The following is a 60,948-nucleotide window of genomic DNA, read 5'->3' as shown; positions in this document are numbered from 1 at the left end:
GGTTCATTGGTTCATTGTTAATTATTGTTCTCTATTGAACCTAAAAGCATATAATTAATGGCTTTTATGACATTATCTCTTTGAAAAAAATTCTCAATTATCTCCATAACATATTTCCTACATTCAAATTTAATTGTACAATTAGTTAAACAAAATATCGATAAACCAACTCAAATCAACCTAACCTGTTTTAACCCATTTATCCAACATCATCAAAACATGAGTTTCTCACACCCCCTTATTGAAGGATACAAACCATGGTGTATTTCGAGGTAGAAAAAACCCGCAAAGAAATGCTACAATCTACATACATACATGTCATATAATATAACAAACACCATGTCGTACTTATTCCACACAGTAACACCACACACCAGCATCCAGAGAATCAATCTACAAAGTCGAAGGTATCTATATGTATCCATGGGTTTGAACAAACCCGACTTTCTCAGCCAATTTATCTGCTCCTTATGGGCCACTGCTTCCAGGCTTGTATGGCACTGATTTCACTTCCCCTCTATCGATTTTGTGTAGAAGAGGCGTAAATATCTCCCATGCTGCCTGTTGTGTTCATTCAATCCAAACAAGAAACTAAATTCAGGATGAATTCGTAACAAAATTTTGAAGTCCAGGCCAAAAGTTTAAATTTCATACCAAATTTGTAATATAATTAAAAATTTAGGTCAAAAGTGTAAATTTAGTTTATGAAGCATACCTTTAGCTCGTCTCCGCGAACAAAATGTTGTTGATCGCCTCTTATTCTGTTAACCAAACACCAATTTTGTTAAGCTTCTAGAAACAAACATTTTTTAGTATGTTTCGTAAATTTTAAGGTTTGGTTGATATTGGAATAAAAATTGAATATTTTAAATTAAAACTAAAGCTTACGTGTCAAGAATCAAACGTTCATAAGCTTCTGGAATGATGGTTTCTTGATATCGCTGTCTGTAAGACAAGTTTAATTCACTCTGAACTGTGTGCATCTCAAGCCCATGTTGCTTCACCTACATTCAAAATTACGTTAATACCCCTGCTTCATGTACATGGCCTCGGAAGGTTGTAGTCTAATGACAAACTCATTCCTACCTTGCTTTTCTCCTGGATAAATAAAAATATAAAAAATGAAAATTTTGATATAAAGGACATCCAAAATTACATTAATACCCCTTTTTCACATACATTTATATGTGTCGCCAGGAACATCCTTAAATTGCACACGAATCTCTGCCTTTCTTGAATTCAATGCTTTTCCTGCCTTCATAATAAAGGGAACACCTGCAACATGTCGTAATGTTATATACAGAATTAAAAATTAAACGAATTATAAAATAATATATATATATATATATATATATATATTCATACCTTCCCATCTTTCATTGTGGATCCTGTGAACCATGGTTGCAAATGTGGGAGTGTTTGAGTTGTCTGGAACTATGGGATCATCTCTATAACCTTCATATTGTCTAAGAACAACTTCATTGTCTTCAATTGGAAGAACAGATTGGAAAACCTGATTACATAAGCTCTCTAGGGTTATTTTCATAAGGGCATTTCCGTCTTTTTCACCAAGAAACCCTAGATGAGTCCCAAAAATATAAAATAACATTATCTTACTTTTGGTATTTATCTAGCTTCCTAATTATCCTCCAAGGATAATTCTAGATCCTCTAGAATCTCCGTAAAACCGTCCAAGGCTTATGAGAACTTCTAGAATGCCTGTTACTCAACTATTGAACAATTACACTATAACTCATGTACTTTTAATTAATCCAATTAATCTCAAAATTAATTCCAATTAATTTCTGATTAATTCTTAATTAAATAATACTATTTCTAATGAATATATTATTCTCACAATATATTAATAAATCATTTATTATGATTTCTAATTAATTTATTAATCATATACTAAATTAACAAATCATTCTGTCTCACCAAAACTTATCTTATTCAATTTCTAGGTTTGAGGGAAACCAAAAAGAATTGTGCTACTATCAATTCAAGTATATAACAATTATAGTTATGGGCTTAGACACCTAATCCAAGGTATCCCCACCACCTTCTTCTTCTTTAAGAACACTTCCAAAATACTCCAATGGACTCAAAATGCACTCTTCTCACTTAGGGTTTGCTTGGGGTCGTTTTTCACAGAGGGAGGTTGATGAAGAAATGAGACATGAAGCTATAATGGGGTTTAAATATGGACCAGACCCTAAAAATTAGGGTTAGCACAATCCTCATGTACACCCCACATACGTGGTATACGCCCAGCATACTAGGGCATGCCCTAGTACACCTAACGTACACAATGTACGCTCATCGTACTACACTAGGGAAAAATTACCATATTGCCACTATGGGCCATTTTGCGATCCTTTTTAATCCCAAGGGCTAAGAAGCAATATTATTCAAACATATGGTTGAAATTGAAATTAAAGTGACATAGGGATGTTACAAATTTATTAGTTATTTCCATATATAAATCTTACATATAATCTAAGTTGGTAAATAAACCATTTATAGAATAAAATATTCTCCAAAAGGGCATGCTTATGACTATGGATCACATTAGCCACTTAATATATGCAACTCTAACCTTCAAGGAACAAAACATTGTATGAAAATAAGCCAATTAATATAATCATACCATATGTAGTTCTAACCTTCAAGGAACAAAACGGGCCTTTGAGTAACAAATATTATAAGAATTCACAAAAAAAAATTTGTAACATCCCAAACTTCAGAAATATGATTTAAGGGATTAAAGTGTAAATTGAGGAAGCTACTCGATGAGTAGGTGCGATTACTCGTCGAGTCGGAGCGGATTTTGGTCGCGAGTTAAGTGACCAACTCGCCGAGTCAGCGGCTGGACTCGACGAGTTGATGCTGGGAAGAGAAAACCCTAATCTTAGGGTTTGCACCCTATTTAAAGGACCTTAAGTCCTCACCCCAACCTCTTTGTTACCCCTTGAGACTCAGAAAACCCTAAATTCATGTGTGAGCCTTTGGAGTGAGCTTGGAAGCTTTTGAAGGAGATTATAGCAAAGGAGGCTTGTAGATCAAGTGTATAGCATCAAGGGACTCATATAGATCCAGAATCTACTTCAGTTTGGGCACATTTTTGAGGTAACAAGTTGTTACCTTGATCCCTTCCTTTCTAGATCAACTTATGGATGGATTTGGGGCCATTTTAGTATGTTTAAGATCCATTTCGGGTTATGGGTCTATATCTGAGGTTGCAACTTCAGATCTAGACTTGCCTTTCTCCAGGAAATCATAAAGCATCAGCCCTTGGTTTGGTTGTGAAGCATTATTTCCTTAAACCCTAGCCCTAGCTTGTTTTGGGCCAATAGCACCTTGTACTCACGTAAAGTTGGCAGCTTTACGTGAGAGTCATGCCCTAGGAGGATGGATCTACAGTATGGAGCCTCTGCATGGCTCAAAAAGTGACTGTATGGATGAAGGACTGAAGAGACTCGGCGAGTCGCATGGGTTGACTCGGCGAGTCATATGATGATGGGCATGGACTCGACGAGTTGGATGAACAACTCGGCGAGTCTGATGAAGATTGTCGTGGACTCGGCGAATCTGTTCTTGGACTCGGCGAGTTATAGCGCAGAAACCACCAACCTCTTCTGGTTAAGACTCAGATCAGTGAGTTGAGTGGTGACTCAGTGAGTTGCACATGATAGGACTCGGAGACTGATGGACTCGACGATTCGTGGGGTGACTCGGCGATTCGAGTCGTGATATGAGAGTGTTCTGAGTTTAAGAACTCGGCGAGTCAATGGATTGACTCGGCGAGTAGGGTCAATCAGGAAGGTTGACTTTGGCCAGGACTTTGACTTTGACCCATTTGACCTTCAAGGGTATTATGGTAATTTGGATATTTATGTCAATGGACCACTAATGGCTATAGGTGTTGGAGTCTGGAGCAGTGCTTCGGGATTGTGCTTTCGTGGTTCGGTTCAGCAGTTGCAAGGTGAGTTATCCTCATTATACCCAAGGGTCTAAGGCACCAAGGCCGTCCCTTTGATTGTTATATGAGATAGTTACTATTGTGATATGCTAGTTGGTATTTTGGTAGAAAGGATTATTATGTGTTAGTATTGATTGTTTAGATCGGAATCCTGGTAGAATGGATGTGGCTATGCTTAGTGACCTATAGTTGGTCTGACTGTCTAAATGCTGGTAGGAGACTACCTGTTATATGTGCACATGTTTGAGCAGTCGTAGAGGGTATTCCTTCCCAGTAGGATGATAAGGCCCTAGTATGTTGTTTATGTAGACTGTTATGTGATTATCTGATAGGTGCACATGTTTGTTAGTGTATGGGCATTCCAACCCGATGGTTGTGGGCCAAGAGTATTCCATCCTGGTAGGATGATTGGACTCATAGTAGGTAGGGCATTCCAACCCGATGGTTATGGGCCAGGAGAATTCCATCCCGGTAGGATGATTGGACTCAAAGTAGGTAGGGCAATCCAACCCGATGGTTATGGGCCAGGAGTATTCCATCCCAGTAGGATGATTAGACTCATAGTAGGTTGGCATTCGAACCCGATTGTTGAGGTCCTGGGGTATTCCATCCTGAGGGATGATTGGACCCATAGTAGTTGTTGTATGTGTAGGTGTCTGGGCATTCCAACCTTATGGTATGGGCCAAGAGTATAACATCCTGGTTGGATGATTGGACTCATAGTATGTTGGCATTCCAACCCGAAGGTTGTGGACCAGGGGTATTCCAATCGGATGGTTGATTAGACCCAGAGTATGTTGTTCATTGTTGTATGTGTATAGTTATGTGTGTGTGGGTATTTTAGGGGAACTCACTAAGCTTTCGGGTTTACAGTTTCAGTTTATTGTTTCAGGTACATCAGGAGATCGTGGCAAGGCAAAGGCGTGATTGTACCGCTCCTCATATTTCATGATTTTGTGGTTTGGTTCTAGGGATACTCTGATGTTTAAACTATTTTGAAAACAAGTTGTAATAACTTAATGGTTTTTAATGGATTAAAATGTTTTAAATTGGCGTAAATTTTATGAGTGTTACAAGTTGGTATCAGAGCCTTGGTTTGAGTGAATTGGAGGAACATTCGTGTGAATCCAGTCTCAAATCAAGGGAAAATTTTCAAATGGTTTTCAAAATAAGTAAAGGAGGATGCAGAAGGTTCGATCAGCCGGAGCCAGTAAGTAGACCCCAAAATACCATATAATTTATTTGATTATGTGATATAATTAGAACAACATGCTAGTACTAGGCTAGGGATCTTCAGGAATTTCATGATAGAATTTCCTGATTACATGATGCCTGCTAGCCTAGGGTTTCCTTGTATGAAATTGACATCATTACTGTAGATATTTAGTGTATGCATCGCGGTTGTGCATAAGATCTTATAGCCTAAGAATGTTTGATTTGACCTTAGGGTAGGATTGGATATTCGAAAGTCTATAGGGTCCCGCATTATGTATGACTAGCATACACTAGTGCTATAGGGTTTGTGGAAGTTTCATGGATGGGTGAGTAGTGAGAGGCCGGGAGGCCAATTATGAGATATTCAGTATTCCTCTAGGAGTGAGGATTGAGCACTCGTTATGTCTGTATATGTTGTTAGGGTTTTGTGATGATACTTGAGACAAATATGGGTAGGTGTGGAAGGTAGTATGGGCCGGTACTACTGAAAGCACAAGACCCATACGCGTATCAAGGAAGTCACAACCCCAAGGGTTTTGGTTGGGAGATAGTTTCCAGGCTTTTACGAGGAATGTCTAATGTCCTTCTTGATGGATTTCAGTATGGTGGTTACGAGGCGCATTGGAGCAGGATCCGGTTCAGGATTAGGATCAGGAGAGGGTGGTCAGGATGGATCCGCACCACCCGAGGTCATTGGTCAGATGAGGACGGATGAGTTGGATGCTAGGATTCGTGAGATCCTGCATGATGAGGTTGCTGCTATGTTCCGGGCTCAGTTACCGGAAATGTTTGGGTCAATCAAGACTGCAATGGTTGAGTACTTCGATGAGCGCTATGCAGCTCTTGCAGAGATAACTACCGCAGCAGCCACAATGGCTGTAGCAGCGGCAGGGGGAGGAGCCGGTATGGGTTTTTAGTATCGGGACTTCGATAATACGAAGCCCCCTACCTTTGACGGAGTTCAGGATCCGATTGTTGCGATGAGATGGTTGTCGGATGTAGATGGATGTTTCTTCACATGTTCATGCCCTGTTGATCAGAGGGTGAGGTGTGCTCTGAACCTGCTAAGGCTCAGGGCAAAGGATTGGTGGAGGTTGACTATGGGATCATATTCTGACGCGCAGCGGGCTGCGGTTACTTGGGATCAGTTCTGAGACATGTTTTGTAACAACGCAAATTTTCAAACAAATTTTTTTTCATTTTAAAATAGAGTATTTTCATTCAAAACAAGGAATAAATAATTTAAGTGTCTTGTCAAATACAAACTGTCTAAATCCCAAGATCATAAAAGCATCCTTCAGTGTGTATCGATCACGCGGGCGCCTTCCCACGGTCCTCACTAGTACCTGAAACACATACATAACAACTGTAAGCATAAATGCTTAGTGAGTTCCCCAATATACAACTTACGCACATACGCCTTTCCAGGCCCTGACCTTCCGGTCCATGTGTCTCAGGGGACTTCCGTCCCTGCTGGGTAAACCTTCCGGTCCTACCCACGCCGACCTTCCGGTCCATCACACAACATATCGCCTTCCGGCCCATAACATAGCTGTTCTTCAGACTCGGCGAGTGGAGTCGGGGTGGCCCCGCGATTCTTCCACGAGGATCTCGTCGAGCCAAGAGGGATACTCGACGAGTAGAAAGGGAACATCAGGGGAAGTTGGGGAGGACGTCTAGACTCGCCGAGTCGTCATGGCACTCGCCGAGTCCTGTCGAGTTGACCGTTGACCGTTGACCGTTGACCAGAGTTGACCTAAGTCTGACTTCTTAGGAATAGTCACACTTAGAAGATATAAGTGTTAATGAGGGATATGTGATGTTATAGGGAGGTTGTAGCTCGTCGGATTGTGCACGAGTGATTTCAGGATTTGCTAGCTTTCAGCATTCACGAGGTGAGTCTTCTCACTATACTGTACCCGGAAGGGTTTGACTGTGTGACCGGAAGGTCAGATATGATATGTGATATGTATGTTATATGTGGTAAGTTATTTGTTATATGTGCTATGTATGTCATGGGCCGGAAGGCGATTATGTTATGGGCCGGAAGGCGATATGTTGTGTGATGGACCGGAAGGTCGGCATGGGTAGGACCGGAAGGTTTACCCAGCAGGGACGGAAGTCCCCTGAGACACATGGACTGGAAGGTCAGGGCCTGGAAAGGCGTATGTGCGTAAGTTGTATATTGGGGAACTCACTAAGCATTTATGCTTACAGTTGTTATGTATGTGTTTCAGGTACTAGTGAGGACCGTGGGAAGGCGCCGGCGTGATCGATACACACTGAAGGATGCTTTTATGATCTTGGGATTTAGACAGTTTGTATTTGACATGACACTTAAATTCTTTATGCCTTGTTTTGAATGAAAATACTCTATTTTAAAATGAAAAAAAAATTTGTTTGAAAATTTGCGTTGTTACAATTGGTATCAGAGCCTTGGTTTGAGGGATTCGGGTGCACCTTCGGGCGTAACTGAACTCAAACCGAGGATTTGAGGAAAACTTTTTAAATAAAGCCATAAACTTTTGTAAATGGTTTTGTGGTAAGCAAGAAAGAAGCAGTGTGTACGATCAGTCAGCGCCCGAACGGTAAAGATCCCCAAAATACCTTACAATATTATATGATATGAATTGTTATGCATGCTAGAAGACTAGGTATTCATGATAGGACTAGAGTGGCCTGATTTGTGATGCCTTAGTCTAGGGAAGTTTGCCGATATGAGATGCTTTGTTAGTGTGCGAGTAGATAGTGCATAACAGAAGTAGAGTACTCACTATCCGGGGTTTGGGGAGGAAGATTTGGGATGAATGCTGATGCGGTGTGGTCGGTAGTATTGGGCCCGTACTAGCGAAGACACCGGGTCAGTGGGAGGCCCAAGTAAGAATCCCTGGATATCGAAGACTGAGTAGGGTTGCGTTATCGAGTGCGATTACACTCGATGGAGTCTCTGATAGTTTTATGTTGTATTTCAGAGACATTATGATTAGACCACGTCACGGAGCGAGTTCGAGCGGTGTGAGTGACGAGGAGATTCGTCAGATGATTCACGAGGAGGTAGCGGCGGCGATCCGGGCTGAGATCCCGGAGATGTTTGGGCCTATTAAGACCACCCTGATGGAGACGTTTGACGAGCGGTACGCCGCATTGACTGAAGTTGCAGCCGCTGCAGCTACCGCAGCTGTGGCCGCTGCCAGGCCACAGGGGGGTGACTCGTTGCTGTTCCGGGAGTTCAGCAACACGAAGCCACCTGAGTTCGATGGGACGCAGGATCCGATTGCTGCGATGAGGTGGATCGCGGATATAGAGGGGTGCTTCTACACTTGTTCATGCCCGGAGCACCTCAGAGTACGGTTCGCTTTGAACCAGCTCCGTCTGGGAGCGAAGGACTGGTGGAAGTTCGTGACGGCGAACTTCACTCTGGCAGAGATTACAACAGTGACATGGGAGGGGTTTACTGCTATGTTCAGGGACGAGTACGTTCCCCCGGTGGAGAGGGAACGATTGGTTCAGGAGTTCTTAACCCTCAAGCAGGGTACTGATTCTGTTGCGGTGATCACGCGGAAGTTTCATGAGAGGGCGATGTTCTGCCCCGAGCTGGTATCCACTGATCAGGCTCGGATGAGCCGGTACTTGGGTGTGTTGAGGAGGGATATCCGGGAGTTTGTGTCAAACTCCACCTACCATACTTTTGTTGAGCTTCAGGCAAATGCCAAGAAGCGCGAGATCGAGTTGGAGACCCAGGCCAGGGAGGAGGCCGAGTCTCAGCGGGTGGACCGGCGACCGGTTCAGTTCCAACCGGCAGCCAAGCGGATAAAGTCCGCCGATTCGAGGACAGGAGGTTCGAAGGGCCGCACTTGCGGGAAGTGCGGCAAGAGTCATGATGGGGTATGTCGATCTGGTGCTTGCTACAAGTGTGGCAAGGAAGGGCACATTGCTAGGGAGTGCCCCAAGGGGTTTACGGTTTGCTTTCATTGCAACCAGACAGGCCATCGGAAGGCCGAGTGCCCTCAGCTTCGTCAAGGATCTGCACCTACTGCCGGGACTACTGAGACTCGACCGGTAAAGGTCGAGGCCCCGAGGGCTCGTGGGAGAGCCTTTCAGCTGACTGCGGAGGAGGTCCGCGCTGCGGCCGATGTTGTGGCAGGTATGCTGTAATTCGTGTATTCATTTTTTTATGTTGAGATGTTATGCTTATGTTATTATATGCGTAGGTACTTTCCTTGTGAACTCTGTGCCTGCCTTAGTGTTATTTGACTCGGGTGCGAGTAGGTCCTTTGTATCTTTAGCCTTTAGTCAGCATATCAGCGTTAGTCGTGAGTCGTTGAGCCGACCTTTGAGAGTTTCTATAGCTGACGAGAAAGTGATTTATGCCATGGAGGTTCTTCGGGGATGCGTGCTAGAGATTTTCGGGGTTGAATTCCCGATAGACCTGATTCCTATTGCGATGGGTGACGTCTGTGTCATCGTGGGCATGGACTGGTTGAGCCGATTCGGCGTTGTCATCGACTGTGAGCGTCAGTTGGTGACTATACGAGACCATAGTGGGGGAGTTCTTTCGGTGTACGGCGAGGGTACCCGTTCGGGATCTGCTTTTTGTTCGGCCGCTAGGGCGAGGCAGTGTATACAACAGGGCTGTAAGGGTTTTGTGGCGTATGTGATGGATACGCGAGAAGTTTCCGAGAGACCGAAGTCAGTGGAGGAGGTCCCAGTGGTGCGTGAGTTTCCAGATGTTTTCCCCGAGGAACTGCCGGGAGTACCTCCTGTGAGACAAGTAGAGTTTGGTATTGACCTGGTTCCGGGGGCCGCGCCTATTGCTAAGGTGCCTTATCGTCTTGCACCTCCAGAGATGCAAGAGTTGTCCTCGCAGCTCCAAGAGTTGTTGGGGAAGGGATTCATTCGGCCGAGCAGCTCGCCATGGGGAGCACCTATTCTGTTCGTCAAGAAGAAGGATGGTTCACACCGGATGTGCATTGATTACCGGGAGTTGAACAAGTTGACGGTCAAGAACCGTTACCCGTTACCGAGGATCGATGATTTATTTGATCAGTTGCAGGGAGCATCTTGGTTTTCCAAGATCGATCTGAGGTCAGGGTACCATCAGGTGAGAGTGCGGGATGAGGATGTCCAGAAGACAGCGTTTAGGACGCGTTATGGGCATTATGAGTTTGTGGTGATGCCTTTCGGGCTCACCAATGCCCCGGCGGTGTTCATGGATCTCATGAACAGGGTATGCAGGCCGATGTTGGATCGGTCAGTGATTGTATTTATCGACGACATTCTGGTGTATTCGAGATCTAGAGAGAAGCATGAGGAGCATTTGAGGGAGGTCCTTGAGGTGTTGAGGTCGGAGAAGCTTTATGCAAAGTTCTCCAAATGTGACTTCTGGTTGCGGGAGGTCCAATTTTTAGGACATGTTGTTAATCAGAAAGGGATATTGGTCGATCCGGCCAAGGTTGAGGCGGTGATGAGTTGGGAGGTGCCGAAGTCACCCTCTGAGATCAGAAGCTTCCTTGGGTTGGCAGGGTATTATCGGAGATTCATTAAGGATTTCTCCAAGATCGCAGTGCCGCTCACTAGATTGACCCGGAAGGGTGTTGCATTCTCATGGGGACCCGAGCAGCAGACCTCCTTTGAGACACTTCGACAGAGGTTGTGCGAAGCCCCGGTATTAACTCTCCCGGAAGGAATGGAAGATTTTGTAGTATATTGTGACGCATCGATTTCGGGACTGGGTGCAGTGTTGATGCAGAGGGGTCATGTGATAGCGTATGTGTCGAGGCAGCTGAAGCCTCATGAAGTGAGATATCCCACGCATGATTTAGAGTTGGGGGCAGTAGTATTCGCTCTCAAGATTTGGCGTCACTACCTGTATGGGGTTCGATGTACGATATACACGGACCATAAGAGCTTGAAATATTTGATGGATCAGGCCAACCTAAATATGCGTCAGAGGAGGTGGTTGGATGTGGTCAAGGATTATGATTGTGAGATCCTGTACCACCCAGGCAAGGCTAATGTGGTAGCCGACGCGTTGAGCCGCAGGGCGGAGAGCACTCCATTGCGAGATGTATGCTTGAGACTGACTGTGATGACTCCAGTATTGGATGCTATTCGTGGGGCACAGGTCGAGGCTGTGCGGCCATAAATGCAGAAGAAAGAGCGGATTGTGGGGTTAATTTCAGAGTTCGTTAAGGATGGGCGAGGGCTTACGACGTTTCAGGGTCGGATCTGGGTACCGTTCGTGGGCGGTACGCGTATTACTTTGATGGAAGAGGCTCATAGATCGAAATTCTCGATCCATCCCGGTGCTACAAAGATGTATTTGGATTTGAGGAAGGAGTATTGGTGGCCCTGTATGAAGAGGGACGTGGCATGGTTCGTTGAGAGGTGCTTGACCTGCCGTAGGGTTAAGGCCGAGCACCAGAGACCGCATGGCAAGTTACAGCCATTGGAGATTCCTAAGTGGAAGTGGGAACAAATCACTATGGACTTCATCACCAAATTGCCGAGAACTGCCAGGGGAGTTGATGCAATTTGGGTGATTGTGGATAGGTTGACGAAGAGTGCACACTTCCTTGCCATCAGCGAGAGTTCTTCAGCGGAGAAGTTGGCGGAGATATATGTGAGAGAAGTAGTATCTCGGCATGGAGTGCCGATCTCGATTGTTTCAGACCATGATGTGCGCTTCACTTCCAGATTCTGGAAGAAATTCCATGAGGAGCTGGGTACTAAATTGCATTTTAGTACCGCATACCATCCCCAGACAGACGGTCAGAGCGAGCGGACGATTCAGACGCTGGAGGACATGCTTCGAGCGTGTGTGTTAGACTTCGGGGGTAGCTGGGATGCGTATTTACCCTTAGCAGAGTTTTCCTACAACAACAGCCATCATTCGAGCATTGGTATGCCGCCTTTTGAGCTGTTGTATGGTAGGAGGTGTCGGACCCCCATTTGCTGGGGAGAGGTGGGACAGAGAGTGATGGGCAGCACAGAGCTCGTGCTTCAGATGACAGAGCAGATTCAGCAAGTTAGACAAAGGTTATTGACCGTCCAGAGCCGACAGAAGAGTTATGCAGATAGGCGCCGATCCGAGCTTGAGTTTCAAGTCGGCGACTTCGTTCTCCTGAAGGTCTCTCCTTGGAAGGGAGTGATTCGATTCAGGAAGAGGGGCAAGTTGGGGCCCCGGTATATTGGGCCATTTCGTGTGATTCCAAGGATAGGCCGGGTAGCCTATCGGTTGGAGTTGCCAGCGGAGTTGGGACAGATCCACGACACCTTCCATGTGTCGCAATTGAGGAAGTGCATAGCCGATGAGTCGACAGTGGTTCCATTAGAGGACATTCAGGTGGATGCGAGCCTGAATTATGCCGAGAGACCAGTGGCCATCAGGGATCGGAAGATCAAGGTTCGGAAATGACTTGGGAGCCGGAACGTGAGATGCGGGAGCAGCATCCGGAGCTATTTTCAGAGTGAGACTTCGAGGGCGAAGTCTAATCCTAGTGGGGGAGAGTTGTAACAGCCCGGAATCTCAGGTATTGTTAAATTATGTTTTTGGGGTGATTTAAGAGGGGACTCGGCGAGTTGGAGCCTAGACTCGCCGAGTAGGATCGCAGACTTGGTCGCGGGTTCGCGACTGGACTCGACGAGTCCAGATATGGACTCGGCGAGTCGACGCTGTTCAGCAGAAACCCTAGCCGTTTGGTTTTGGAACGTATATAATGCACTTATAGGCCGTCATTGTCCGTCTTTAGTCGACTGAGAAGAACCCTAAACGGTTGTGGGCATCTAGAGCAAGATTGAAGGATATTAGGGCTTTGAAGAAATTGTTGTGCAAGGAGGAGAAGAGTTTTGGCTAAAGGAACAGCAAGGGATTCGAGTTCTGCGGTTTGGGGACACAAAGAGTGCGTTATTCAGGTAATATTTCGGATCCTTTCTGTATTGTTGATGTGTGCATGGATTTAGGGTTTATGGAACCCATTTGGTGATTAGATGAATTAGTACCTTGTTACCCAAACGACTATAACCCTGTATTAGGACCTTTAGAGGTCCAGAAGGTCCCATGCTTGTGTATTTCGGGACAAAACTTATCTCAGGAAGCAGTTGATCGACTGCATGGCATGGACTCGCCGAGTCCGATGAACAGACTCGGCGAGTAGCTTGGAGATTCACTGGAACTCGTCGAGCTGTTCTTCAGACTCGGCGAGTGGAGTCGGGGTGGCCCCGCGATTCTTCCACGAGGATCTCGTCGAGCCAAGAGGGATACTCGAAGAGTAGAAAGGGAACATCAGGGGAAGTTGGGGAGGACGTCTAGACTCGCCGAGTCGTCATGGCACTCGCCGAGTCCTGTCGAGTTGACCGTTGACCGTTGACCGTTGACCAGAGTTGACCTAAGTCTGACTTCTTAGGAATAGTCACACTTAGAAGATATAAGTGTTAATGAGGGATATGTGATGTTATAGGGAGGTTGTAGCTCGTCGGATTGTGCACGAGTGATTTCAGGATTTGCTAGCTTTCAGCATTCACGAGGTGAGTCTTCTCACTATACTGTACCCGGAAGGGTTTGACTGTGTGACCGGAAGGTCGGATATGATATGTGATATGTATGCTATATGTGGTAAGTTATTTGTTATATGTGCTATGTATGTCATGGGCCGGAAGGCGATTATGTTATGGGCCGGAAGGCGATATGTTGTGTGATGGACCGGAAGGTCGGCGTGGGTAGGACCGGAAGGTTTACCCAGCAGGGACGGAAGTCCCCTGAGACACATGGACCGGAAGGTCAGGGCCTGGAAAGGCGTATGTGCGTAAGTTGTATATTGGGAAAGGCGTATGTGCCTTTCCAGGCCCTGACCTTCCGGTCCATGTGTCTCAGGGGACTTCCGTCCCTGCTGGGTAAACCTTCCGGTCCTACCCACGCCGACCTTCCGGTCCATCACAGAACATATCGCCTTCCGGCCCATAACATAATCGCCTTCCGGCCCATGACATACATAGCACATATAACAAATAACTTACCACATATAGCATACATATCACATATCATATCCGACCTTCCGGTCACACAGTCAAACCCTTCCGGGTACAGTATAGTGAGAAGACTCACCTCGTGAATGCTGAAAGCTAGCAAATCCTGAAATCACTCGTGCACAATCCGACGAGCTACAACCTCCCTATAACATCACATATCCCTCATTAACACTTATATCTTCTAAGTGTGACTATTCCTAAGAAGTCAGACTTAGGTCAACTCTGGTCAACGGTCAACGGTCAACGGTCAACTCGACAGGACTCGGCGAGTGCCATGACGACTCGGCGAGTCTAGACGTCCTCCCCAACTTCCCCTGATGTTCCCTTTCTACTCTTCGAGTATCCCTCTTGGCTCGACGAGATCCTCGTGGAAGAATCGCGGGGCCACCCCGACTCCACTCGCCGAGTCTGAAGAACAGCTCGACGAGTTCCAGTGAATCTCCAAGCTACTCGCCGAGTCTGTTCATCGGACTCGGCGAGTCCATGCCATGCAGTCGATCAACTGCTTCCTGAGATAAGTTTTGTCCCGAAATACACAAGCATGGGACCTTCTGGACCTCTAAAGGTCCTAATACAGGGTTATAGTCGTTTGGGTAACAAGGTACTAATTCATCTAATCACCAAATGGGTTCCATAAACCCTAAATCCATGCACACATCAACAATACAGAAAGGATCCGAAATATTACCTGAATAACGCACTCTTTGTGTCCCCAAACCGCAGAACTCGAATCCCTTGCTGTTCCTTTAGCCAAAACTCTTCTCCTCCTTGCATAACAATTTCTTCAAAGCCCTAATATCCTTCAATCTTGCTCTAGATGCCCACAGCCGTTTAGGGTTCTTCTCAGTCGACTAAAGACGGACAATGACGGCCTATAAGTGCATTATATACGTTCCAAAACCAAACGGCTAGGGTTTCTGCTGAACAGCGTCGACTCGCCGAGTCCATATCTGGACTCGTCGAGTCCAGTCGCGAACCCGCGACCAAGTCTGCGATCCTACTTGGCGAGTCTAGGCTCCAACTCGCCGAGTCCCCTCTTAAATCACCCCAAAAACATAATTTAACAATACCTGAGATTCCGGGCTGTTACATGTTCAGTACCCGTTATGTTCCGCGGGTTAAGCAGGAAAGGTTGGCTCAAGAGTTTTTGGAGTTGAAACAGGATTCAGAGTTGGTGACGGAGATCACCAAGATGTTTATAGAGAGGGCGATGTTTTGCCCTAAGTTTGCTTCGGAGCAGGCTCAGATGACCCGGTACCTAAGCATGCTCAAGACGGATATCAAGAAGTTCGTATCTACACAGAGATGTAGTACCTTGTTGGAGTTGCAGGAGGCTGCCAGGCGGCGTGAGTTAGAGATTGAGCACCAGCTGAGGGAGCAGAGGCAGGCCCCGGTGCAGTCGCAGCCTGCGCCGAAACGGAGGAGGGTCGTTGATTATCGTCAGGGAAGTCCGAGGAGTCACACTTGTGGGAAGTGCGGTAAGGTACATGATGGAGTTTGTCGGTCTTCTTTTGGGTGCCACAAGTGTGGCAAGGAGGGCCATATAGCCAGGGATTGCAGACAGCAGGCTCCAGCTGCCAGAGTCTGACTTTGTTATCATTGTGATCAGGTGGGCCATATGAAGGCCCAGTGTCCCCTCTTGGCTGCTAGGCCAGTGCAGGCCCTAGCACTAGCCACTTTGAGGCTTATTGGCAGGGGTCAGGGTAGAGTAGAGCCTCCATTGGCACGGAGTAGATAGGAATCGAACCCACGACATTGGCACAAAAAGGCGGCTCATAAGCCAGTTGAACTAGAAAAAGTCTAATAAAATTATTGCGTAACATAATATATAATGTATAATAACTATATAAATTGGCGAAAAATCGGGCCCCATTTTTTTCGGGGCCCTGTGCAGTTGCACACCTTGCACACCCTCAAAACCGGGCCTGCCCATAGCAGTTGTTGTTGTATGTGTGGATGTCCGGGCATTCCAACCCGATAGTTGTGGGCTGAGAGTATTCCATCCTGGTAGGATGATTGGACTCATAGTATATTGGCATTCCAACCCGAAGGTTGTGGGCCAGGGGTATTCCAACCGGATGGTTGAGTGGACCCATAGTATGTTGTTTATTGTTGTATGTGTATAGTTATGTGTGTGTGGGTATTTTGGGGGAGCTCACTAAGCTTTCGGGCTTACAGTTTCAGTTTATTGTTTCAGGTACATCAGGAGATCGTGGCAAGGCAAAGGCGTGATCGTATTGCTCCTCATATTTCATGATTTTGTGATTTGGTTCTGGGGATACTCTGATGTTTAAACTATTTTGAAAACAAGTTGTAATAACTTAATGGTTTTTTAATGGATTAAAATGTTTTAAATTGGCGTAAATTTTATGAGTGTTACATGTTTCCAACTAGAAGACTTGACATGTTTGACATTCAATAAAAATTAGTATTAAAAGGAAAAAAAAAACATCAAACATCTCATAAGGATTTCCTAAACTTGAATGAAAATAATAACAAAAACAAAACAAAAAAATGTAAGAGCTTACAAGAACCAAAACAACCGGATTGTAACGGATATGGATCCTAACTTAAAAGCATAATCATAACTTGAAACTAATGGTGGTACCCACTCTCGTAACATAAAATTTTTAGAAAGAAGGGAATTTGAGATGTTATGGATTACAACAAAACTAATGGTTTTTTCACAAGAAACATACCCACCTAAATCAAATAAACCAAATTATCCGAAAACCGAATAATCCAAATCAAATAAACAAAACACCATTTGATTCGGTTCGGTTATTCGGTTTCTGTTTTTTATCACACTCCTGGGAACAATGTTGATGCAGGTTCTCGAGAAATTTATGATAAATTAATGACATTTTCAATTTTTTCCTTCGACCACTAATAACAATAATACATCTCTCTGTAAACGTTGAAGTTTGCAGGTTGCACATGAATTAAACCATATTTTTTTTAAAATATTATGACAAATATATCCAAAAAATAACTAAAGTATTATCATCAATTGCATTATTTAGCGACTATATAAGATTAGCTATCCCCGAGGAAACAAAAGTTGTAAGTTGCACATGAATTAAACCATATTTTTTTTTAAATATTATGACAAATATATCCAAAAAAATAACTAAAGTATTATCATCAATTGCATTATTTAGTGACTATATAAGATTAGCTATCCCTGAGGAAACAAAAATTTTACAACTTGATGATGCCTATATGTAAAATATAATTCTTATTGTATTGCATTTTGAGTATTAAGTAAATCATCATTCTTGTTATAGTAGACATTTTATCTTTTTGAGATATATTATTTTGTAGCATTCATCACAATTATATAATTTAATATTGTGTATTTTTTGAGATATATTACTTTGTAGCACTCATCACAATTATATAATTTAATATTATGTATTGGTTATGAATTCAATTGTTCACAATCTTGAGGGTTAAGAGAGTAAGATGGATCTAATTTTGAAATTTATTAAAAGAGTTTAGACTTAAGATCAAAGGTCACTCCCATTGACAATTGACAAAGTCTAATTTTATATATATAAATACGTTTTAGATGCATAAGATATATAAACCTTGGCTGAAAAAAAAAAAAAAAACTCTGAAAATATCAACGGCTTTTACAAAACCAAAAAATATATTGGGCTAATTGCATACAAAATCTTCATATAATTAATGGCTTTTACGACATTATCCCTTTGAAAAAAATTCTCAATTATCTCCATAACACATTTCCTACAATCAAATTCAATACATAAGTTGTCCAATTAGTTAAAACAAAATATCAATAAACCAACTCAACTCAACCCAACCTGTTTTAACCCATTTATCCAACATCATGAAAACATGACTTTCTCACACCCCCTTATTGAAGGATACAAACCATGGTGTATTTGGAGGTAGAAAAAAACCCGCAATGAAATGCTACAATCTACATACATGTCATATAATATAACGAACACCATGTCGTACTTATTCCACACAATAACACCACGCACCAGCATCCGGAGAATCAATCTACAAAGTCGGAGGTATCCATATGTATCCATGGGTTTGAACAAACCCGGCTTTCTCAGCCAATTTATCCGCTCCTTCCGGGCCTCTGCTTCCAGGCTTGTATGGCACTGATTTCACTTCCCCTCTATCGATTTTGTGTAGAAGAGGTGTAAATATCTCCCAAGCTGCCTGTTGTATTCATTCAATCCAAACAAGAAACTAAATTTAGGATGAAATCGTAACAAATTTTGAAGTCCGGGCCAAAAGTGTAAATTTCAGACCAAATTTGTAATAAAATTAAAAATTTAGGCCAAAAGTGTAAATTTAGTTTATGAAGCGTACCTTTAGCTCGTCTCTGCGAACGAAATGTTGTTGATCGCCTCTTATTCTGTTAACCAAACACCAATTTTGTTAAGCTTCTAGAAACAAACATTTTTTTTAGTATGTTTCGTAAATTTTAAGGTTTGGTTGATATTGGAATAAAAATTGAATATTTTAAATTAAAATTAAAGCTTACGTGTCAAGAATCAAACGTTCATAAGCTTCTGGAATGACGGTTTGTTGATATCGTTGCCTGTAAGACAAGTCTAATTCACTCTGAGCTGTGTGCATCTCAAGCCCAGGTTGCTTCACCTACATTCAAAATTACGTTAATACCCCTCCTTCACAACCGTCCAAAATTACATTAATATCCCTTCATTGTTTATTTACTTACTGTTAGCTTCATGTACATGGCCTCTGAAGGTTGTAGTCTGATGACAAACTCATTTCTGCCTTGCTTTTGACCTGAATAAATAAAAATATAAAAATGAAAATTTTGATATAAAGGACATCCAAAATTACATTAATACCCCTCCTTCACATACATTTATATATGTCGCCCGGAACATCCTTAAATTGCACACGAATCTCTGCCTTTCTTGAATTCAATGCTTTTCCTGCCTTCATAATAAAGGGAACACCTGCAACATGTCGTAATGTTCATATATAGAATTAAAAATTAAACGAATTATAAAATTATAATTAATATAAAATATAAAATATTTATTTTGATACCTTCCCATCTTTCATTGTGGATCCTGAGAACCATGGTGGCAAATGTGGGAGTGTTTGAGTTGTCTGGAACTGTGGGATCATCTCTATAACCTTCATATTGTCCAAGAACAACTTCATTGTCTTCAATTGGAAGAACAGATTGGAGAACCTGATTACATAAGCTCTCTATGGTTATTTTCATGAGGGCATTTCCGTCTTTTTCACAAAGATCAAAATCGAATCCCTGTCCCACCTTTTTGGGTGGAATATAAGATTGCAAATTTTGTTCCATTGACTGGATTGGACTGAACAAGCTTTGTAGACTATTTTCAATGATGAAGGGCATTTTCGTCTTTTTCACAAATGAGAGATCTAGAGGGAGTCCATGTCCCATCCTTTTGTGTGGGACTAAAAATTGCAAATTTGTCCCGTTGATATCAGAGGACTAGAAGATTTGTAGTATTTGGAGGGCATTTACGTCTTTTGCACATATAAATTTTAACAAAAAGTTTGAATTAATAATTATATACCTTCACTTTCTCATCACGAACATGCTCAGGCTTTAAAGAAACAGGTTTCTCCATAGCAACTAGACAAAGCACCTGTATTTATAAACAAATATCTTTTTTACATTTTTTTTAATGGGGAAACAATGATAAAAAATTTATTTTTTAAACATGTCAAGAATAAATTTAATCTTCTTTTCTTACCTGTAATAGATGATTCTGAATGATGTCTCTGATAATACTGTAAAGAAGAACACAAAGAAGTTAATATTTTCAATGTGTGGATTATAAATTTATAATATTACTATAAAATGAACAAAATATTATTATTATTACCCATATTGATCGAAATATCCACCTCGACCTTCAGTTCCAAAATCCTCTCTAAACACAATCTAAAAGAAAAATTTTATAAAAAAATTAGAATCTAATGAATGAAACTACACTTTCTGATTTCATAAAATTATATTAATAAAGGTTTACAAGATTATCTCACCTGAATATTGGAAATGTTGTCACGATTCCATAGGGGCAAGAAGAACCGATTTGCAAAACGAAGCACCATCTATAATTTTATTAAAAGAAAAGTTTAAGGAGAATGAATATTTGGAAAGATTAAAAAAGAAAAATTGGGTAGTTTTAGACTTTCAGTGTTGTTATTACCAAGTTTTGCACCAATTCTTTTCCTAAATAATGATCGATACGATAGATTTGTGGTTCTTCAAATAGTTCTCCAATTTGGGCACTGAGTTCTTCAGCAGATTCCAAATCCTTTCCAAAAGGCTTCTCAACAACAATTCGAGTCCATCCACCAAGATCAGCTGCAAAATAACAATAACTTTCATAAATCCAATTGACACATATTTAGATACAATGGAATTTGAAATGGGATTAGGGATTAGGGATAAGTACATTTATTCATGCAATAGCTCTTGATCATTTTGCAGACTGGTGGATAAACAGAAGGAGGAAGGGCAAGGTAGAAGAGTCTTCTTGATGATCCTTCTGTACTGTTTTTTGATAGTTCATATTCAGAAATTGCCTTGTCTAATGATCGAAATCCCTCTTCAGTATCATAAGCACCAGCTACATATTTGATCTATACAAGAAACCAAAGGTTTTCACTTTTCACATCTAGAACAGAGGTTCTGTTTTCAATGGAATTGAGGTAGTAGAAAAGGGAAAAGAAAAAAAAAAAAGTATGTTCAGTTATTCAGTACTTACCAATTGCAGAAACTGGCCTACATCTTCCTCATGTGTGCTCTCAAAACCTTTGCATGGTGTAAGATATCTGAAGTATTAGATAGTACACAGAACTTTTAGGAAGTGAAATACTAGATCTCGCATCATCTATGGTGAAACAAGTTGGTAAAATGAATCAACAATGAGAAAGTGGAAGAGGAGAATGTATTAAACTGCAATGCATGCATCGTTTATGATGCGCAAACTGGAATTTGATCTATCCTACTTGTGATTCTACAGAAGATATGGTTTTTTTGAAGAAATTCTCACCCACGAATGCGATCTCTCAAGTCGTTGTCTGAAATTTTGGTCCTCGCATAGCCGAAGATATGAACATCGTGCGATTGAATAAATCCCTGACGATAGAGATGAAAGAGTGCAGGAAACGTCTTCTTCTTCGCAAGATCACCAGAAGCCCCAAGCACGATAATCGAGAGACATCCAGTTTCAGGCTCATACTCACTCACCAGAGCTTCGTTCTTAAGAGGAGCTCTGTTTTCAACAGACCATTGACCTGATCCCATCTCTATAACTTGTAGTAGAATTCCTCACAAAATTCCAAATCAAGCTTAGCTTCACTGTTCCACCACTACTCTGTATCAAATTCTATAAAAGAACAAAAGATAAATGAGAAGAAAAGCTACAGATTTACCTCAAATCATGTAAAAGTACAGATTAGCAGAGTACAATAGATCAACGACTAACACTGAACAAATTTAGCAAACCCTAAACTGCTCCCCCAACAACAGAAATGGTAGGTAAGATAAAAAAAACGAACAACAGATCCAGATTCCAGACTACAATCTAGATCAAAGAACATTACTCGATGACAAAATTGGTTTACATTTACCTGATCACAGACCGATATAAACTAAGAATCACTACAATACGAGATAGGGAATCAATCAAAAACCAAAAATCAGATTAGAGTAACGGAAAAAAAAAACAGCATGAAGCACCTTTTAGAGAGAATTGGTAGGTAACTACTGGCGTTTTGTTCTTCTGGTGTTGCTGATAACTGAAGCCAGAAGCTATAAAAACATATAAGACCTTTCAGAGACTACTGTAAAGAGGTGCTCAACAACCACCAAACTATGGAATATTGGAGTTGGAAATCGTTGAATAAAAAATTTTAGTCGTACTTTTCTGACTTTTCCGTCAGCCGCCGTGTGCATTGACGTCACACGTGTCTTTCGCTGTTCATTTTAATAGATATTTTCGAGCAAGAAAATTTAACCGTCGACTGTTTATTTATTTTTTTTAAGTGGTTTATAAGGTGGTGTTATAGTTATAAAATTAATTAAAATTTTATATTAAAAAATTAAAATTATTAATTAATTATTTTAAATAAATTATTATTTAAAAGATATTTTTTAGTTATATAAAATTATAATCGTTAATTTAAATATATGAAGTTATCTTATATTATAATCTATATTAATTATATTTTATCTAATCTAATATTGTTAATTTAATATAATTAAAGTGAAAATATTTAAAATTTGAAATATATAATTAATATGTTGATAAGTGACATGATAGGGGACATATAATTTTAATAAGAAATTCTAATATAAAGCTATGGGGAGTGGTCACACCCACTCCACCGGAAAAGTGTTGTCACCTATGCGCTACGTCAGCTTCACACCCAATCCACTAGACTTTGGAAATGGTTACCACTACACAAATTCTTTTTTTTTTTTAACATGATATTAAATAAAAAACAAATTACAAACCATAATTAATATAAAAAACACAAATTAAAAAACAAAAACACACATTACATTAAAATTAAAAACACATTACATTAATATAAAAAACACAAATTAAAATTATTAAATTCTTAAAAAAACATAAAAAAATTAAAATTCTAAATTACTTAAAACCATAAATAAAATCCTAAATTTCTTAAAATCATTAAGATTAGAACCTAAAGTCCATATTTCTCCCGGACTTGTCGTTGAATTTTAAGAAATGTCGCAAGATTTTCCGGGTCGAGATCTAGTTGGGGCTTCGTGTTTATGATTTGAAGATCGGTAAGAGCTATTTTTTGGCGGTTAGCGGCCTCCAACGATTCGTACTTTTTTTCTAGAAAAACTAGAGCTTTATCTATGGATGTCGCAAGCTCGCTATCGCTAGTTGTCGGTGCTTTTCCGCTTGAAGACGCTCCTTTTCTCGTTTTGTCCCGTCCCGGTGGTTGACGAAGTTGGACGTTCGGTGGGCCCTCCCCCTCGATGGCGTCGAAGTCATCGTTGAGGGCGAGTCCAAAACCCACGTCCGACTCGGACGTTCTTGCCCTTTTATTGGAACCGGTTGTAGATCCTGAATGCGCCATTTCCGGATATAGAACCCATTTTGGACCGTTACGACAAACTTCCCATGCTTTTTGGTGGCCGAACGGTTTACCGTTGGTGGTAACCTTGTATTCGTAGGATGCGGTCGCTAAAATGTTGAAGTCGTTGCTACCACTTCTATGCATAGTTTTAAGCTTGTCAAATATGCCATTGAATTTGGTGCAAACAGCTCGTAAGTCACGCCATTTTGCGTTGATTGAGTCGTACGTCCGCTCCGTTTTCTTTCCTAATAATGCGTGGAAATGATCTAAAATACGACATCAAAAACTTTGACCTGATTGTGCGTTGGCGACATCTCCGTCTTGGGATATGAAAATCCAAGCTTTTACTAAAGCTTCCTCCTCGTCTTTGTTCCATGCGGTAGTCTTTTTTTTCTTGGATCGTTGGTTTTTTTTGTTTTCCTTCGACGAGTTGGTTGTTGTGTTTCTTGGACCCGTTCGTCATCGTCGTCATTGTCGAGATTTATAGGTTAAGATTGAGATGGTTGAAATTGTTGAGAAGGTTGTTGTTGAAAGGCTTGAAATTGGGGTTGACTGAATTATTGTGGTTGTTGTTGGTAGAAGGTTTGTGGGTATGAAGTGGTGAATAAAGTTTGTTGTTGGTTTGGTGAGGTTAGCAATTGCATGTAACTAACATTTGCATTTGGAGTGTTTGGGGTGTTTGGATTTGAATCCATGTTGAGAGAAAAAAATATGAGAGATGAGGTTTTTTGTAGAAGGTAATAAAATATAGAGAATGTTTTTTGAAGTGTAAATTGTGAGTAGAATAGTGGATAATTTATAGGTGTAAATATTTGTGTTTAAATGGTAAAAAGTAATTTTTTTTTTATGTTAGAAACGGCTATATAGCCGTTAGTTATAATTTCCGACCGTTAAAAATTTGGTGAAATATGATTGGGCGTCTTCTCGCGTCTTTGGAACCACGTCACTAGCACCCCACCGGCTTTGGGGGCGGTGTTCACGCGTGGGAGTGGTTGCCACTTCAGCCCAAGACGCGTGAAACAACCCCCATACCGGTTAGCCTAATGTCACTTGTCAACAGAAAATTAAACTTATTCATTTATTAGAATATAAATTGTAGTTAAAAGATTATTATTTTTTTTTAAAATAATATCTTCAAGTTGAGAAAAGTAACTAATAAAAACTAAGAAGCAAGAAGGCATGAGTTGAGCTGACAGATCGAGATCATAGGGTTTTAGGTTTCTATTTCAATTTTCAAGCAATCGACGGCTTGAACTTGAAGCAAATAAATGTTACAGAAAGTTATATAAATGGTTGAAATAGTTTAAAATAGATGTTCAATCATTGTTAAAACAAGTTTACAAACAAAGTCTGTGGTTTTTGAAAGTTACTTGATAGTCCTTATAGTTTATTAATCTATTTTTTTTACGTGTTTATTCTGTATATATGTGTTGGTATAAATTCAAGGTGATTAACGTTTCGACATGAGTTTGTAACTTTCGTTCGTTAATCTCTTTTCAAAAAAAAAAAAAAAAAAAAAAAAAAAAAAAAAAAAAAACTTTTTAATTTTTTTAATCTAAATCATATAAATGCTCACTTTGGTATCTTGTAGGTAACCCAAGAAGTTTATTTAAAAAAAAAAAAAGTTTCAGAATACTACTTTGAAATGTCACTCTGGTATCCCGAAGGTCACTCCGAAATACTATGTTTTGGATTAAATAGTTAATTTTCTAATGTTTGTAAAAATTCATTATTTTTAATAAATTACTCTTTTATATAGATTAGAATGCTCAATTTCTCTTTATTATTTTAAAACTAAAAGTTAATTTGATTTTAATGTATATGTTTTCTTTTTGGAAGTAAACTAGGGAAGAATCATCACTTTGCGGGTTAGATACGTCAAAGAAATAGACAAATTATTCATTAAAAACACATAACGGTTTTTTTTGCCATGTAAGCACAAAAAAATATTTAAAAAAAATTCAAGAAAAAGCATAATGATTTAATCTCTTCCACTACCCCTGCCCTTTCCACCACGACCCCTGTCCCTTGTAGTCGATGAACCATCTGCATAACAAAATTTGACAATATATAATGATAAATGCAAGAAATAAAAATATACTTTTATTTATTTGTGTACTATAGCATCCTACTTTGATATTTCTTATTAGGAATCTTCAACATCGTTAATTCGAATATATCTCTGAGAAGTGAAATGACACACCGTTCTTCATGGTCGTTATGGAACCTCCATTAACTAATTTTGTTAAATTTTAAAATCCAACTGTAATTTCATGTTGGGACTAATGATCCATAAGTTCACTTGGATTCTATGACCTTTCTGCTTCCAGTGTTCTAACGAATCTTGATGCAACTATAAATTATTCAAAATTACAACTTTTAATTTCATACATACAATGTGAAAATAATGTGATATTTATGTGAATTCATGGAGTCTAAATAAAGCATATAACAACAACTTTATGTATATGTATTGTCTTCCGTGTTTGGGCCACATAGTTGTTCGGTAACATTCAACATCTCATCCAAAAGTACATATGGTTCAAACTAAAACTTAAAACATAAAAGTTAAAAAAAATCTCAATTAAACTGTTATTCCAAGCACTTCCATTGTTGAAGAGAAACACATCATGTGATTAGGTACCTCTTTACAAAGTCATTGAAACAACCAACAACAGTATGTTAAATGTCTAAAATGAGGTTATCAAGAGTTTTTGTCACAAGAAGAGGTGAAATATTTTTATATTTAATAATTATATGGAAAATGAAACATCAAGATTTAATTTACCAGAACTGCAATTGTAGGACATCAATCAATTAGTTTCATGACTTGTAGCCACTTCCGGGAGTTTATGGTTGGGACATGTCCATCTCCATCTATTTTGACTTGTACCTTCAGTGTTTTTAACATTATTGTTCATATATGTATTTGTATATATTAGATATATATACTTTAATTTAATAGTTAAGTCATACCAGAGATGCACTTACTGGAAGGAAGAAGAGTAGTTTGGTGGAATGATAATTGATGTTAGAGATGCACTTACTGGAAGGAAGAAGAGTAGTTTGATGGAATGATAATTGATGTTTTTCTTTCTCTTCGTTACCAATCAAAGTTGATTATATCTTTTTGTCAACATAAAATGCTATGAAAACATTAAATAACAATACAACTTTACAAATAAAGTATACATTGCAATATGTTTTTTCTTTCTCATTGTTTCACGTTTCATTATTTAAAAAAGTTAGCCGTCACATTCAATTCATTCAGAGTAAAACATTAAAAGCATGAAGAACATACCATAGTCATTTTCTGCAACTTAATATGTTCAAATTTAAGCTAATTTCATTATTTCTTGAAATGATGATCAAAAGATAATTTAGAATTAGAACAATATGGTATGAGAATTAGTACCAAAGGAAAAACCACCACACAACTCCATGGATTCAGCCCTTTTCAGAATTTGGTTCATGTGTTGGTCGCTAGTAATCACAAATTCACAATTAAAAAAAAACAAAATCTTAGTGTTGTTTACTGAGCATTTTAACAAACAGTTGGCGGGCATGGGATATAACCAAGTCTAGTAAGGAACCATTCGGAAAGAAAGAGAAAGAAAAAGAACCATTGAAGAACTCGTGGTTGACATCTCATCAAAGTTATCTCATTTACACATTATTAATGTCTGCAAAAAAGGTGACAAGTATTAACCAATGACCAAAAAGATGCAATCACAACATCATAGGAAAAGGGTAAATCTGGAAACATAAACAAAATTGAAGAAGATAAAAGACCCACCAGTCAATTTACCTAATGTTATTAGTATAGCAGCAATGGGAAGAGAAGGTGGAGATATCGGTCCTCTTTTCTGAAACAAAACCACAACTCTCATAAATTAAATGTGTAAACTTTAAATTGAGAAATCTAAACACATAATAATCTTACCCTATGTGTATAATTTCCAGAACTTAAAAGAGATACAGAGATACACGGACGAAGGCTTATAAAAACAGACTGAGAGGAGATGATTATGGAAGTTAAAATTAACGATTTGAAATAGATACAATCCTAATAAGAATCGGATTCAGAACAAACATTGTGGTGGGTCGGAGTGGTGGGGACATTAGGTTCTGAGATAGTGTTATAAAGAATGGAAACAGATGGGAAGCGAGAGATGAGACATGGTTGAGGAGATAAAGTAGTGTAGAGAGAGCATACCTGGAAGCCGGCGTTGATACCTGTGGGGTAGTCTCCGAGTAGGGTTGAATCAATTCGCTTGATGGAGATGGTTTGCAAAGTGGCGGGGGTGAGCGTCAACACGAAGATTTGAGCAGTGGTGAAGTAGAAAGTGGATACTGAGTTAATGACACTAACCCCACGAAGATTTGAGTAGTGGTGAAGTAGAAAGAGAATTAGTGGATACTGATTTGATGACACCAACCCCATCCTTATTGGTTTAGAGAGCCGGTGGATTTAATCTCACAAAGACAGATAAAAGAATTGTGCAAAGATTATTTGAAAAAAAAATCAGCCAATCAGAAGCAAGAACTGTACATGTGTGTGACAACTCGAAATTTATTCCGTTGCGATATCCCATTTCCGTTAATAAAATATTTTATTTTATTATTAATATTAAGATTTCCGTTAACAGTTGGGTTAGTCAAATCAACTAATGATTTATTTTATTTTATTTTAGTTTCGAAATGAAATAAATAAAAACACGTGTAATACCCTCAAATTTATTTGGGAAAATTTTCTAGTTTACAATTAAGTCGGGTTACGACCATTTAATCGGGTAAAAATTTAAATTCCGTTTAACATCGGTATGGGGTGGATCCCCACCTGGCCACCAACTCAAGCCCTATATAAGGGTTGAGAGGTCACCAACTTGAACTTTTTAACACTCTAGTCACTCTCTCTCTACTCTCTCTCTTCAAGGCCCGATTCTTCCAAAAATCCGCAAGTTTTCGCTCCCAAACTGTAAGTTCTCTTACCCTAGATTGTTCTAAAGCTCATTACATGTCTATATAGCTTGAAAATCATCCATGAAGCCCAAGAACAAGGAGTTTATGGCCCAAGAACCCCTCTTAGGCAGTAAACCCCTAAAAGTGTGCCAAAATGCCCCAAATCCCTTTCTTAGGCTTAGAGGCTAACTTGGAACTTACCCTTGAAGTGTTTTAGACATTAAACATTATGTTTGGAGGTTTGAAAGAGGGTTTACGGCCCAAGAACATTCTTAGTCCGTAAACTCCCTCAAATGATGCAAAATGAGCCTAAACCCCTTATTTAGCCTTAGACCATAAACTAGAAACTTGTAAGAATGAGCTTAGGGCCTCAAAAACGAAGGAAAAGGGTGTGTCTAAGGGTTTACAGCCGTAAACCATAGAGTTTACGACCGTAAACTCCCAAGGAGTGGCCCTAGGACCGCAAACTCCAAGGGAGTGCCCCTTTTGAACCCTAAACACCCCTCAAGCCTTGAAATTGATCTTAGAATCCTTCCTAGCGATACAAGAGACCTTAAGGCACACAAACACACTTCTCCCATGAGTTTACGATCGTAAACTCATGGTGGAATGGGTCCCTCAACCGCAAACTCACCTAAGGTGAGTATTTGAGGAGTAAACTCCATAGTGAGGCCTTACACTCCTTCCTTGCAATCCAATAGCCTCCTAGCACTTGACCAAAGAGTTTTTTCTTCGCATTAGGATGTTTATACGTGTTAAATTAATGTTTTAATCACTAATTATATGTAAACATATGTCTTCATATGTTACTAGGGTCGTAAAGTGTGTTCAAGTCTTCATTTGATACCAAACACTCAACCGAAACTTTCATCCGATCCACTCGCTACAGGTGAGTTCATACCCCTTAATTAACCTCTCAATTGTTTTTAAATGATTTTATGGCGGGAATACAAGTTGAATCCAACAATTTATAGTATCAATCACATGTGATTTGTAGCTTACAATCAAAAAGGGATTTCTATACTTTTAACCGTTTGCCTTCAAAAGTTGTTTTCAATATTATTCAAACTCATTTTTCTGTAAATTTGTTATATAAACTATTTTCAAACTCTTTTAAACTTCTTATGTTTCTAAAATATATCCACACCAATATATTTATATAAGTAAGACTTGAAGGACTTAGGACTGATAGCTCGCCTTATTACCTGTTCTTGTTTGATTGGGGTCTTGGGGGATATTGTTATATGTCCGACTGTCGTTGAATTCTTAGTTATATATATTGTATGTATTTGTGTTGGATATGAATACCTTCGTTTACTCCAATATTTATGAGTATCCAAGAACGACTGCAACATGTCAGTTAACTATAATAGGTATAGTTAAGGTTTACCACTCCTCGCTACCATTACTATGATACTTATCACCGTTAGTGCTATTATGAGTCGCTACATGTTAAGTACTTTACAGGAAGAATACTATATGCTATAACAGAAGAATACTAATACATTATACCGAGAAGCACACTATACACTAATACAAGAGAACATACTAATCTGGAATGTGATACAATATTTTTACATACGACACTTTATTGCGCCTCCACCGTGTAACCTTAGTCTCCTGGAGGGAGAGCAGACTCTACGTGTATAAATCTATACAGGGCGGACACTTACACATCCAGAATGATAGCTACAGTCCAAGCCGACTAGGCCTAGGGATGATAACATGCTACTACACTACATATGACCTGGAGGGTCATGATACATTTAATCGCCTATCCGCATGGTTACATACTTATTCACATTCGGAACCCTAATCTAACAAATTACGAATTGTAGGTAAAGTAGACTCCCCGAGGTGTATTAAATACATATCGCTACCTAGAGTCTACGTTTAATTACCATCCAATCGGTAGTAACGCCGCTAGAATAATACATTATCTTCCCATTTACGTTATTCGAATGAAGTTCAAATTATATTTTTATAATTATGAGGCTAATTGGGAAAAACTTTTACACACTCAAAGGATCAAACTTACAAGTAACCAAGTCTTGGCAGAAGACTACTTTTATTAGAAAATATAGGATTTTCTAGAGAATCACACTATTTTCAAACTTAATAACAACTTTCATGTTATACGATTGTAAACAGTTTTATACGAGCAATGACACTAAATTCTTATGAACTCACCAGACTCGTCTTTATTTTTTATTATACGTTTGGTGTCTAAAAAACTGTATAGAACACGCTTGTATTACAATTACTATATTAATGTAATGAATGTTGTTGCTTGTTTTTACTATTATGCATTGTTATGGTACTGTACATGACGTCCTCCACCTCATAACGTATTCCGCCGTTCTTCGTTTTGGGGTGTGACAGATTGTTATCAGAGTATTGTTTATAGTGAATCACGTATATCGACCCATAAAAGATATATGAACTATAAACACTTCGGGACTAAAACACTCTGACCAAGAATATATACTTTTAAATACTAAAATATTTAACTAAGTATATATATACACATCCATTAATACAAAGAATCAGTATCATACTAGAACAAAACAAAAGTATTAAGATTGTTGAACAACACAATTGGGCTTAGAGACATATAGTCACATCCGGGTGGATGTAGCCTGATCAACTACATTTCCTTAGGAGTGACTAGCATGTGCCTAAGAGTGATTGTGATGTTGCAACAAGTCTAAAAACTTACCAACACTACCACAAGAACGTTAGAACAAGAATACTATAGGAGTATTCTACATTCTAGTAACTACATATGCGATAACTAAAAGGGTCGTTACTGGTAGGGCAATAGTTGCTAAGTGGATACACAACGGTTACATGTGACTAGGGCGCTATAGACTTAGAATCTGTGACCTTTGCTTCATTTCCTGTTCTTGTTTAATTGGGGATCTAGAGTTAGGGTCGCTTATTCGAAGGACTATCTTGCTTCGGTTACATGTAATTGGTATGCACTATGCAAGTATTGGGTCGACTAATAACGACCATCTTATAAGTATCCTATATTAGTACGTCTATTAACCTTTCTTTCCCCATTCTCGTGTAGATAGCATGGCTGGCTTCCACCTTCCTGGCGATCCGTATTACCCGAACCAAGGCAGTGGAGGATGGCTCGATGAGGAGCTAGAAGATGATCACCCGATCCCTTTAGATGATCACCATGCAGAAGGCTTTTCGGATAGCTCCAGCTCCGAGCCAGAAGTCAACAACCTACCCCCTATTGCTCCAAACCCCAACCCCCGCCCAGCATTTCAAGGTCCCACTCCCATGTGGGCATCAACCTTGCACCGATGGAGCGATGAACAAGGTCAGCCTTTACCTTTCAACGGAGACCGAAGCTTCTACAACGTAAGCGAGGGTGTCACAACTAGAAATTTTGTGTCTTGTAATCACTACACTCAAGTAAAATGTAGAATCAAAAACCTAAGAGCATGTATGATGCTTACTCTATGACAACAAAAATTTCAATCCAATACACCATACAAGCACTTCAAATAGTCAACAAGTAATTGGAAACCCTAGAAGTTCTTGTGTAGGTCCACTTTGGACTAGAAATTCCTTATTGGGCCCAATGGGCCAATAAGCTTCCAATTTGACTATCATGGGTTTAGAACCTTTAAGTAGGCTCTAATTGGACCCACTTGCATTTACTTCAACATTTTGGGCCATATTGGGCCTAGAATGAAATAAATTATTTAAATGAACTATATTGGGCCATAATTAACCTAATTTAGCCTTAATAGGTCATAAAAATCACATTTATAGTTAATTGGGGCCAAACATCACTTAACATAACCATGGAATGGGCTTAAGCATACAAGGCCCAATCCTCATCTTTTTCTCTCCATTCTCGGCCCAAGGCAAGCCCAAGAAGAAGAGTTGACTTTCCTATGCCACCTCATAATTGTCCATAGGATTCCCATGCACCATCTCATGTTTTCATGCAAATCAATTCAAGAGCCTCACTTCTCTCCTCTCTCTTCTTGCTCTCGGCCGAACACAACACACACACACTCACAAAAATTTATTCCACTCTCTCTAAATATTGAAGAACATCTCCTCCCTCCTTCTTCAAAAATTTCGAGAATCAAGAGCTTTTCAAGGAGGTTTTCCCCACAAACATATCATCTAAGGTAAGTTGATGACTAATCCATGATCTAGCTACTTCATTTCATCAAAAATCTCTTCTAAATCTATTCCAACTTGTGATCATGCACCTTAGAAGTCACTAAACTCGAGATCTACCAAGGAGACTTGCTAGGATCGAAATTTTCCCCTTTTCTCTCTTCAAAACCGAAACTACAACTCAAGGTGAGCTTCATACCCCCTATTTTTCGGTTTTTATAAGTTTTGTGGGGGGGGGGGGGAATACAAGAAAATGTGTAGATCTATGAGTATATGTATGCTTTGTATGATTTCTATGTTTATTTACATGTTCTTATGTTCTTATGTGATTGTGGTGTTGAAACTAGTCAAAAAAAGTCCTCAAAATCGAGATTTGCATTAGGATGTATGAATCAAGTATTAAACATATTATTACACACAAATCATTTCTAGAAAAATAACCAAGTTGGTTAAGATGAACTCCTTGGGCTAAAAATCCCATTTTTGGACTCAAAATGTTAAAAATATAAGGTTAAAGGGCCCAAAATGACAAAATACAAATTCTGATGGATGAAATGAGTCAAAACAGTTTCAATAATGTATTTTTTTGGAAATATTCTCTTTGAAGGATTAAATGTGAAATTTTTAAGCATAATGGGCCAAAAATGAATTTTTCGGCCCAATAAAGCCCAATATGCGAGATTTTCAAATTAGAGGGGCTGAAACTGTATTTTTTTTGTAAAACAGGGGACTACTAGTGCTCCAAGTCCATTTCAAGGGTTAAAAATGCTTTTCATATTTAAAAGGGACCAAAGATGCAAAAAATTTCTACTTTGGGCCAAAAGTGTAAAAATTGCGAAAACAAGGGTTTCAGCCGAGAAAAATTTCATTTGATTGACTAAAACTGTTTTTCAAATAACTTTGAGCTGAAAAATAACTTTTCTACAAGTTTTGATACTAAAGTGTCAAGAAAAATGGTTTGAGGACTAAAATAGATTTTTTTTTTATACAAAGGGTTAAAAGTGTAAATTATCCAAAAGAAAGGGGCTACAATAATGAAATATCCTAATGTTTTAAACAATAAATCCGACATGATCAAATACTAGCACCTTGACTATCGGCGAATTATAATACACCTTCAACACCAAAAATCGTTATCAAACGAATTGATTCGGTCTCGAATCAATAATGAATCTGAAATTACTAACACGACGAAACTTCAATACACACGCGGAAATTTCGGGAAGTCAATACACACGTGGGAATACACCAGACGTCGATACACCGTCTTTGGGCCCGAAAGTTTCAAATCGTGTTTGTTGGGCCTAGCTAGCCCAATGACATGATCTTAAGGCCCGAAGGAAACTCGCTTACATGTAGTTGGGTCTTATATGACCCAATGTCGTGTAAAAGGGCTTTTACAGGCTTTGTGCTATTGGACCCCAAGGGCCCTCTGGTGCTGCCAGTAAAGTCGAGAATTCACCAAATGCGAGTCGGGCTAAGGGCCCTTCGCATTCACGATAGCCTTGAACGACTTACGGAAAATATCGGGGCTTCGTACCCTCTTTTCCTCCTCGGTTGTGGGGCTACAAGAAGTCCGGGTGTTTGGATTAAGTGAATAGTGCGAGCGACGCCTAAGGGATCATTTGTATGGTTGTAAACTAGTCATTTTCATTAATGTGTGTTTATAACAATTCACAATCCATAATTAATCCAACGTCACCGGGACTCAACGAATACACCCGTCGTAATGAAATAACAAGACATAAATCATTTGATGCAAAGTATTAGGAAAACATCGGGTTTTCCTAGGGTTTTCAATAAATACACCTACGAGATTACATACCGAGTTTTACAAATCATACTTTTACATTTATAGAAACAAACAAGCATACTTACGGATCTTCACACTTTTTATACTATGCTCTTTTCAGAAAATATCGGATTTTCTGGTGATTTTCAAAACAATACAAACCACTATATTTCAAACATTACTTATGAACTCACCAACATTTCATATGTTGACCATTTTCAAAATACTTGTATTCTCAAGTAACAGGTAAATCGAAAAGGAAATATGTATTCAGTAACGTCTTGCTGTTGTTTTAAATAGTATCGAACAATGTACTTTTTGGGCATGTAATATTATGGACCAATGTACTGAATATAAACGCTACCAGTTGTAACATTTCAATGCTTGGTAATGTATGATGTTATGTTTCATGTATATTCATTGTGATGGTATTCAATTGAGTCACAATAGCCCTCAGACGTTTCCGCCGTCTGGTTCGGGGGTGTGACAGAGGGTGGCTCGGCTGATCGAGCCCTACCCGTCATGGTTTGGAGGATTGCTAGAAATGTCGAGCAAGGTCATGCAGCGGTCGACGGAGTTGTGGAATTAATGCCAACTCTAACCTTAACATTGTCCGTATCCGCTAACTGGAAGAAGCTATGGATAGGACGAGGAGAACCAATGAGGCTCTCCAGCGACAGCTAGCGATATCCCGAACCGAAGTTAGGGAACTCCGAGCACGCCAGAGAGCACAAGAAAGACATCTTCAAGAAGTTGTGCGCCAACTGGCTGATCTTAGGGTTCGCTCAAGGGATGATAACATGCTACTACACTCCAAAACGTATTCTGCTGTACATGACGTCCTCCACTCCAAAACGTATTCTGCTGTTCTCGGTTTTGGGGTGTGTCACACGCCAAAACCGAGAGCGGCGGAAACGTTCTAGGGCGGAGGACGTCATGTAAAGTATCACAACACATTATAATAGAAAACAAGCAAACAACGTCATCCATTACATTAAATATATAATTTTAATACAAGTCTGTTCTGAACAGTTATAGACACCAAAAACGTAAATCAAAATAATAAGATGAGTCTTGAATGCGCTCCATCTTCTCAAAAGCTGGCCTCGGTACCTGTCTACTGATGACCTGAGAATACAAGTTATTTTGAAAGAGTTTATCAGCATTAAAGCTGGTGAGTTCATAAGTATTTAGTGTCGGTGTTTGTATCAAAACGTTTGAACGTGGTTTGAAGTACGATTTTGTAAACGTTTGTAATAAAAGTATATGAATGTTTGTAAAAGTTTGAATCTCCTAGAAAATCCTATATTTCCTACTAAAAATAGCCTTCTACCAAGGCATAACTGTTTTGTATGTTCGCTTCTTGTAAAAGTGTGTAATTTTCCCAAGTGTAACTATCATTATCAAAATATAGTTTGTACATTAATGTTTAAGTGAAATGATCACTAAATATATGTAAAGGGTAAATTAATGTTGTACTGTAGTGTTGTATTATAGGAACTACTGTTGTACTAACTACCTTAAACAAGATTTATATTAAGGTATTATGTGATTTATTGTACCATACTATCGACTATGTAACACGACAATGTAGGTCGTAAAAAGGTATAACGTTTGGCACCTGCAGACATGCAGGTCCGGCTGTAGCTAGCAGCAAGGTGTAGGATAGTCAATCCAGTATAAATCTATACGCAAACTCACGCTCTCCCATCAAGAGACTCTGGCTACAACTCGGGCCATGACATTGAAGGCATGCTCTGATACAGTGGATCACATTTATGTTAACGTATTCATGTATATGTAATGTATTGTTATTTAGCATAGTATCATTGTATATGTTCTCTTTCTAGTATAGTTGTATATGTTCTCATTCTAGTATAGTTGTATATGTTCTCATTCTAGTATAGTTGTATATGTTCTTAAAGTAATAAGCAATGGCTCATGAATGAACTAACTCTTGTATGTTTCATTGAGCTAAAAGTAGTAAATAGTATAACCCTAAACTATACCTATTATAGTTTATCAGTAAACTTGATGAATGACTGAAAGTGTTGAACTGAGGTATAAATCTTTATATCTATACATATATACATAATATATATGTAGTAGACATGGTTTTTAACAATATATAAGTTTAAAACTGAAAAGGAAAGGTTTAGTACAAAAATTGAATTTGATAAAGTGTTTGACATGTAAAATAGTTTGATAATAGTTTAAAGTCATTTATTTGGTAAAACAGTTTAAAGCATGAAAATCTATTTGCATGTTAGTTATTAATCACATGTGATTGATCTAATAACTAACATGGTTCAACTTGTATCCCCCCATAAAGCATTTAAAACATTTAAAAGCATTTCAAAGGTTAGTTAAAGGGGTATGAACTCACTTGCAGTGAGTGGATTGGATTAAAGTGTCGGATACGGTGCTAGGTGACAAATGGAGACTTGTACACACACACGAGCCTAGTTATCATATAATAAACATATATATAACTAATTAGTCAATTTATAACTAATAAATTAAGTTGGGACACTCTAGAACATGAAAACACTTTGTTTCAAGTGTTAAAGATCACAAGGGTTGCATCCAAGTGTCGTAGGGCATGGCTAGTGGGTGTAGGGTTCAAGGAAAACTCCCTAAAGGAGTTCACGGCCCTAAGGTTCTCAACAAATGAGTTTACGGTTGTAAACTCTTGGGTTTATGGCCGTAAGATCATAATTCCATGACCATTTGATGTTTTGAGACTTTACAAGACCCTAAGAAGCATTTCTACTTGATGGTGAAATCTTTGGAAGAGATTAGGGCACCATTTCCCTCATTTGAGGAGTTCACGGCCCTAAGACCATTTCCTTTTGGGTTTGCTTCTGTAAACCCTTAAGGATTATGATATTTTGATGTTTTCTAGTCCCTAACTTAACTAGGAATGAATCTAGGCTAGTGTATGGAAGAATTTAAAGCACACTATGGCACCTTTAATTGGGGTTCAGGGTCCAAGAACTTCTTGGGTCGTGAACACCTTACTCTTGGTGTTCTTGGGACGTTTTCTTGGTGTATGATAAGGTAATAAGCTGTACAATACACTAGGGTTGGAGTACTTACTAGTTAGAAGCTCGAAAAGATGCTAAGGGCCCAAGAACACTAGTGTGTGTTCTTGGTGTGCTTGGTGTTTTGGAAATCTAATCAAAACACAAAAATGGATGGATGAAAATATGTATATGTTGGATAAGGTGTCTAAGTCAATAACTATTTCTGGTATGTACTTGACCGACCCGGCATGGTCCATTTGGGTTGCATGGCACCATGCAATTGGATAGACTAAATGAGAGAAATAACACTTGTGGTTTACTAATATATTATAAGTTCTAATATATTAGTAATATTATTTAATTAGTTTGATCAAGAATTAATTTTAGAATTAATTAAGTGATCAAAGATAACTAATTAAATATATGGGTTGATTATGTAAATCATCCATAACTTATATAGTAGGCTAAGAGGCTCCATGGATAATCAAGTTGGGTTGAACCCATTGGATGCTCCATGGAGGCTCCATGGGAGTTACAAACCCATGGGTCATGGAAATGAAGAGTCATGACACATTAGGGTTTACATGGTGTAACCCTAAATGTGTCAACACTATATAAAGCTCATGTTTCTCCCAAAATCGGCTAGACATGCATACTTGAGGGCTAGAGCCGATTTTTAGAGTGTTATACTTTCTCTCCAAGTTTACTCCATAGCATTTGGTGTTGTGTGAAGCATTTGAGGCATCACACTTGGGGTGCTAGGCTCACAAGGTTTTAAGGATCAAAATCAACAACAAGGTATGTAGTTCTATCTTTTATTCAAGTTAAAATTGTTCCCCATGTATGCTAGATAGGATCATAGCCTTGGAAATCAACTTTGCATGATAATTAGACAAACATAGATCCAAGGTTATTAGGGTTGCATGTACACTTAGGAAGTGTTAGAATTCTCAAAACCCATCAGTGGTATCAGAGCCTAGGCTTGTTTGTTTGTTTGTTATTTGTGCTAAATAGTTGAAAAAAGTCGATTTTGTGTAATCTGCCTGATGAACTCACCGATTCCATGGGGGGACTCGCCGATTTCATGTGTATCTTCAACCTACTCGCCGATTAGGTTCGTGCACTCGGCGAGTAGGAGCCACAAAATGCAGATTTTCGACCTTTGCTGCTGGAAATGGACTAGAAACATTACCCTAAACTTTTTTGGTGTTATAAAACTTGTTTTAGATGGTGTAATGTTTGTTCTAATCCATTTACAATGGCAAATATCTATTTGTCATGATTATATGTGTTCATATGGACTTGAAACTTTGATATGGATATTCATGTTCTTGATCTTATGAATTTAGATGATCATAGGAATTACTTGTAACCTACTTGGTAGTTTAATTCTTGATCATAATGTGTTTTAATGGAGTCCATAAATTGTCCTCAAGTTATGGAAAACCAAGAGTCACACTTGAATTAAAACCATTAAAATAACACAAGAGTTAGAAAAATGAAGTGTCTTCATTTTTAATACTCTAATTAACTCATATGTTACAAGAAATGAAAAGTCTTGAAAGTTTACAAAACTTGCCCTCAAGTTTTTGGAACAAGTAAAGTCTTGATTAAAACTTTAGTTCCTTATAATTTTAAAAGTTAAAATTCAACCCTTATACTTATAATATTATAAGTTAATAATATATATATATATATATATATATATATATATATATATATATATATAAGATCAAAGTCGTCTTACCGCTAGTACGCCTCATTCACGAAGGCAGTCTATAAGGTGGGTATAAGGTTGTTGCCTATAAAATGACAACTTAATGGGTGTCTACTCTCACCTACCGCTTGCTTGACTGGTGGAGGGTCGTTAGCCGAACGGGTAGGACAATGACTTAAAAAATTCTCATTAAAAAGTATAATGATTATTATAAAGTAACTAAATGTTTTATAAATTCCCAATCTTAGTTACTTTAGGAAAAATGTGAATAAGGTGCTAATCCATGAAATTACACTTTGCACCTTTGTTTAAGTCGTTGGTGGAGCGTGTGTGGTTTACCGACACACTAACTTGGACTAAACAAGGAAGGAAAAGGGTGACTTAAGTTTTTTCATGAGGTCGGAAGGAGCGCGTGTGGTTTACCGGCACAACGATTAAGTGAAAAACATTAAGGGTACCAAGTAATTTGCATGGTTACTTCACACCTTGTTTTGTGATCTTCGGTATCCCAGTCACAAAACATGAAGGGCACACTCGAGATTGAAACATGCCATTGAAAAGTTTAATGAATCTCAAAGAATCTAGGAATTTCTAAAAAACCAAATAAAACCTAATAATTTATATTTCGTTTTCATGGTGGAAATTGGTGAATCGTCATTCACTTACCTTTCAAATATGTTATAGCTTGGATTACGGCATCCCTCTTCTAGGTTATAATATATTGTGATTGGATCCTAGCCTTAATATTACATTTGGTGTTTTATTAAGGACTATCTCTATATCTAAACTAAACTTATCTTTCTTCTCTTCAGATGTCTTCCAATAATTCTACTCCTGGCTCAAACCCTAATGACTCCTTCTCTCTCATGAACCTTTGTGGGAGAGTCATCTTTGATGGATCCAACTTTACTGACTGGATCAGAAACATCAGGATGGTCACTCGTTACGAGAACAAGGAATATGTTCTTGACAAGGAGCTCAAGGTGCCTGAGCCAACTGCTACTCCTGAGGAGCTTGCTGAATATGAGGTTCATGAAAGAGATGCTACCAAAGTGGCATGCATCATGATGGCCACCATGACAGCCGAGCTCCAAAAGTCCTATGAGGACTACTATCCTTTTGAGATGCACCAGGATTTGATGGACTGCTACCATCATAGTGCTCGTCAAGAGCAATATGAAATCATCTCCTCTATGATCACAACTCGAATGAAAGATGGCGAACCCAGCACAAGCCACATGCAGAAAATGCAAAGGTATGTGGCTCGATTGATGCAGTTGAATGTGAACTTCCCTGAGGAGTTAGCAATAGATATTATTTTGCACTCCTTACCTTCGTGTTATGATCAATTCCACATGACATACCACATGAATAAGGAGGAAGTTACACTTAGCAAACTTCAGGGATTCCTAAAGACCGTAGAATCAGGTCTTAAAGGTAAGTCGGTTGTGACCACTCCTGCTACTACTCCAAACTCAGCACCAGTCCTGACAATCGTGAAAGGTAGAGGGAAGAAGAGAAAGAACCCTTCGAAGGGTACCAAGGGTAAGACTCTTGATGGATCCTCTTCTAGCGGAACCAAGAAAGGTTTCGTTACACCTTCTTCTGATCCCAAAGAGGCTGAATGCTTCTATTTCCACGAAAAGGCGCACTGGAAGCGTAACTGTCCAAAATACCAGCAAGATTTGAAGGATGGGAAAGTAAAACCCAACCATGCAGGTATTTACACTATATCATCTAACAATTCACTCTATTCTAACTCTTGGGTCCTTGATACCGGTTTCGGTATTCATATTTGTTCTGAATTGCAGGGACTAAGAAGAAGTGAGAATGTGGAGCATGGAAAGATAAACTTAATCATGGGGAATAGGAAAGTTTCACCTGTCACCAAGATTGGAGTTTATACTTTGTTGCTTAATAGTGGATTTACTTTAGATTTGAATAAACATTGTTATTCGCCAGAAATGGCAAGAAATGTTATTTCCTTTCATGCTTTGTATAAACAAGGTTTTACCTTTTCTTTTGATAGTGAAATTGGTGGAATAAATGCTTTCTTTAATAATGTGTTTTATTTTAAAGCATTACCTTGTGATGGTGTGTATGAAGTTGTGTTTGTTGTAGATAACTTAGGAAATAATGTAATGTGTATTGATTCTACTAATGGTAATAACTTGGATAAAGCATCATTATGGAATTTTCGTCTTGGATATATAAGCAAGAAACGCATAGGCCAACTCCAAAAGGATGGAGTCTTGGAGTCATTTGACCTAAGGTCAGATGATAGTTGCGAGTCATGCTTACTTGGAAAAATGACAAAGTCACCCTTCACAGGATCATGTGAGAGGGGTGAAGGTTTGTTGGATCTTGTACACACGGATGTGTGTGGGCCCTTCAAACATGCCACAAGGGATGCTAATTGTTATTATTTGACTTTTACTGATGATTACAGTAGATATGGATAGGTCTACTTAATCAAGCATAAGTCAGAGACTTTCAAAAAATTTAAGGAATTTAAACAGGAAGTCGAGAATCAATTGGGCAGGAATATTAAGATGCTTCAATCTGATCGTGGTGGAGAGTATCTTAGTATTGAGTTCCTCAACTATCTAAGGGAATTTGGGATTGTCTCAAAATTGACACCTCCCAGGACACCACAGTTAAATGGTGTAGCTGAGAGGTGTAATCGAACCTTGTTGGACATGGTTCGTTCCATGATGTGTCGAGCTACGCTACCAATCTCATTTTGGGGGTATGCCTTAGAGATTGCCACCCATATCCTTAATCTGGTCCCTACAAAGAAGGTTGCCAAAACACCTCACGAGATGTGGACTGGAAAAGTTCCTAGTCTAGCTCACATCAAGGTTTGGGGTTGCGAGGCTTTTGTGAGACGCAAGACTCATGACAAGTTCGAACCTCGAAGCGAGGGGTGTATTTTCATCGGCTACCCACAAAAATCCTTTGGTTACGTCTTCTACAGACCTAGTGAGAATGTGGTCTTTGTAGCAAGGAGGGCTGTCTTTCGAGAGAGAGAGTTCATAAGCCAAGGAGACAGTGGGAGGCTAATTGACCTTGAAGAACTTCAAGAGTCAAGTGGTGAAGGAACCTCAAACCCTAGCAGTCAACTTGAGGAGGAACCTCCTGTTGATCCAATTATACCTCCAGTTGTACCTCTGGGGCGTTCCACAAGGGTTAGGAATGTACCTAAGCATTACTATGGTTTCCATATTACTGCGGAAGGTGAGACACTTATTAGTGATGAGACACTAGTAGGCCTGGATGAACCTAACAGTTATGCGGAAGCCATGGAAGGCCCTGAGTCTACTAAATGGAAAGAGGCAATGGATAGCGAGATACAATCCATGTATGACAATCAGGTCTGGGACTTGGTTGACAATGTGCCAGGTCGTAAGACAGTTGGGTGCAAATGGATCTTCAAGAAGAAGACCGACATGGATGGTAATGTACACACTTATAAGGCACGACTGGTTGCAAAGGGCTTTTCTCAAACTCCAGGAGTTGATTATGATGAGACCTTTTCACCAGTAGCCAAGATTAAGTCTATTAGGGTATTGTTAGCCATAGCTGCATTTCATGACTATGAAATATGGCAAATGGATGTCAAAACCGCTTTCCATAATGGAAAGTTGGCTGAGGATGTTTACATGAATCAGCCAGAGGGTTTTGTCAGCATAGAGTACCCTAATAGAGTGTGTAAGCTTGAGAAATCCATCTATGGATTAAAGCAAGCACCTCGTAGATGGAATCTTTGTTGTGATGAGAAAGTCAAAGAGTTTGGCTTCTCTAGGAGTGAAGATGAATCTTGTGTATATGTCAAGGCTAGTGGGAGTATAGTTAGCTTTTTGGTACTGTATGTAAATGACATACTACTCATAGGAAATGACATCCCAACTCTGCAGGAAGTTAAGTCCTGACTTGGGAAGTGTTTTGCTATGAAGGGCCTAGGAGAAGCTGCCTATATTCTAGGAATAAGGATTTTGAGAAACCAGAGTAAAAGACTAATTGGACTTAGTCAGAGTACATACTTGGATAAGGTGCTGAAGAGATTCAGCATGCAAGATTCTAAGAAAGGAGAGTTACCCATCCAAAGTAACACTAGACTGAGTAAGACTCAGAGCCCGAGTACAGAGGATGAGATATCAGAAATGAGTCGGGTACCTTATGCTTCGGTAGTAGGCTCGATCATGTATGCTATGACCTGTACTCGTCCTGATGTAGCCTTTGCTTTAAGCATGGTTAGCAGGTATCAGGGGAATCCTGGTAAGGCTCACTGGACAGCGGTAAAGAACATTCTCAAGTACCTGCGGAGGACTAAGGACTGGGTCCTTACCCTCGGTGGGAGTGATGACTTGAGAGTCGTAGGGTATAGTGATGCTAGCTTCCAGACTGATAGGGATAATTTCCGCTCTCATTCGAGCTGGTTCTTTACCTTAAACGGAGGAGCAATCTTTTGGAAAAGTTCCAAGCAGGAGAAAGTGGCTGATTCAACTTGCGAATCAGAGTATATAACGGCAAGCGAGGCGGCAAAAGAGGCTATGTGGCTAAAGAACTTCATCGGAGACCTTGGAGTTGTACCAGCTATATCGAAGCCTATAGAGATTTTCTGTGATAGTGAAAGTGTTGTTGCCTTAGCCAAGGAACCAAGGAATCACGGGAGATCCAGACACATTGACATAAAATATCATTTCATCAGACATCGTATAGAACAAGGACTCCTCGTGGCAAAGAGGGTATCATCAGATGAGAACCCGGCAGATCCCCTCACGAAGGGACTGGGTAGGGTTAAACATCTCCAGCATGCTAGGAGCATAGGGCTGAAGGATGATATAAGTTATAGTAGTTAGATAATTATGAAATATGTAAAATGTATTTGACATTTGATGATGAATAAAAGTTGTGTTTATTCATGAGTAAAGTGTTGCTATCTATTGTCAATCGTTTACTATTATTTCTTTTGCATGTTTTGACTTCCATAATATTTATGTTGTTTTACATATTATTCAAATTATCCACAGTCAGTCATATGTTGGAAGTAGATATGAAGTAAGACTGTCATGAGTTGGTTGTAGAGGTCTAAGATGTTGGACATGGCCTCAACACTCATGAGTGCTCATAAGTTCTGAGTATTGGATTCAACCCACGCTCGCTGGTATCACTTCATGGAATTTATCTCGAGTGATCGCGAGACGGTAATATCATATAAGTCTTCAAACCTAGAGATATGACTTGTTAACTATAAGTTAGTTATGCATTGAACATTCGAAATCGCATTAGTAACTCGATGTTATAAAACGTGCGTTTGTGTGTAATTTAACAAGTAGTAGAACAAGCATATGAGTCGAAGTTTATCTGTTCCTTCTTGGATTAGAAGCTGATATCTAGGCCCCTCGATGATTTTGTTTTGACCTATCTACCGGGCCCGGTCAGAACTAAGTTGATGTGTTCAATTAAGTTCTATGTCAAACAAATCGGAAATCGGGAAACAAACTGCTGGACAATAAGTAAGACATTGTTCCATGTATTTTCCGGCTGATATCTAAGAACAGAGGATTATATGATCCCTTATCTGAAATGGCATACCATCATCTTCTCAGTTCCGAGAAACCTTGAAAAGAGCTACGATTGCCGATCGGTTCCTGAAGTCATACTTGCAGTTATAGTTATTAGACTTATCCAAGTGGGAGACTGTTGGATAAGGTGTCTAAGTCCATAACTATTTCTGGTATGTACTTGACCCGACCCGGCATGGTCCATTTGGGTTGCATGGCACCATGCAATTGGATAGACTAAATGAGAGAAATAACACTTGTGGTTTATTAATATATTATAAGTTCTAATATATTAATAATATTATTTTATTAGTTTGATGACGAATTAATTTTAGAATTAATTAAGTGATCAAAAGATAACTAATTAAATATATGGGTTGATTATGTAAATCATCCATAACTTATATAGTGGGCTAAGAGGCTCCATGGATAATCAAGTTGGGTTGAACCCATTGGATGCTCCATGGAGGCTCCATGGGAGTTACAAACCCATGGGTCATGGAAATGAAGAGTCATAACACATTAGGGTTTACATGGTGTAACCCTAAATGTGTCAACACTATATAAAGCTCATGTTTCTCCCAAAATCGGCTAGACATGCATACTTGAGGGCTAGAGCCGATTTTTAGAGTGTTATACTTTCTCTCCAAGTTTACTCCATAGCATTTGGTGTTGTGTGAAGCATTTGAGGCATCACACTTGGGGTGCTAGGCTCACAAGGTTTCAAGGATCAAAATCAACAACAAGGTATGTAGTTATATCTTTTATTCAAGTTAAAATTGTTCCCCATGTATGCTAGATAGGATCATAGCCTTGGAAATCAACTTTGCATGATAATTAGCCAAACATAGATCCAAGGTTATTAGGGTTGCATGTACACTTAGGAAGTGTTAGAATGCTCAAAACCCATCAGTATAATCACTAGTTGTTAGGATATATCAACTAATGAAGTCGAGAAATACTTACGTTTTCGGGAAATCAGGTGAAAACCGGGATGATAGTTGAGAGTGTTTGGGAGTTGTTCTTGAGAGTGGAAATGAGAAGTGAAGTGTTTTGGGGAGTAAAATCATGCTTAGGCATGAGTTTACGGTTTTTAGGGTAATTTACGGTCCAAACATAAAAGTTTGGCCGTGAATTTCTAAGCTACGTGGTATTCGCGGTTTTGAAATTTCAAGACTCGAGACGGCACATCCTTTCACACGTTCGTTTAAAGAATAATTATTATAATAGTCAAACGAACTTTAAATTTGTTAAAAATAAATAAAAATGAAATTGACTTATCATTTGAAGTGGTTGACTTTAGGGTTTGACAAAAAGAAAATTTCGGGTTGTCACAGGGTGTGACAATGTGGCACTTATAAATTAGTGTGTGTGTGTGTATATATATATATATATATATATATATATATATATATATATATATAATGACGTATACCCGAGTTTATGATATTATTCGCCTATTAATTAAGCGTTTTATGTTTTATGTTTTTTAATTTTTTATTTTTAATTATGTCTCAGCTTATCATTTTTGTTTCGGCTGATTTTTTGATAACATTGGGCATGTTTGGCACGAGACTCTTGGAAGCGTTTGAGAGCTTCTAGCTTTTGACAAAACGCTCTAGTTTAAACAAAAAGCTTTGTTTAGCAGTACGAGCGTTTAGCTTTTAATTTAAACAAAATGCTCCAAATCTAAAAGCTACTTCATGTAGCGTTTAACAAAACGCTACTGAGCTTTTGAAATCAATTTCCATAACTACCCTTAAAAATATATGTATATATTTGTTTGTTTTTAATCAATTGTCCTTTTATGTAATTTTATATATTTCAAAAGCTTCCAGCTATTTTTACCAAATACTCATATAACAAATAAAAGCTACAGCTTCCCGCTACCAGCTACCCGGTAACCGCTTCCAGCTAACAGCTACTTTTGCCAAACACGCCCATTATCTTTTTACTAACCCATTTTATTTATGGAAAATTGTAGCCAAATCATAATATTTTGAGAAAAGTTTAATAAAATCCTATTTTTTTTAATAGAATAGTCCTGACTGTATAACCTTTTTAAATAGAAAATCCCAAGAAACCGGCTAATTTATTCAGTTTAGCCTTTTTTTACATGTTTAGCAGATCGTGGGATCAAATCGTTAACTTTTACAAAATAATAGAACTTTTCAACAAATTTCGTCAAAATTTGTATATTATGTATAAATGTATTGTTTATGTATTTATATGTATTTTTACGTATTTATGTATATTTTTAAATTTTTATATGTATATGTTTACTTATTTTTATATATTTGAAATGTATAAACGTATTTGTTTACGTATTTATATGTACTTTTTAAATATTTTACATATTTTTTATGTATTCTGTATTTATATGTATTTTACATATTTATGTATTTTTTAAAGTTTATTATATGGATGCTTATATATATTTTTATGTATTTTAAATATATAAATGTATTTTTTTACCTATTTATATGTATTTTAAAGTATTTTAAATATTTTTTTATGTATTTTTATGTGTTACGTATTTATATGTATTTTTATGTATTTTTGTATTTTTTAAGTTTTTTATATAGATGTTTATTTTTATGTATTGTAAATATATAAACACACACATATATATATATATATATATATATATATATATATATATATATATATAAAGTATTTTACATATTTTTTATGTACTTTTATGTGGTATTTTTTTTTATTTATTACAAGTTTATATGTATTTATGTATTTCTTTAAGTTATATATATATATATATATATATATATATATATATATATATATATATATATATATATATATATGTTGAATCATGGAAGTGACCCTCTTAAACTTCGTCTACCGCAACTCTCAAGATCGGCAGTCATCATTGATCAGCTACCACATCCGCAATCATCATCGTTCGCAGTCACTATCTTACATTGTTAGATTAGTCTTTTATCTGTTTGTCTTAGTATACACTCTTTTGTCCGGGATGTCTTGCATGGCTACTCTTATCAGATAGGACTAATGTAATCAGTGAGTCTCTATAAATAGAGCTCAATCTTTCTCATTTTATAAGATCTTTGAGTCTATCAATTACATCTCTCAATTACGCATCTTAATTTGCTCCTTACTCTCAAAGTTCACTAGAACATAACTGAATATTATTTCTCTTCGGAGCAAGTCATTCTTGACTTAATCACTAAGTTTGATCTCGCATACTAACTTGGTCTGAACGCATTCGATGTTATGAATCAACTTATGTGTAAACTTGATATATCACCTGCTGTCATTTACATTTCCTTACATTTCCGCACCTAACTTTCTAACTATCTAACTCTAACTTATTATTATTGTTGAGCTTTCATGATCCTTTGAGATTAACTATTCTGCAACTATACTTGTTCTAACGTTTGTTCAAGTGTGTCTCAAGTTTTTCTCTCAACAATTGGTATCAGAGCCATAGTGGTTGCTTTTTGAAAAACAAAACTATGATTTTCAAAGGGCTTTATATACCACTGAAGCTCATTTCTTAAAAAAAAACAAGGAAAAATGGCACAAGCATTATTTCTGAATGTTTCCAACAGTGTTGGTGGTTCAAATCGAGCTCCAATATTGGTGGCAAATGAATATCATCACTGATCTCAGAGAATGGAATGATACTTAAGGAGACTTGGTAGAGATGTAAGGCGGTCCGTAGAAGATGGACCACATGTCCCTGTTCTTACACCAGTTCAAACTGATGGCGCCACAGCCAGACAAGGAGGAGGACAACCAGTCATGAACCGTCCCACCAAAGATGATCTCGATAAAATGGAAAATGATGTTGTTGCTTTTTATGAAATCTCTTGTGGAGTTGCCCCTGACAACTTCGACATTATCATAAACTGCAAATTAGCAAAAGAGATCTGGGAAGTTCTCAAGAATTTGTACGAAGGCTTAGAACAAGCTCAAGATAATAAGCTCACAACTGCACTCAATGAATTCAAAAATTTCAAAGCTCATACTGGAGAAAGCCTAGAAGACTTCTTAAAAAGGTTCAATCTGATAGTCACTAAGTTATCGAATGCTGGCACCATCCGCAGTAACCATGAAACAAACCTTCAATTTCTCAACGGTTTGGGAAGACATTGGACTACTGCTAAGATGATAGTTCTGTTGGAATAGTGTCTAAGGCTGCAACTATATTAGGCAAGTATTTGACCCGATTGTGCATGGTCCTTTTGGGTTGCCTTCACCATAGCAACTTGATGGGATGATTTATGATGAGAGAATAAATATTATTGATATATTATGAGAATAATATAATGAATAATAATATTGTTATTTGATTAATATAAGTCATAAATTAATTAGTATTAGTTTGGTGACTTAAAGGGATTAATTAAATAAGAGGGTATAAACTGTCAATTGTTTGATAGTTTCACTTTGGGCTGTAAATCCTTATTGGATAGAGGATGGACGAATTCTAGGGCTTGGGATAGCCTCAAATTCATCCAAGGATTATCTATGGAAAGGATTTGGATTGCTTTAAGGAAAGATTATCCAACTAGGGTTTAAGGGTGAAACCCTAGGAGCCTACAAGTATATATAAACCCTTAGGGCATGTGAAATCGGCATCTCTTCAAAAGAAAGAAAACCCTAGCCGAATTTCTTCCCTCTCCTCTCTCTCAAATCATCCTCCTTGCTAGTTGGCGTTTGTAAGCCATTAGAGGAGTGACAATTGTGACTCTGGAGCTCCAAGACAACAAGATCAAAACAAGAGATTCAAAGGTAAACTTCTAGATCTGATTTTGTATTGTTCTTATACCTAAATAGTCATTAGAAGTATTGGATTCAAAGCATGTTTAATTAGAGAAACCTAGATCCAAGCATTAGGGTTTTGCATGCGCACATAGGAAAGTTCTTATGGATAAAACCCATCAGTGGTATCAGAGCCAGGTTGGTTTCTATTAAATTGTTGCTTGTTTGTTTGAATCTTGTTTGAAAAATTCGAATTTTGTGTTTCTGTGTCATGAACTCGACGAGTCCCATGGTGGACTCGACGAGTTGGCCTGACTCGACGAGTCCAGTTGGGAACTTGACGAGTTCGAGCGTCAGGAAGGGCCAGATTCGGGATTTTTTGATATTTATCTTATGGAAAATTGCCTTTATCATATTAGATCAACCCTAATCCGATTTTTTGATATATATGACTATAATCTTGATCTAATTAAAGATATTTATCAACTAATAAAATATTTAATTTCCTTATGTGATAATTAATTAATTATTTTGATTAAATTGGTAATTATCTTGCAAGAAATCTTTAAATAAATCAAATACGGATAATTATGGAATTAATTGTTAATTAAGATTATTTGATATTTGATCCTCCATGTTTTAAATGTTTAAAACTTGTCCTCAAGTTTTCAAATTTATGTTTTGTGATTAAAAGTTTTAATTTAGACAATTTAAATTTCAAACCCTAGAATTTTACAAGTTTAAAATACAACCCTATACTAATATAATATTACAAGATTAATATATATATATATATATATATATATATATATATATATATATATATATATATATATATGCTAGTCTTAACGTTAGTAGGCCTCATTCACGAAGCCGATCTATAAGGTGGGTATAAGGTTGCGGCCTATAAAATGGCTCTTAATGGGTGTACACTCACACCCACCGCTTGCTTGATCGGTGGAGGGTCGTTAGCCGAACGGGTAGGATAGGGCAACCTCATCCTCTCATTAAAAGTATAATATGAAATACAAAGTAACTACATGTTTTTCAAAAATTTCCCAATCTTAGTTACTTTAGGAAAAGTGAATTGATGCAATCCCATGAAATTACACTTTGCACCTTGCTAAGAAGTTAGTGGAGCGTGTGTGGCTTACCGGCACACTAATTGGTTCTAAGCGAAGGTGGAAAAGGGTGATTCATTGTTTATCATAGTTCGATGGAGCATGTGTGGTTTACCGGCACATCGAATGGGTGATCGTTACAATGAAGGCACCATGTGAATTTGCATGGTAATTCACACCCGCTTTGTGATCCTCGGTATCCCAGTCACAAACAAGAGGGGCATATCGAGATTTAAACATGCCATTGAAATGTTTCAATGAATCTCATCTAAACCTAGGAATTCTCAAATTCATTTAGAACTTAAAGTTAGGTTTTCATAGTGGAGAATTAGTTAATCGTCATTCACTTACCTTCAAATTGTTTGCATGTTAGATTATGGCATCCCTTTTCTAATATGTAAATATTGTTGTTGGATCCTAGCCCTAATTTTTCTTATTGGGTGATAATTAGGGATTCATATTCTAATCTATCTTTGTCCTTTCTATTTGTAGATGTCGAACGCGAACAACGCTGCTGCTAGTTCTTTCACATTGATGAGCCTTTGTCAAAAGGTCACTTTCGATGGAACGAACTTTAGCGAATGGATAAGATACATTCGCACTATTGCTCGCTATGAGGATAAGGAGTATGTCCTCGGTGAGAAGCTCGAGAAAATCAACCCTGAAATCGCTACTCCGGCTGAAATGACCGCTTTTGAAACTCACGAGCGAGATGCAACGAAGGTACATTGCATCATGATAGCCACTATGAACTCTGAATTCCAAAAGTCCTATCAGGACATGTAGCCGTATGAGAGGCATCAAGACTTATTGGAGAGATACCACCAAAACGCAAGACAAGAGCGTTATGAGATTTTCACTAACATGATTTCCGCTAAGATGGGTCATGGAGAGTCTCTTACCGTACACCTACAAAAGATGCAAAGGTATGTCGACCGTCTTCGCAAGTTAAATGTTGACTTTGGGGAAGACTTGGCGATCGACATGGTGCTTCACTCTTTGCCTCCAAGCTACAATCAATTTAGGATGACCTACCACATGAACAAAGAGGAGGTCACCCTAAGCAAACTCCAAGGTCTCTTGATTGTCGCTGAGAGCAACTTCAAGGACATGTCTGTTGCACCAACTCCCAATCCACCCGCTGCTCCTGTCTTGGCTATTGGACAAGGAAAGGGAAAGAAGAGGAAGGCTTCGTCTAAGAACTATCGCAAGGTTAAAGCCCGAGATGGTGCCTCTTCTAGTGGGACCAAAGTTGATCCTGCTAAGCCTTGCCCTAACCCAAAGGAGGCAGAATGCCACCACTGCCACAAGATAGGACATTGGAAGAGAAGCTGCCCAGAGTACCTGCAAGCCATCAAGGAAGGAAAGATCAAGCCGTCTTTTGTAGGTATATACACAATTAAATCTAACGATTCATCTCATGCTATTTCTTGGGTTCTTGATACCGGTTGTGGTTACCACATTTGTTCTAATGTGCAGGGACTAAGAAGAAATAGGGATGTGGAGGCTGGAAGAATAAATCTAATCATGGGGAACAGAAGATCGTCGCCTGTGACCAAGATTGGAGTGTATTCTTTAGTGCTTAGGAATGGTTTAAGTTTAGATTTGAACAATTGTTGCTATTCGCCAGAAATGGCTAGAAACATCATTTCATTTCATGGTTTGTTTAGACAAGGGTTTAGATTTTCTTTTAATAATGAGAATGGTTCTATTTTAGATTATCTAAATGGTGTCTTTTATTTTGAAGCTATACCATGTAATGGAATATATGAAACTGTTATGATTGTTGATAACTTAGGAAATGATGTTTTGAACATAGATTCTTCCAATAGTATGGATAAAGCATCCTTGTGGCATTGTCGTCTTGGACATGTCAACAAGAAACGCATAACCCAACTCCAAAAGGATGGAGTGTTGGAGTCATTCGACCTTAGGGAAGATGAAACATGCGAATCTTGTTTGCTTGGAAATATGACTAAGTCACCCTTCGCTGGCTCTTGCGAAAGGGGTGAGGGTCTATTGGACCTAATACATACCGATGTATGTGGATCGTTTAGATCAACCACGAAGGATGGGAACCGCTTCTACGTGACTTTCACCGATGACTATAGTAGATATGGGTATATCTATTTAATCAAGCAAAAGTCAGAAACTTTTGAAAAATTCAAAGAGTTCAAGAATGAAGTGGAGAATCAATTGGGCAGGAAAATCAAGATGCTTCGATCCGATCGAGGAGGAGAGTACCTAAGTCTTGAATTCCATGATTATCTCAAGGAGTGTGGAATAGTTTCACAATTGACGCCACCTAGGACATCACAATTGAATGGTGTGGCAGAAAGGCGTAATCGAACCTTGTTGGACATGGTTCGCTCTATGATGAGTCGTGCTTCACTATCAATCTCTTTTTGGGGGTATGCCTTAGAGACTGCCGCCCATATCCTTAACCGATTCCCTAATAAGAAGGTTGCCAAAACACCTCACGAAATGTGGACAGGGAAAGCTCCCTCGTTGGCACATATCAAGGTTTGGGGTTGCGAGACTTTCATAAGACGAGATACTCACGACAAGCTCGAACCTCGTAGTGAGCGATGTATTTTCATCGGCTACCCGCAGAAATCTTTTGGATATCTCTTCTATAGACCGAAGGACAATGTTGTCTTCGTTGCGAGGAGAGGAGTTTTCCGAGAGCAAGAACTCATAGGCCAAGGAGACAGTGGGAGGCAAATCAAGCTTGAGGAGATTCAAGAGTCAATAGATGAAGGAACCTCTACCGCTGGCAGTCAACCCGAGGAGGAAACTCCGGTTGAACCGATTGACGAGTCCTTACCTCTTAGACGTTCCGAAAGAGTTAGAGTTCAACCCCAGTTTTATGGTTTTCATATTACTACCGAAGGGGACACGTATATTAGTGATGGTACACTAATAAACCTTGATGAACCTAATAGCTATAAGGAAGCCATGGCAGGCCCGGAGTCTGCGAAATGGAAAGAGGCAATGGATAGCGAGATCCAATCCATGTATGATAACCAAGTTTGGAATTTGGTTGATAATGTTCCCGGACGTAAGACCGTTGGGTGCAAATGGATCTTCAAGAAGAAGACCGACGTGGATGGAAACGTACACACATATAAAGCACGATTGGTTGTGAAGGGCTTTACTCAAACTCCCAGAGTTGACTATGATGAGACCTTCTCACCAGTTGCGAAGATAAAATCTATTAGAGTGATGCTTGCTATTGTCGCATTTCATGATTATGAGATTTGGCAAATGGATGTCAAGACCACTTTCCTTAACGGAAAGTTGGCTGAGGATGTTTACATGGCTCAGCCAGAGGGGTTTGTGGATCCGAAGCATCCGAATAGAGTGTGTAAGCTTGAGAAGTCCATTTATGGACTTAAGCAAGCATCTCGCAGATGGAATCTTTGCTTCGATGAGAAAGTCAAAGAGTTTGGATTTGTATGAAGCGAAGATGAATCGTGTGTATATGTCAAAGCCAGTGGGAGTATAGTAAGCTTCCTTGTTCTATATGTTGATGACATATTACTCATAGGAAACGACATCCCGAATCTGCAGGAGGTTAAGTCCTGGCTTGGGAAGTGCTTTGCTATGAAGGACCTCGGAGAGGCTTCCTATATTTTGGGAATAAGGATAGTAAGAGAGAGAAGTAAGAGACTAATAGGACTTAGTCAGAACACTTACTTAGAGAAGGTACTAAAACGTTTTAGTATGGAAAACTCGAAGAAGGGAGAATTACCGATACAAAGTAATGCCAAGTTGAGTAAGACTCAAAGTCCGAGTACCGAAGCTGAAATAGCAGAAATGAGCCGAGTACCATACGCTTCCGCAGTTGGCTCAATCATGGATGCTATGACTTGTACTCGCCCTGATGTTGCCTTTGCTTTGAGCATGGTTAGTAGATATCAAGGGAACACTGGCAGAGCCCATTGGATTGCGGTGAAAAATATCCTTAAGTACCTTCGGAGGACGAAGGAATGGTTCTTAGTCCTCGGAGGGAGTGATGACTTGAAGGTGCGAGGGTATAGTGACGCCAGCTTTTAGACCGACAGGGAAAACTACCGTTCGCAGTCAGGCTGGGTCTTTACCCTGAATGGAGGAGCAGTGACTTGGAAAAGTTCCAAACAAGAAACCGTAGCTGATTCAACGTGGGAATTAGAGTACATTGCAGTGAGCGAAGCGTCAAAGGAGGCTATATGGTTGAAGAACTTCATCGGTGACCTTGGAGTTGTACCTGCCATAAAGGAGCCCATGGAGATTTTCTGTGATAATGAAGGAGCGGTTGCCTTAACCAAGGAACCGAGAGATCATGGTAGATCACGACACATCGACAAAAAATACCACTTTATTAGACATCGTGTAGAAGAAGGACAACTCGTAGTGAAGAGGATATCATCAGAAGATAATCCACCAGATCCGCTTATGAAGGGACTGAGTAGGGTTAAGCACTCGCAGCATGCTAGGAGTATTGGGCTGAAGGATGATATTAGCATAGATTAGATAGTATTAGAAACGTGTAATAGATAAATGTAATTAACATTTGATGATTAAATAAAGGAGTTTTATTTATGAGTAATGTTACTGTCTTATGTTAATTGTTTAACTATTGTTTCATTTTGCATGTTTTGACTTCCAGAATAATTAAGTTTATTAAGAATAATCGAATTATTCAAATTGTCCACAATCGTTCATATGTTGGAAGTAGATATGAATGAAGATTGTTGTGAATTGGTGCGTAGATTGTCTAAATGGTGTTAGACATAGCACAAGATTGCTGTGACGTTCATGAGTGCTTATGAACTGGTTTTGAGCATTGGAACAAACCCGCGCTTGCTGGAATCACCTTATGGAATATGATATAAAAGGGTGATCGCAAGACGATAATATCATATAGTCTTAAAACCTAGATATATGGTTTGTTATTTGTTAATTGGTTGTACATTGATAATGCGAAAACGCACCAGTAACTCGGTGTTATAAAACGCATTGTTGTGTATAGTTGATTAATGAATAAGTAAATGCATATAAGTCGAAGTTTATCTGTAACTTTTATCCTAAGAAGGTAAAAGCAATATCTCGGCTGCTCGATGATTTGATTTGACTTATGTGCCGGGCCCCGTCAGAACTGAATTGATGTGTTCGATTAAGTTCTATGTCATATAAATCGCAGATCAAGAAACCTAAATGCTTGACTAATCATTCCATAGAATTGTCAGCATGATATCTTACAGAGGACTGTACGATCCCTTATCTAAAGGACAAGATTGATTAGATCAGAGTTTGACAACGTCTTTGAGAGCTACGATTGCAAATTGAATTATACTTGTGCATATAGTTACTAGACTTATCCAAGTGGGAGACTGTTGGAATAGTGTCTAAGGCTACAACTATATTAGGCAAGTATTTGACCCGATTGTGCGTGATCCTTTTGGGTTGCCTTCACCATAGCAACTTGATGGGATGATTTATTATGAGAGAATAAATATTATTGATATATTATGAGAATAATATAATGAATAATAATATTGTTATTTGATTAATATAAGTCATAAATTAATTAGTATTAGTTTGGTGACTTAAAGGGATTAATTAAATAAGAGGGTATAAACTGTCAATTGTTTGATAGTTTCACTTTGGGCTGTAAATCCTTATTGGATAGAGGATGGACGAATTCTAGGGCTTGGGATAGCCTCAAATTCGTCCAAGGCTTATCTATGGAAAGGATTTGGATTGCTTTAAGGAAAGATTATCCAACTAGGGTTTAAGGGTGAAACCCTAGGAGCCTACAAGTATATATAAACCCTTAGGGCATGTGAAATCGGCATCTCTTCAAAAGAAAGAAAACCCTGGCCGAATTTCTTCCCTCTCCTCTCTCTCAAATCATCCTCCTTGCTAGTTGGTGTTTGTAAGCCATTAGAGGAGTGACAATTGTGACTCTGGAGCTCCAAGACAACAAGATCAAAACAAGAGATTCAAAGGTAAACTTCTAGATCTGATTTTGTATTGTTCTTATACCTAAATAGTCATTAGAAGTCTTGGATTCAAAGCATGTTTAATTAGAGAAACCTAGATCCAAGCATTAGGGTTTTGCATGCGCACATAGGAAAGTTCTTATGGATAAAACCCATCAAGTTCAAGGAGATAGAAAGATTCATTCCTTGTCTGTCTACAAGCTTTACGGGGAACTGCAAGCACAAGAATCCACCGTACTTAAAGACTGTGCTGACTTCGGAGGAGCACTCGCTCTTATAGCACAAGCTCCACATAATCAATCCTACTCTCCCTCGTATGACACTACACCACAGTCGTACGGAGCCGACACAGAGTATGACGATGAAGAAGAATTTCAGAAGGCTATTGCTCTTGTTAGTAAACAGTTCAACCGGCTACCACCTCCCTCTTTTCGTAAAAATCAACAATTTAACAAACCTCCATTCAACCGTCACTTCAACCAACAAAATAATCACTCTTGTTATTCCAAAAGTGCTCATCCACCACCACAATCTCAAAATACTCACCCAAAGGAGGCACCGCAGCCCATTCAAACCACTGACTTCGGTACTCCCTCAGAAGACAAAAGTGATGTTGTGATATGTCACAACTGCGACAAAGAGAATCATTTTGCAAAAGATTCCGAAGAAAATGTGGAGAAAGATATAACATTCTACCTTAGAATGGCTCAAGAATTGGAGGAAAAGGAAAAAGCTAGGGCATACGTAGCTCGTGTCAAAAGAGACCATCAAGTTTGGTCATCCGGAGATAAAGAAGAAGCCATCAACAATATCAAAGGAAAAGGAAAAATTTGCATGCTAGCAACTGCTGATGATGATGGGTCTACAAAGCTGGAAAAGAACTACTGCTACATGGCAAAAGATTGAACACTAAGCATTATCGAACAGGTAAAACTCATGATTCAAATTCTAGACTACTACATGCATGACTGTCAACCCTTCATAGACAATCTTAATGACACATGTGCTGCCGTCCTTACAGACTACAACAAAGCCTTAGATGAGAAGAACATAGCATCCCAATAGATGTTTCATGTACGAGGACGATTGGACAACAAAAGACTCAAAATGGCCATGTTAGAAAAGGATTTAGAGTTAGAAAAAGAGGAAAGAATGTCGAGTGAAACACAACTAGAGATAGCTTTGAACCAAAGAGATTTAGCTTAGAGTGAGATTGTACGCCTAAATCTATTAATAGAAAAACTGCTCAATGAAAGTGAAGCTATTGAAAATTTGGTAAATAATGGAACAGTGGACAATACATACAATTGGGTTTGGTCAAATGGATATCCTACCGCAAAGGATTCCTCACCTCGGTTTAACAAAGATCGACTGTATGTCCCTCCAGACCGAGAATTTCATTCCCATTCAATGACAAGACTTTTCCCGAAGATATCAGAACCCACTTCGGTAGACTTCATAATCTATGTAATAATTGTGTTATTGAGGAAATTGTGCCTGAGGTTTCGGGTCACACAAGTGATCAAGCTCCTATCTATGGCACAATCAATTCAAATTCTCAGACCTCATCAGTTGTTGATGAAGAAATCGTCATAGAAAGTCCCAAAGTCTCACAGGACTTTCCATCTTTACCCTCAAACCGTAGTGTCTCTCACCATAGTCACGAGCCTCAGAAAAGTCCCACTGAAGTCACAACTCAGACTTACACTACGGTAGCTAAATCATCCTTACCACAATCCACAATAAAAGGCTCTGTGACTCTTCAGCCAATTCATCATGAACTACCCATAGAGAACTTTGAAGTAGGTCAATGCTCTCAAAATCCAGAATCTTCAAGTTTGGATGAGTCAAGCCCTCATTTTCAAAGGTTTCCAGGAAACCGCAGCTGAACACTAATGACTGCGGTTCTCCAAAAACATTAGCAAAAAAGGCTTTTTAAGAGGAAATTCGATCCCGAGGCACAAATCGACAAACCTTTTCTAAAAATAAAAGACATATTAGATTTCCAAAATCTAAGATTCCGGAAAAGTTTGTTTTCTCTCACTATTTTTCAAAAAACTCTCCCATCAAGAAAACATGCAAAAAGGAATGTACAATTTCAACGTTTATTCCTAACTCATCTGACACAACCCAAAAGAAAGAAAGGTCTTTTCGAAAAAATGGTTTTCAAATCTATTCCTTAGATGATCCAAAATGGAAAGGTATCTTACCCACTCCAACACTTTTAATATCATGTCAAAATTTCAACACGTGGAAGGGCATTTTACCAAATCCTAGAAAAAGGTCAAAAGAATCTACACGTGCTACATCTTTTTCGAAACGTACTTTTTCAAATTCCAACAGCACCAATGTCAGATATTACTAACCTCGGACCGGTCACAAGCTTATCTCATCTTTCAGACCGCTGACCAAATAAAGTTTCAAAACAAAAGACAAAATTTCAACATGTCAATGTCAATGCAGTTGTCAAATGGTTTATCTCATGTCAAATCTAATCGTTTTCAGAAACCTCATAATTTTTCAAAAAGACGCAACACTCCAAAAACTCACAAACACCCAGGACTAGGATTAAAAGTTGACACGAAACCAGTCCCTGCAACCTTGATTCATGCATCAATCAGAAACTTATCCTTTGTCCCAGGCTCCAAACTAGATTGGATGCCTAAACTAACTGTGTAATTCTCAGGCCTTGTGCAAGGAGGAACAAGAATAAGAATGGTTAATCGACAGTGCCTGCTCCTTGCACATGACGGGAAGGTTAGAATACCTTCGGAATTTCAGGCCAATTTGCAACGGTGGTATCATCATATTTGGCAACAATGAGAATAGGATAATCTAAGGTTATGGTGTTCTTACTATGGGAAACTTCTCTATTCAAAAGGTTGCTTATGTAGAAAACCTTAAACACAATCTCATTAGTGTTGGTCAGCTATGTAAGGCAGGCCATTGTGTTAAATTTGATGACCAATTTTGCTATGTAATGACAAGCAATAGGAGCATGTGTCTGATCAAGTCCTGTTCCGAAGGTACTATGTATCCTCTGAATGTATCTCTGATCATAGGCAAACCGCAGTTATGCTTCCTATCCAAAGCAATATCCGAAGTCAGCTGGCTATGGCACCGGAAGCTAGCTCACCTCAACTTTAGATACATCAACAATTTGGTCACCGGAGAACTAGTCAGAGGTCTTCCAATCCTCAAGTATAGCAATGATACTCTATGTCCTGCATGTGAATGTGGAAAGTGATTCAAAGCAAATCACCCCATGGTGATTGACTCCTCAATTTCTGAACCATTGGAACTCTTGCACATTGATCTCTGCGGTCCATCTACCATAGCCAGTCTTCACCACAAGAAATACATACTGGTTATAGCTGATGACTTCACATGTTTCACATGGGTCTTCTTTCTTTGACTCAAATCAGAAACTCCACAGATATTGATCAAATTCATCAAGGAAATTGAACTTCAAATCAAGTTACCAGTACGACGTATTCGAAGTGATAATGGAACCGTGTTTACTAACCATCTCCTAAATAGTTTCTTGGTTTCCAAAGGCATTATTCACAACTTCTCAGCTCCCTACACGCTACAACAAAATGGAGTAGTAGAGCGAAGGAACCGCACTCTAGTATAAGTTGCCAGATCTATGCTCAACATCGCTCACCTTCCTCTCTACTTCTGGGCCGAAGCAGTGGCCATAGCTTGCTTTTTACAGAACCGAAGCATTGTGTGCAAACGTCTAAGCAAAACACCGTATGAGGGCCTTAACATGTAACGCCTATGTTTCTTGGCCTATCATTAATGTTGATATAATAGTCTAGGTTAACCTTTGTAACCCGTTTTGAAATAATAGAAGTGTATTATTTGAGGATTATGTGTTTTGTGCTTAATTGCTTAATTATGTGGTTGGATTAATTAAGAATAAAAATAAGCATCAAAAATTAAGTGTAAAATAAACTTGATATCTTTGGTTAATGTTGTAGTAGTTGAAACGAGGTTTCCGAATATATAAAGAACGCCCAAATCTGACTTCGTATGAAGAAGTTATAATTTATTGAAGTTTCGACTTAGCGGTATCCAGCCTGAAGTACTCGATTTGAGATCGAGTGGTTTTTAGCCGAAACAATCTAAACGAGAATCGAAGATCTCGTTGTTGGTATCGAAGCGATGAAAAGTTAGGCGAGAACGGACGTCAAACGAAGAAGTTATGAATTTATAACGAAGTTTTTCTGTCCCGACTTATTAAAAATAAATAATAAAAATAAATTCAAAATTAGCCGACGGAGTCTAAACGAAAATTGTAGAGCGTAGTCTCACCTATGCGTGGATATAAAGAACGTCAAAAACGGAGTTCGTATGAAGAAGATATGAATTTTCGAAGTTTATTAAATAATTAATAATTAAATTTAATTATTAAATCCGGCATTATCCGAAGAGGAGTCATCAGACTCATCCGAAGTACGCCCAGCGTACTAGCGTACGCCCTGCGTACAGCGAAGCATGACACGCCTCGCACTCGAGT

General features: G+C 38.7%; 1 protein-coding gene and 1 long non-coding RNA gene across 5 annotated transcripts; both read right to left on the bottom strand.

Annotated features, from left to right (window-relative positions):
• Nucleotides 1-375: 375 nt before the first annotated feature.
• On the bottom strand, nucleotides 376-22,134 carry LOC145093480 (glucose-6-phosphate 1-dehydrogenase 6, cytoplasmic-like). 4 transcript variants are annotated; one of them, XM_079031619.1, is made up of 15 exons: nucleotides 21,978-22,134; nucleotides 21,289-21,624; nucleotides 21,001-21,067; nucleotides 20,689-20,875; nucleotides 20,440-20,597; nucleotides 20,273-20,341; nucleotides 20,113-20,171; nucleotides 19,981-20,017; nucleotides 19,801-19,872; nucleotides 19,292-19,439; nucleotides 19,102-19,197; nucleotides 18,951-19,021; nucleotides 18,753-18,868; nucleotides 18,578-18,623; nucleotides 376-561 (listed from the first exon to the last, which is right to left on the bottom strand). In XM_079031619.1, exons 2-15 carry the CDS (start codon nucleotides 21,540-21,542, stop codon nucleotides 469-471), a joined length of 1,473 nt encoding a protein of 490 aa, XP_078887745.1. In that variant the 5' UTR covers nucleotides 21,543-21,624; nucleotides 21,978-22,134; the 3' UTR covers nucleotides 376-468. The 4 variants fall into 4 exon arrangements, with proteins under 4 accessions (XP_078887745.1, XP_078887742.1, XP_078887743.1 ...); XM_079031616.1 differs by lacking the exon at nucleotides 376-561 and adding an exon at nucleotides 18,007-18,424; XM_079031617.1 differs by lacking the exons at nucleotides 376-561; nucleotides 21,978-22,134 and adding exons at nucleotides 18,007-18,424; nucleotides 21,869-21,889.
• Nucleotides 22,135-26,335: 4,201 nt separating this feature from the next.
• LOC145093482 (uncharacterized) lies at nucleotides 26,336-27,687 on the bottom strand. Its single transcript, XR_013702892.1, has 3 exons — nucleotides 27,570-27,687; nucleotides 27,162-27,219; nucleotides 26,336-27,036 (listed from the first exon to the last, which is right to left on the bottom strand). It is a non-coding gene; the product is annotated as an uncharacterized LOC145093482 (long non-coding RNA).
• Between the last annotated feature and the right edge of the window lie 33,261 nt (nucleotides 27,688-60,948).

This window comes from Lactuca serriola, chromosome 3 (genome assembly GCF_051521515.1).
Source record: "Lactuca serriola cultivar US96UC23 chromosome 3, Lser_US96UC23_V15, whole genome shotgun sequence".
In the NCBI taxonomy this organism is placed as follows: Eukaryota; Viridiplantae; Streptophyta; class Magnoliopsida; order Asterales; family Asteraceae; genus Lactuca; species Lactuca serriola.
This window is presented reverse-complemented; position numbering and strand designations above follow the sequence as displayed.

Excerpts from the sequence above, each read along its gene's own strand:
- LOC145093480 (XM_079031616.1), bottom strand. The coding sequence starts at position 21,542 with ATGGGATCAGGTCAATGGTCTGTTGAAAACAGAGCTCCTCTTAAGAAC. Across the intron at positions 21,068-21,288 it reads TTGAGAGATCGCATTCGTGG|ATATCTTACACCATGCAAAG; the intron begins GTGAGAATTTCT and ends CTAATACTTCAG. Across the intron at positions 19,440-19,800 it reads TTCGTGATGAGAAAGTGAAG|GTTCTCCAATCTGTTCTTCC; the intron begins GTATATAATTAT and ends TTATGTAATCAG.